The sequence below is a fragment of the Acinonyx jubatus genome, chromosome E4 (assembly GCF_027475565.1).
Source record: "Acinonyx jubatus isolate Ajub_Pintada_27869175 chromosome E4, VMU_Ajub_asm_v1.0, whole genome shotgun sequence".
NCBI lineage: Eukaryota > Metazoa > Chordata > Mammalia > Carnivora > Felidae > Acinonyx > Acinonyx jubatus.
Genome location: NC_069395.1, coordinates 29,573,443 through 29,645,531, shown reverse-complemented (window position 1 = coordinate 29,645,531; position 72,089 = coordinate 29,573,443). Strand labels below are relative to the sequence as shown.

Genomic DNA, 72,089 nt, shown 5'->3' with positions numbered 1-72,089 from the left:
TCACTTTGCGCCTCTTGTTCTTGACCACCCTTATCTCCAACTTTATTCTGCCCTGCAGCAATTCAATCACGTCTCTAAGTTGCACCCGAGACCTCATAAGGTACAAACCTGCTCTTTCTGGAATAAGTTCTAACAACCCACTCTGACCCGAACCTCTTGTCCTTTGGGCTTCCTCATCTAATTCCACCACAGCTGTTTTCCAAACTTCTGGGGGTTTTTCCCATCTCCCTGTCTGCTTCTATCCAGCTTGGATTCCACCCCAATCCAATACTCCATTTCCAATCGTCCTTTCTGCTACCTAGCAAATCTATGCCTGTCCTTTCCAACTGGTACCACTTGCTATATAGTCATGGTCCTTCTGAAATTTCCACTTGTTTTCTCTACACTTATTCTTTGCCTGCCTACCTCCTTATCTTTCAGGTCTTCATGATTCCTAAATCAGGGTAAGTATCCAACTATCCAACTCTATACCCTCCTCACCTCTTCCTCTCATTATACTCTGCTTCAGGCCCTTTTTAAAAATTCACTAGACTTTAATTAAGCTTAAGAGGACAACAAGGACCATGTCTGATTCTTAACTTTAGTGCCAGTGGCTAGTAGTGTTTGGCATGCACTTAATACTGTTATGGGGTAATATCCTATTTTAAAAACTGAAACATAAAAAGTAGAGTGATTTTTGAGTTGAAAAAGTGAAATCATAACATTAGATCTTTCACCAAACTTACCTAGTCTGTTATCCTTTGCATGTAAAGACTGTCCCACTAGGAAAGTGATATGAAATTGGCTTACCGCCAGCAGGCATTGATTTTTACATTGATTAACCCTTTTGATCTCCCTTGTGACCAATGACATAAATTTGCAACATAGCTGGCTGATGTTAGGATCTATTCAGCAGCACAGAATATCTGAAACATGGACCGTTTTAAATGCTCATGTATTTATTCCTTTTGAAATTTTTGTTTCAGAATGCTAATACTGAAAAATCACCTTTTATTTATCTTTATTTAAGTAATCTCTGCACCCAACATGGGGCTCGAACTCACCACCCAGAGATCAAGGTCACATGCCCTTCCAACTGAGCCAGCCAGGTGCCCCTAAAAATCACCTTTTAAAAAGTTTATGTCAGAGTGCCTGGGTGACTCAGTTGGTTTAACATCTGACTCTTGATTTGGCTTAGGTCATGATCCCAGGGTCATGAGATCAAGCCCCATGTCAGGCTCTACACTCTTAAGATTCTTCCTTTCTCCTTCTGGCTCTCTCCCGCATGCATGCAGTCTCTCTCTCTAAAATAAAAGACAAAAATTTTCTTTTTAATTAAAAAATTTGTCATTAAAACCACTGGTTAGGGGCGCCCGGGTGGCTCAGTTGGTTAAGTGTCCGACTTCAGCTCAGGTCATGATCTCGCAGTTTGTGAGTTCGAGCCCCATGTCGGGCTCTGTGCTGACAGCTCAGAGCCTGGAGCCTACTTCAGATTCTATGTCTCCCTCTCTTTACCCCTCCCCTGCTCACACTCTGTGTCTCTCTGTCTCTCAATAATAAATGTTAAAAAAAATTTTTTTTTAAAGAAAATAAAAAACCCACTGGTTAGTGTATGTCAGCATGCTCAAATGTGAGATCTCAACAATGAAGAAAATCTGTTACCCATTATGTGATATTATTATTAATCTTATACTGGTGTCTTAAAAATTTTTGTTAAAAATCACCAAGTGTATTAGTGAAGATAAATCCTTAAAAATTAAAAAGCATGATTTGCATCTTAATGAGATGACACTAACAAAATACTTGTTTGCATTTTGAAGTGTCTATACTCTCCTAAATTCTATCTTTTATGTTTGACATTCATGTACTTAGAATATTGAAGTCAAATCCCAAATGCAAGCAACAAATTCTGTTTTCCTTTAGACCTATTTTTGGGAAAAGATTAAATGGGCCAACTGGCTAAACAATGAGGAGGCCAAAAAAAACCATCATCAGGTAATAAACACAAGCAGTAGAAAACCATGTGGCACTTTTGTTTTAAGAAACTTCAGGAGCACCTGGGTAGCTCAGTCCAATCTCAGCTCAGGTTATAATCTGACAGTTCTTGAGTTCAAGCCCTGTGGGCTCCCTTCACTTCGGATCCACTGTCTCCCTCTTTCTCTGCCCCTCCCCCCAGCTCACGCTGTCTCAAAAGTAAACATTAAAGGGGCCCCGGGGAGTGAGGGAGGGATCTCAGTCGGTTAAGCTTAAGCGGTTAAGCCTGTGACTCACTCATGGCTCCTGAGTTCCAGCCCCGGGTCGGGCTCTGTGCTGACAGCTCAGAGCCTGGAGCCTGCTTCGGATTCTGTCTCCCTCGCTCCCTGCCCCTCCCCCTCTCTTGCTCTGTCTCTATCAAAAATAAATAAACATTCAATAAATAAATAAATAAATAAATAAATATTAAAAACAAACAACTTCAAAATATTCTCAAATTATCTTCAATTTCTCAGTTTATTCTCTAAGCATATCTTGCACTAACCTGCTTCAGCAAAGATTCCTCTATAGACTATAATTCAAAAAATAGTTAAATAACACTAGAGTGTTTTTAAAAAAAACACTAGAGTTTTTACTTTTAAATTATCATATTATTTTCTATTTTTCCTCTGAAGTGGTTATTCTGAAAACAAATCAAAGTACACGGTATATATAAACAACACTGACATTATTTCTATTCCTGAGAAAATTATATTTCCTTTTATCTACTTATTTATTAAGAAAGAATACTATGACAGGAAGAAATATCATACGACTTCATTCATATGAGGACTTTAAGAGACAAAACAGATGAACATAAGGGAAGGGAAACAAAAATAATATAAAAACAGGGAGGGGGACAAAACATAGAGACTCTGGAGGGGTTGTGGGAGGGGGGGGATGGGCTAAATGGGGAAGGGGCATTAAGGAATCTACTCCTGAAATCATTGTTGCACTATATGCTAAACTAACTTGGATGTAAATTAAAAAAAATAAAATTAAAACAAATGAAAGAAAGAAAGAAAGAAAGAAAGAAAGAAAGAAAGAAAGAAAGAAAGAAAGAAAAAGAAAGAAAGAAAAAGAATGCTATGACAGGATAACAAGAAGAGTCAGTTGTTTTCTATAAATTGTTACACTTTGGGGAAACAAAATGAGGAAGGTGGTAATATTTATACTAAATTTCCTTTATATTCATGTTTCCAGTGGAAACGAATCTGAACATCAGAGATAGAAAATAACCTACCTTTTCATATTACAAATTTGCTTCCCTCAAAAAAAATTCCCACTGTGCAAATTCTAAATATTAGCACTATAACTATACACATTGAAAATTGCAAACAAACAGCTGAGCACGATAGGATCGACAGTATCTAACCAGGGAATCACAAATAGGACATGGAAAGATTTTGTAAAAAAGAATGAGTAAAAATAGAAAACCTTCTTTCCTCCACATTGTTAGCCCAGTTCTGCCAGACAACCTCTTTTATGTAACTCAGGCAGGTTAGGATTCCTTGGGTCATAGACCTTACTTATTGCAGACTAATTTCCTGTTCTCTGCTGCGATGGTCACCGTCCTGAGAACCTGGCAGGCAAGTATTTTTATCTTTACAGGAAGAAGTGATCTAGAAAGGTTTAGCAGTTTCCCTGAATCACACAGCTTAAAAGTTCTGGAGCTGGGCCTTGCTCTAAGAACTCAAGCATCTGGACTTGTAGACTTGAGTTCTGTCCCATTATAATGAAAGCCGGTGCCAGGCTGGATAGTGAACACACGTCAAAATGTCAGGGGTCTAAGGCTCAGCCTACATGTGCATTCTTGTGCCACCATTTCCAGTGTTTCTCTGGTGGAAGTGTCCTAACCCAGTTTGTTCATCTGTAAAATGAGATTAATATGATCTTGCCTTTCAGGCTTGTCAGGAGAATTAAATGAGGCAAAGTATGTAAAATTTGTGGCCATAAAGATGTTCCACAAATGCGTATATGCCCAAGGGCCACAAGCAGCCTGTGCAACTTTCCTGAGCAACCCTGGGTTCCTCAGGATGTGTACTCTGTATACTGGTACACTCTATCCCAATATGGCAGGACACACAACAAACGGAATTCTGCTGGTTTATTCAGCTCCAAAATCAGACATTCCAACTGATGGACTAGAGTCTCAAGTCACACGCAAACCACTTTTCCTAGCAACGTAACAGGACTCCTCCTTCCTCCATTTGTATCCATTGCCACTACCGATCTGAAGCAATACTTGCTACTCAATTCCTCTGCCACAGTTGTATGCTACATAAAGGTATTATTCAGAAAATGCATAAAAAATAAGACCTGTCTTTACGAGAGGAGATTTTAAAGAGTCTTGGAATTAAAGAGATATTAGATATCTCTTCCTTGACTATTTTTTAAATGGTAACTATAAACATGATAATATAAATAGGGAGTTTTGGCTAATTGCAAATAGATTTATTCTCATTTAAGAAATTTGGCTAATCTCGAGCTCTTATTACCACATAATAACTGTAAATCTATCGTTACAGTGGACCCAAAATTATCCAGAATACACAAGATTAGAGCTTTGGGGAAAGCCTGTAGATACTAATATTCCATCAGTGATTTTAAGAAGCAGTAAGTTCCTTCGGTTTGCCAATATATTGTCAGCCAAAAACAATGATCAGAAATAAAACTGTCATTGGCCTATAAACAAGCTTAAAAACAAAATAATCGAATCAGATAGGCCCAAGGAGCTTTTCTGGGAAGGTTTCCCACTAAAAATTGCTCCATCTTTAGCCCTGTATTCATTTCTCAAACAGTGATTGTTCAGGTTATCTTATTCCAAAAGCTCTCACCATCTGTCCCCAAATTATCCCAATAGTGGCACATCATTTAGAAATTTCTTCAGCACTATTGACATTCTGTGCTGCATAATTCTTTGGGGGATGGGGGGGGGGGTGCTGTCCTAGGCATTGTAGGTTGTATAGCAACATCTCTAGTCTCTTCCCATTAAAGGCCAGTAGTACACAACATGGCTCGAAGATGTCCCAACCAAAAATGTCTCCAGATATTGCCCATTGTCCCTGGGGGGGTGGGGGGGGGGCAAAATTGCTCCCTGGCTGAATCAATGATTTATTCATTTCTCTGGTGTCTCTGTCTCGACAAGACCCTTGTTAAAGTGCACATGCACTCCCTCAATAGTCACTGATCCAATGGCAATTGTTAATGCCTCTGAACACTGTTATGAGCCCTAGCCCCATATGGTGGCTGCTACATGTACTACTTTGTAGATTAAGAAATTCAGGTTCAGGAAGATGAAGTAACTTTTTTATTCAATGCCAGAACCAAGATTTTAAATTAGACCTAACTATAAAGCTTTTTATATCGAGAGATCCTTCCATAAGGACAAATACCTCTGAAGAAAGAAGGCATAGTAGGATGAGTAGAGCTAAAAACTAAACAAAATAAACCCACAAGATTTAGATTCATGAAAGGGATTCACCACCCTTAAGGGAGTGGTCACTTCCCTTTCTGGGTCTCTGTTCTCCACCAGTGATAGAAAAATACTCCCATCTAGGATGGTGGGATGGGTGAAATAGGTAACGGGGATTAAGAGTACACTTACTGTGATGAATACAGAGTATAGAATTGTTGAATCACTGTACTGTAACTAACATAACATTGCACGTTAATTACACTGAAATTTAAAGAAACAAATTCTTATTTATTCATTTATTTAAGAGAGAGCATGCGCAGGGGAGAGGGAAAGATAGAATTTTTTTAATGTTTATTTTTGAGAGAGAGAGGCGGAGTGGGGGGGGGGGGGAGGAATGCACACGCACTAGTGGGGTAGGGGCAGAGAGAGAGGGAGACAGAGAATCCGAAGCAGGCTCCGAACTGTCAGCGCAAAGCCCACCATGGGGCTCGAACCAACGAACAGTGAGATCATGACCTGAGCCAAAGTCAGATGCTCAACCAAATGAGCCACCAGGTGCCCTGAGGTAGAATCTTTAGGAGGGACCACACTCAGCATGGAGCCCCATGTGCAGCTCCATCCCATAACCCCAGGATGACCCCAGCTGAACTCAAGAGTTGGGCACTCAACTTTTTTGGGGTGCCCCCAAAAACAAATTTTTAGAAAAGGAATACTCCCACAACCTATAGCATACAAGTACTATGTGGACTGATGGCATACAAGTAAAATTATCATCAAATGATCTTTTTTCCCTCATGATAGGTTATCAACACCCTAAAATCTCTTCCCCAGATTCTTTCCTACCTCCTTTGGGTCTTTGTTCCAATAGTACCCCTCCTAGGACTTCCCTATATGAAAGAGCACCCACCTCACTCTCACTTTCTGGTCCCTTTATTTTTTCTTCCTAGCACTCACCCTACTCCACATCATAGTGGACATTTGTTCACCCAGCTCCTCCGGTAGAATTTAAGGACACTTAATTTTCTTCTCTTTTCACTTCTATTCACCTCACAATGCCTGGCACACAGTGGGCACCTAGATGTTTTCTCAGTGGATTCTTAAAAACTAAACCAAAGCTCATGGGGTTCCTGGCTGGCTGCTGGTAGAGTATGTGACTCTTTATCTTGGGGTTGTAAGTTCCAGCCCCATGTTGCGTGTAAAGATTACTTAAAAATAAAATCTTAAAAAAAAAAAAAAAGCTAAACCAAAGATTGTAACTATGTGTGGTGATGGATGTTAAGTAAACTTAACATAGTAATCATTTCACAATATATACATGTATCAAATCATTATGTTGTACACCTAAAACTAATAGAATGTTACATGTCAATTAAAACTCAATCATAAACAGTAAACCAAAAAAATGCAAAAATTAAAGCAGGAAAATTGGAATTAAGGACCTGTGGAAATCAGATGGATTTTGATTTGAGATGAGAAAGGAAAGCCAAGGAGGTGGTGTTGGAGCATTGGCTAATGTTTTAAACATTCTAAAACTTTTGACTAGATGAGAATTAGGGCTGCCGAAGACTAAGCAGAGGAATTATTTGCTAATGAAAAGTAATGCCATATTTCTCTATATTGCCTTCCTTTCAGCCTCTAAGACTGACAAGATAGATGTAAGGAATACTTCATGGAATGAAAAATCTTGCAAATCCCAGTACCAAATAATCTCTTTTATTTGTGTGGCATCTTTTCTTGATGCAATGATCATCTATATACATTTGGACTTGCTCAGGAAGCAATATACTGAAATGTTTGATGTTAAAAAAAAAAAATTTAGCTTAATTTCTGATTACCATATAATACAAAATACTAATGACTAATATGTCTGATTTCACTAATAGATTAGCAAAAGCTTTCTTTTCCACATTCTCCTTCAACATTATTTAATGCTTAATCCAACATATATACAAACTCTGACTTTTGTAGTGGGTAGATTATGAGGAGTTGAAAATTATGAGATTAAGAAGTAGCTAAATGGAGAAGGGAATACATTCCCAAGTTCAAGACCAGTTGTCCCAGTTTCAATCTGGATAACAATGTAATTGGGACCAAAATCAAGAAGAACACTGAGCACCATAGGTTTCTAACTTAAAAAATATATATTATGTTTACTTATGAGAGTCTCTGGTAACAGTAAAATGCTCGATTTACTTTTCTTAAAAATGGCTAAAATTTTAAATCAAATCAGCTAAGTGCAACTATAAAATTATCAATACATTTCTTTTTATCTATTCCTAATGTAAAATACAGTGATGCTGTATTTAAGAGAAAAAATATGACTCAAACTTATTTATAAATGAATAAGTTAATAGGCTTCAACTAACCTGATGGTTTCATAGAACAAATGGCAGAAAGGAATAAGAGAATTTTGAAGATATCCATTTCCAAAGTATAAACTAAATTTATTCCTTCTATTCTAAGTACACTATCGTGACCATTTCTAAAGAATAATTTATTTCACATGTTCACAATGTAAATACTAAATATCTTTATGAATTATTTCATTTTACTTTTCAACAGACATTTCTAGATATCCATTGTAATCTTATCATGTGAAAAAAATTCAGTTTTTCAAAAAGAGATCTTTGACGTACATTTTATAATACACCAGAACAACTGCTGCTCTCCAACATCTGAAAGCCTCCTGAAAGATTTGAAGTGGCTGCTCTTAACACACAGGGAGAAACTGGATCTACCTCAAACCTTATATGTGTTCAGGGAAGTTCAATTCTCTAGCCATGTTTCTGAGAAATGAACTTTTTCAAATCCAGTCAAGTCAGGTTCAGGCAGTGGTTTGCTTCCTATTGATAGGCTAAACTTTTTTCCTTTCTCTTCACAATCTTAATAGCTCTAAACACATTAATCTTATTTATTGCTGAGCAATGTCCCTACCATCTGCTCTTGCTAGTATTCCATCTAAAAATACAATTCTTTTTTTAATATATTCAGCCCCAGTAATTTGTGTTCTGAATATTTCATTACAAAGCAAGTACATGGGGGGGGGGGGTGTTAGAATAAACTTGATCATCTAAATAATTATTTATATGTGGTTTATAAACAAAATCACCAACTGAAGTCTGAAAAGCAATTCTACAAATATTTTGAATTTCTGCTCTGATATTCAGCTGCCAAAATTCCAACTGATATTCAGTACTGAATGTTTTTAACAAGCAGTACTTTCAGACTGTTCAAAATGTTTTTGTATTTTAGCTCCAGATGGAGTATTGGTCCAGTTGGGTGAGTGACTGATATAACCCAGAGTGATCATTTCTTATTAAATTAGAAAATGCATATTATTTATTCTGGGTTTGAAAATCAGACAAATAATTTCTATCATTAAATGCCATGGGAAGCCTTGAAATGATTCCATAATTATACATCCAATCTTATAAATTTTTACTTGCATGTTATGTAAGATTTCAATTACATACACAGATGAACTGATGGGATTTAAAAGCAAAAAAGAAAAAAAAAAGTTCCCCCTTATAATTCTTTCTTAGCTACCTAGTTTTTAGATAAGAATAAAAGTGTTCTTTTACCCTGTATTAACCAATTAGTTGTTTGTGAGAACATTATTTTTTATAAATTAAGATGTTCACCCATACTTAATTACAGTAATTCAAAATCTCAACAGTTACAAGGCAGGGAATTGAAATGTTCTTGTTAGAAATACATGATTATGCAAGATGCCCCCCTTTCTCCCAACTTTTCCTACATACTACCTTTTCTCCTTTCATAGGTCATACACACTAGCATTATCAGCAAAAATAACATTGTATCTTTCACTAATATACCTTTTCTGTCCTTGTCAAATATCAATTTGCTTTAGAGGTTTAATAAAATTAAAGTGTGAACAAAACGAAAACTGTAATTTTCTGTTCATTCCCCCAGCCTTCTCTAGAAATCTCCCCAAATCGCATTTTAATTGTGCTTCCATAATATATTCCTGTGATTCATCAGCAGTAACCCATATAAGCTTACTGTTATTACCAGTCTCCCAAATGCATCTCATTCAAATCTTTAAGATCTTTTACTATACGACTATGGTAAACACATCCACTAATATTAATCTCCTTACATCCCTTTACACTTTTCCTTTACACAATCCTTCCTTTTCAAAGACAAATCTGTCACAACAGTTTGAATGCTTTTGACACTATGTTCAACATTCTTAGGTATTTTATATTCAAATAAATCCTGAACTATGTTTAGTTATGATTTCTTCTTTACTAAAAATGAAACAATTAAAAAAGTTAAGAGTGTAATGATTTCAGATTACCCATATAAATTTTCTTCACCAAACTTTTAAGAGATTAGCTAAATTGCTAACATTAACACTCATAAAAAAAGATACAAACTGACTACTCCAAATGTGATCGAAACATATATGATATCTTAGTGGAAAAAATCACATTAAAAAAATAAACACTTCGGGCAGCTGGGTGGCTCAGTCAGTTAAGTGTCCATCTTCAGCTTAACTAAGTTAAGGTCATGATCTTGGCGGTCTGTGAGTTCGAGCCCTGTGTCGGGCTCTGTGCTGACTGGAGCCTGGAGCCTGCTTTGGGTTCTGTGTCTCCCTCGCTTTCTGTCCCTAACCAGCTCATGCTCTCTCTCTCTCTTCTCAAAAATAAACATTAAAAAAAAAAAAAATCTTGGGAACTTCTGCAGCATTGTCTCCCAAACTCAAAGGAATAAAATTCCACAGTAACTTAGAAACAACATAATTCTTAACAATATTAACACAATTTTAAGATGTTCATTGAAAGGCTAAACAAAAGGGGATCATACAGGACTAATTTTTAAAAATGTTTTAATGCACGTATGCAGTGCTATGAACCTCAATCAGTTTTCTAATATTGTGCTTAGGACAGTAAAATTTACATGTTGAGTCTATTAAAAGCAAATATTTTCCTAATAACTTTCATTCCTGTACTTCATCCATTTGCAAGAGGAAAACTCCAGGTCTCATCTCAGCCTGCTTTCTAATCTCTTACTGAACACTTTTGTTATTTGGGGCCACTAAGTAACAAAACTGCAGCCTCAGAGAGGATATTTCCAGGACCACTACTAAACTGATCAAGGTCATGGGTTGTCTATTCATGGAGACCCACAATGATACCCATTTACAGTTCTCATTATCCTCCAAAAAGAAGGAACTCTCTTTCAAATGTTTATACTTGGCTTCCTTGTAGGAAGAGCCTAGTTTATGTGCAACCAAACATAAAATAGTTACATTGCTGATCTTGTCATTCAATTTTGCAATCCACTGTTAAAAAATTAATCTAAAAATGTCACTCCCAGATTTAAAAAGCTGTATTTATCTCAAAAATCAAGATTAAACTTTAGCTCCTTTTAATTTTCCAATAGATAATGCTTATAAAAACAAGATCTTGTATAAAGTAGAATGAACAAATGAGTCAGTCACAAGTTAAAATTAAACAACACTTTTCAAAGCAAAACCTAGAAAATAATAATTAGGGAGTTTCCAACATGTTACACTCACACTTTTTCTTTGTCAGAACACAATATGCCTTTATACACTGTACTTGTACATCTCTTTCTTGGTGGTTGGGGATGTTGATTCAGAGATTTTGTCTTAATTCCTCAATTCTGTGCATATTCAGTTCAACACATATAACAATAATTTTGACTGCAATTGTTTTGGTAAGAAAAGTTATTTGCAATTCTCACCAACCAATGGGAACTGTGTGACTTTATGAGTTACTAAAGAAAAGATTTAATATATAAACACAAAGATTAGCCATCTTTTTCCTAGATTGGGAATGTAAACAGAAGTTCACCACAGTTGTCTGTTAAGAGTTATTTATTAATTGTTCCACAATAGTACTAAAGTTCATACCAAACCAAAGTACCTAAAGAAGTCTGAACTGAGAGAATGACAAAATACGAACAGTTTTTCAAAGATCTCCTTTACCTTTCTAGTTACTTAAATTCCCCAGGACCCTTATCAATATTGGAGTAAATTTTATATTCCCTCTTCTCCTTCAAACCTATTCCTTTCCTTCTCCTCTTCTAACATATTCCTTACCTCCCTTAACACACAACCTCTGCTCATTATTCTTTTACTCCCTACAAACACAGGAAACAAAATTTTCCCTTTGGAGTATAAGATCCAAATCATTACATTTTTCTCCAGCTGTTTATCTACATTTCCCAAGAGATACTTATCTCAACATGTAACAACATACTTCTCAAGGCTTATCTTGCACAGTATATTTCAACCTAGCTAGTCACACTCAGGCTGTATGAAGCAGAGTTTTCATGTTATTAAGAACTCAGTATTATTCTTTAGGCAAAAAGATGTGGGGTGGCTGTGGGCTTTCATTTTTATCAACATACTTGCTTATGAGGGAAGCTACTCCTGTGCAACTGAAGCAGCATAATGGTTGACTGTAGTTATTATACACTGTTAACACATTTCTTTGTTGATTGAAAATACTGAACAATTGTCACGTTTAGCGTCTCTATGGTACTTATTATCAGATGGGAAACTGTGCAGAGAATTATATTCCACTAATTATCTGACCAGCTTTATCATAAAACTTTATGGCCTTATGTAACCTAAATGTGGTTCCATAAATGCTAAGTAACTAATTAAATTGCAGATAAGGAAACTTTTAAGTATGCCTAATATCTGACGCTTAATTTAGGTAATGACTATTTATAACACAAAATTTCAATATTTAGGCATTCTTCTAAGGCAGAGATTCTTTTTTTTTTTTTTAAGCTTATTTTTTTAGTAATCTCTACACCCAATGTGGGGCTCGAACTCACGACCCTGAGATAAAGAGTTGAGTATTCTTGCCACTGAGCCTGCTAGGCACCCCAAGGCAGGGAATCTTTAAGGTCCACAGGTTAAGAATTTTTTATTGGAGTTTGTTCATTTTGAGGAGAGGGGTGGTTATTGTGAGTATACAAACTGGCTTGTAAACTTTCATGTGCAAATATATTTCTGGTAACGAATGGGGGTGGGGAGATATCAATTCTCTCATCAGCTGCCCAGAGTTTGAGACACTAAAAATGTTATATATAGTTCTCCCTAGAGCAAAGGTTCATGAAAATCTTACAGTAGAATCTACTTACGTTGGTCACTCACATGCAGTCAATACTTTTTTAAAAAGCAAAACAGGTAAAAATGAGAAATAATTTTAGAATTGTATGCCCTCTGTATGGTTTAAACTCACTACAATTTCAGAGGATTTATTTTCAATTTTTTTGATCAAGGATAAGACAATAGAATTCCTAATGCTGTCTTTATGTTAATGTTCATTTTAAGTAATCAATGACTAAGGACGTAAATAACAAGTGGAACTAACACATTTTCCCTCAAAATCTGCCAGGAACTCGTTATCCTCTCATAAATGGTATGAGTATCATAGCACCAACAAAGGAATCTTACATCACATTTTAAAAATTAAAACCTGTCATTATGGATCACAGAAAACATGAAGACCATAAAACTCAAAAAATGGTAAGTCTTCAGATGTAGTTTACTCTAAAAACATAACTTTGAAGTTCAGAAGTTAATTTTCATTTGAAGAAAGTTCTTTAGTTTAACAAGACCTACAAATTTGGAAGCTAAGGACTGTGTATGTCCTATTGCTCAAACTATCACCCAGTTCAGGCTTAAATGCTACTAATTACAAGAAACTACAAAATGCCAGATACCAGGAATGAACAAAAAGTTTTGCCTTTCTCACCTGATTAATGTAATACAGAAAACTAAATGTGAGGCAGAAATATTTGTATCACTGTTTGCAATTTTTTAGAAATACTAAAAATTTTAAGTACAGGGCCACCTGACTGACCCAGTCGTTAGAGCATGTGACTCTTGATCTACGGGTCGTGAGTTCGAACCCCACACTGGCGGTAGAGCCTACTAATAAAGAAAAAAAATTAAGCACAGATCTTTTTCCACGTATTTCTGTTCTCATTATTGAATTACCACACAAATTACTGACTAGCAACTGCTAAATTATGGTAAATTATGGTACATTCATCCTGAATGTACAGCAACACAACAGTTTTCTACTTCATACCCTAACATCTTGAAAGTAAAAACCTTAATTTTAAAATGAACATATTCAAATATGGCCATTCCACAAACAGAAGAAAACTGGGGGGGGGGGGGGGGAGGGGTAGGTGGGTAAAAAAAAAAAAATGTTAAGGTTAACCTAGAATGGAAAAGTCAGTCATCTGTGCAGAAAAATTAAGAATTGGATTTGAATGCAGAATCAGGGAGATTCTGTTTAGCAGTCTTGTTCGAGAAAATACCAAAGCTAGGAAATGACCTTGGCAAAGAAAGAACTAATTTACTTTTCCCAATCATATGGGCCCAGCAGATTATTTTTCTAGAGACAAACCCATGTTTATGTCTAATATAATTTATCATTTCCCTGTAATAGTATCATATACCCAAAAAAAGCAAAGCTTCAAAGACCTATTCTATCCTTTAATATTTTTACTCCTTAATTCAACATTTGTAGCTACTGAATTTCAAAGCACAATTTTCTCATGATTTTACATAGCCACCCACAATTTTTTCTCCATCTTTAAAAGGTACTTACTTTCAAACATCTCTTCTGCATCTTCAATATTTAAATGTCTTACCTCTTTCCTTCTGATATCTATACTTTCAACTTTTTTAAACATTGTTAGACTATGACTAATAGTTTTCCTACTAAAAATGCTCAAGGCCCTTTTTGTGCCCTACTGTTATTACAACCTTTTTGAGGCAAAAAGGATGCATCTAGAACCAAAAGATATTGGAATCTGATTTTAAGTGAGGCCTCAATAGTCTCTCTGATGTAATACTTAGGATACGTAACCAATTTCAACAAAACATGTTCTAATTTACATATTAACTTTCTACCCTTCCATATAGTGCACCTCAAACACAAAATGCTCAACCAGTTTTCAAATAAAATAAACCTAAAAACATGAAATACTTAAGTTAAAAAAAAAAACAATAGAAATACAAGTCTCTAAACTGCAAGTTATACCACTGATGTGAATATTTTAGAAAATGTAGTTCATGAAAAAAACTGAAAAATGTTACTGGATATTAAGTGATATCTCCTTTCTTCAATTTTGTGATTAACAGGTCTTTTATTGGTAGTAAACTAGAGCAAACAATCAGAATAATACATATGCAGTATTCAGTACACACAATAAAAGTTAAAGAAATTCAAAACCTGTATAAAACAAACACTGGAGAAAAATCATACAGCTTAAGAGATACAGTGGTAAAGGTCCTCTCCATCCTTTGATTACAGCTTGTACTCTGTACCCAATAGAACTTACCGCACTTACCAAAATAAGAAATACAGACGTTTTAGTATTGATGTATTTAAGAGGATTAAACACATTTTCTAAGAATCTTGCAATGACAAATAGGTGACCCTTTAGCTGGTAAGCAGACTTAAGGGAGGAAAGTGGGGAAAGGAAATTAACTAATATTTTGTAACCATTTTTAATAATTTCTTATTTTCCAAACACTGCTTTCATAACAGAAGTGTTTTACACTTGCACAATATTAATTACTTTATTATACATGGAAGCCTGTGGTAGGCTGATTACACAATAAGACTGCAAACAACCAGTGGTACTTTTCTGACGTCAGAAGAGTACATAAGACTGAAACATCACCAAAAGTACATAAAAAACTCATCAGCATAAACATCAAAGTACATTAAAAAATATAATCAGGAAAAAAATACAGTTGCTAAAAAGTGGTTTAGAGCAAAGCCACTGTCTTATCAGTAGCTTCAAATGGCAATTAGCGTTCATAGCAAGTTTTGATGACTTTACAAGACCCCTGTACAATACTGACTAATGCACCCTTTTAAAATGTACATTAAAGGCTGCAATTTCACAAAGAGGTTCTGATGTCACTACTAAATGCACTTATTCCTCACATTAGCTAGGTCACCAGTTGGAATTACAACCTTATTAACAGTATCTGTAGCTCAGACTAGGTGGGGCTTTATTATACATGGAAATCTCTATGTTTTTTGTTTTTTTTTAAAGATGGGGGGTTGTTTATCCTATTATTTAGTATTTGAATGCCACAAGGCATATAAAATGCCTAATGAGTTACCTAATGGAATGTAAATCATTCTAAAATTGAAACTGTCCAGAGAGAAGAGGGAACAAGGCAGGCTCAGAACTTTAAGAAAGAGGGTAAGTCAAGAAAAGAACAAAAAAACAGAAGTGTGGGTGACACGTAATAACACAGACAAGAAAACGATGCTTTAAGCCATGTATAATAAATAATGCATACCCCAAATTTCAAAAAATTATGTAATTCCAACTTGGGTTCTAATACTGGATCCAACCAACCACTTGGGTGTCAACACTGTGCCAGATATCATAACTCCTAATGGAACTACAGCCCTGTTACAGTTGGGATAAGGAGAGGGTGCTATTTTTTCTTCTTCTTTTATTAAAGCTATCATTCCAGGCTTTGATCAAAGATCCAAGAATATTTGTTCTACCAGGCTGGAATGAATGGTTTGGAAGTTCAGAGTACATTTAAAAGCTGCAACAAAACATAGGTAGCCAACATCTCAGAATTTTGGATCAGCCTAGATGGAGACAGCAACTTGAAATGTTTTCGATCCCTTACTTAAAATGATGAAATGTATATCAGCCCAGATAGAGCAATTTGAAATGTTTTCGATCCCTTACTTAAATGATAAAATGTATTATCATACTATCTGTAAATTGGATATTCCATTACAGTGATAACGTACAGAATTCCCATGCGTTATTACACTTTCCTGAGAGTAAAGCAATTAGAATAACCTTAATCCTAGCAACAAAGTTTTTTTTTTTTTTTGTGGGTTTTGTCTTTTTTGTAGGTTTTTTTTTGTTTTTGTTTTTTTTTTTTTGCTTTTTTTGTTTTTTTTTTGTATTTTTGTGGTTTTTTTGCATTTAAAACTTTTGGGCTATTCCCTGACAATCTATACATGTAAATTTGATTGCTAAACATTGTCACTTTGAATGTCAAACTATTTTTAATCTATTGATTTTGATTAAAAATCATAATACAAACAGAGCTAAAATCACACTAACAAAATAAACTAAATATGAAAAGTTGCATTGAAAGGGCATTACGTTATTCTTAATAGGATCGTGTAGAAACATTCCAATGGCAGTGTTCTCAAAATAAAACAAAATTACATTAGACCTCCAGCCTGGTCACTTTGGGGACCTTACCTGTAACTTTGGCTGGTGGGTGTCTTTACTCTCGTACTACATGGCTCACTTACATCAGACATCATATTTGTATACCCTGAGAAATCTGACACTGAAGTCCTTACTCTATGGTCCACTTCTCCATTAGAGTTAGTGATGAAGGTCATTGGCACCCTGCTGCCCGACTTAAACTGAGAACCAAACGCTTGTGCAAAGTTCTCAATCTGGTACGTTGTTCTAGGCTCTATGTCTTTCTGAGGATCTATCTGGCTAGCTAACTCCTGAGATGGAATCTGAAAGCTTGCTGAGGACTCTAAATTTTTCTGTTGTTCCTTCTGGCTAGTCAATTTCTGAGATGAGGACTGGAAGGCTGACGAAGTCTCTAAATTCTTCTGAGAATCTATCAGATCATCCAGCTCCTGGGAAGGTGTCAACTGCTGATGTGTAGCATCCAAAGCAGATAAATAAAGACCTGGTTGAGATCCAAACAACATCCCAAAAGGAGGCTTTGGCAATGAAGATGGCAACACTGAGGTAACAGATTGGCCGAAACCACACTCCAAAGGAGATGTAGTGTATATTTGTTTTTCTGGAAATAAAGTGTGGTTGTGGAGAGGTGAAGACAAACTGACAAACTGGAAACCGTGTCCAAGAGTAAAACCTGCATTAGTGGATTTTTCAAAAGCCTGTTGGAGGTATTTGGAGTATTCTTGCAACATGCTTGCCTTATCACTTGAAGATGTTTGGGTGCCTGGGCTCAAATTTTCTTCTTGAACCAACTCTGAGTGTTCTCCTGAGGTGTGTAAATCCACTCGTGGTTCCGTGATGTTGAAAGGATCCTCTTTCTGGCTTTCTGATTTGTTGGAGTATTGATCCAAAATACTTTGTAAAACCTCATCAGGAATTCCAGACTTGTCATGACAAGACTTAATTTCAGCATTTAGAGCTGAGGAGTCAATAAGGGACAATGGAGTCTCATTGTCCAAAACACTGACACCTGCAGACTGAATGACGGACTGTTGGGAGACCATGTGTCCTACATTTATAGAAAAGGCACTGTTGCTGCTGGCAGTTGGTAAATATCTTCTTTTCTTTGAAAACTGCATGGCATCATCATAATTACTACTTATTTGACCTTGTTTACCACTGGTACTTTGGAGAAGACTAATAGTCTCCACACTATTATTCGAAACTATGCCAAGTGAGCCACCTGGTTTCCCAGACAAGGACTTCTGTCCAATGATGTCTGGTAATGGTGACACAAAATTAAGGTAGCTTTTCTCTGTATTCTTTCTGCTTCCTTTCTTAAAGATCAGTTTTGGCACCCTTTTCTGCAGTTCATCAATACCAGTGCCAATTATGCCTCCACTGGAAGACACAGTAGGCATTTCTACTGAGTAACTCTGCATGTTTATATTATTTGAAATTTGTGATTCACTTGTTTTACCAGTCTTATGTTCCTTATTTTCAACAGCTATACTTTTTGACTTCGTTTTTCTCCTTGAAGAACTTGTATTTCCCTGAGACAACACAGCCAGATTACCCATACTGCTATGGGTTGATGACCCAGGTTCTGCACCAGCGGCTCCTTTAGCTATGGCTTCACCACATGTGCGCCTGTGCTTCAACAGTCTATCAGTCCTTGAAAAATACTGTTGGCAAGTGTCACATTTATATGGCTTTTCTCCACTATGCGTCCTCTTGTGTCTCTCCATATGGTACTTCTGAATAAACTTCATGCTGCACTGATCACATCCAAATGGCTTCTCTCTACTATGAATTTTCTCATGTCTCTGTAGTAGGTATTTCTGAATGAAACCCATACTACACTGGCTGCACTGGAAAGGTCGTTCTCCAGTATGAATGAGGACATGTCTCCGCAGGTGATAGGAGCTTCTGAAAGCAGCACTACAGTGATCACAGATATGAGGTTTCTGACTTGGGGAGAGGATGGCACCTTCTCCATCTCCAACCAAAGAAGGTTTGGATGATGCACTTGGCTTCCTCTTGGCTTTGATTCCCTGAGATTCTGGCTTTGGCCTCTTTGCCTTTTTGACATTAGTGTCCTGCTTTGGCTCCTCACTGCCATGGTGGTCATCAGTCCTGCTACTGCTGCTGAGCAATACGTCACGGTGGTGCTGGGCTGGTTGCTGCTGGGCATGCTGGTGGAGAATACTGAGGTCCTGGATGACGCCGTGGCTCCCCCCATCCCCGCCTCCTAGGCCAGGAGATCTCTCCTCAGCCCCAGCGAACAGCCCCCCATAGTGGTGGTGGTGATGGTGGTGGTGGGACTGCTGCTCCTCAGGATCTGCGGGTTTCTCCTGTTTGATGCTAACCAAAGACTGCAAGAATCCCCAGGAGGTCCTCTGCGAGGGGAAGGCCGCGGCTGACGCCGCCGGCTCCTTCTTGAAAGTCATGTCCGGGGCTGGCGGAGGGGGGGGCTCAGCGGCCGGGGCTGCGGAGGTAGAGGAGGATAACACGCACTGCGGGGGAGGGGCGGCCGACCCCGCCGGCCGGGTGAAGCTGGTGACCGGGGGAAGCCGGTGGTTGAACATAACCATACCCTGGGGAAAGGTGGGTTCCATCGCTGCCCTCCTGCTGCTGCCGCTGCCGCCGCCGCTACTACCACCGCCGCCGGAGCCGCTACCACCGCTACTGCCGGTACCACCGCCGCCACTCAGGAACCCACTGCCGATTTTCATACCCCGAAGGAGGCCTGGCTGAGGAGAGGAGGAGGAAGAGGGAAGAGGGAGGAAAGGGGGTGGAACCGGGCCCCGGGCCGGGACCACCGCAGCGCCCAGGACCCCGCCGCGCCGCCGCCCAGACCGCAACGCGCCCAGCACTAATTCCCAGCCCGGTCGCCTCCGGCACCGGCACACATGGTCCTGGGACTCTTCCCTGGGCCTCGCCCTCTCCCTCTCAGACCCACCGGCAACACTTACGGGTACCGCCGCCGCCGCAGCCGCCGTCGCCTCCAGTTAATAAAAATAACGCCGTCCTCTCCACAATGGAATTAAAAGCCTCCCCTGTACTGCGCAGCCGCGGCGCGGTGTCTGCTGGGAACTCTTCAACCCAGCCAGAGGGGAGCTCTGCGGAGCCACGGCGCCTGCGCTGCAGCTTCCGCCCGGTCTGCCTGTCAATCACTGGGGCGGTTGGGCGGAGGGGAGGCCCAGGGCTCGAGGGGCGGGGATTTGGGTCCCCTGTAGAAAGAGGCTTCCAGGCGAACGGGCGTGATTGGTGGGCTGCACTGACGGAGTTGGACGTGGGTGAGGGCTTCTGGGGGAGGACGCTCAGGGGGTGGAACCCAAGGGGCGGAATTACGCGGGACCTTACTGCGGCGTGGCTCGGGGGCTGCAGAGAAAGAGGCTGGCAAGATGGGGGAAACTGAGGACCGAATGTTGGGGCTTTTTCTAGCTTACAATTTGTAGTCTAGGTATTGAATCACAATCCAAACCCAGAAGTGGGTCACTTAGGGCACTTTTGGTTCTGCCTAAAAGCAGTAAACTTCAAATGCCCAACATTTATTAAAACAGATTGCTTCCGTTATCCCTCTTAGGTTGGAAATATTTTAATAGTGGGCGTGTACCTTTGCATTTATAGGAGGAGCCTGCTTTGAAACCGTTGCAAAAAAAAAAAAAAAAAAAAAAAGTTGTTTTACTGCCAACCTACCTGAAGGCTACTGAAGAAGGAAACCGCGTGTAATCCGGGTGCTGCAGCCCTGTAAAACACGCCCACACTCATACTTCATCATCATCAGATGTTATTTAAATGCCCACATACCTTTTCAGTCTGGCTAATGACTCTGTTTGCAATGTTACAATGTTACCTAGCCCCTTATGTTACTTATTTAGGAAAAACTGACTACCAGGCCCTTCTAAGACGTGTACTAGGATTCACTCTGCCCTCCCCCAGTATAGACTGCTGAGAAACGCATGCAAAATTACAATTTTTTTCTTGAGGGAAAATTACAAAGTAAAATCTTGAAATCAGAGACTATCAAATACCACACAAGTCTCTACTCAGTGGCTAGTGTACACAAAGCACTCACTTTCATATTAAACGTGCCAAAATCTAAACCAGCTACTTGCCTAACAAAGCCTATATAAATCACAATTTTTTTCATAAAACGACTAGAACCATCCCAATAATTCGCTTACATAGTATATTTCGTGAAATTTCAAGTCCATTTTTTCACAATATTTCTAACTAAATAACTGCTCATAACTAAATAGTAAATGACTTCTCTGAGAAACTTCACCATTGAAACCATAAGATTATTCATTATTCTTTATGGGCCTCTCTGAACCCGTGCAGAAACTTAAAAGGTAATATTTAATGAACATTTGGTGGTAAGAAATATTATTCTAATTCCATGAAGTTACCTATAAGCATTCTGCCACTTAAATTGTAAAACCTGAATACCGTCAAGGATAGCTAAGTGTTAAAAGAAAGACTGAAAATTCCAAAACTTAAGGCAGTAGTAAAATATTAGTCAATGCCTGTGAGAAATGAGGCTGTCCCTTTATTCATGGCGTCAGTGTTTAATGGTAAGCTGGGATGCATATAAGCTAGTCCAAGCATGAAGGGCAGTAGGACACTCATATGAAAAACCAACTTTGTTCCTCAGTTATCAAGATAAGAAACCTGTCATTTCTCTCATTCACTCTGTCAGCCTTGAGATACTCCAAGCAGACTTACCTCTGTGTTGTATACCCCATATATCAGGAAGATGAAGAGACCCTGTAAAATAAAATGGAGGGAAAAAGCTGTTAACGCTAATCATTTCAGCAGTAGAAATACCTGAAATAAACTTTCCTGGGAACAGACAAAAGAAGACACACTTCATCAAGGTCAATTTATTTTTCTATTTTTCAACATTAGAAGCTGTACCTTGAGCATTTATAAGGTAACATACCAGCACATCACTTACAGTGGTTGTGCTACGCAATTCTTCATAAATAGAAAATAAAAATACCATTCCTGGTACATAGAATATTAATTATAAAAATCAAAATGTCAGTCTCTGAAAGATAGCTAGGTAATGAAAAAATTAAACTCAGAAAATGTCATCAAAGTAACCAATAGCACTCAGCATCAATATTTCTAAACACTGTTTTAGACTACGGAAAATGGAATATATTGGTTAAAGTCTTCACAGGAGTAAAAAAAATTTTTTTCATGAAAAGAACTAAAAGGATAAACTTAGGGTAATAAATAGTTTCTAAACAATATTTAAAACTCCAGTTCAGGTTAAGATAAAATTTCACATTATCACTTGTAAAACTACACACATTTTTATTGTAAACTTTTTATAAAGAAGTTTCAAAGATCTGCTGTTTATTAGTCCTTAGTTTTAGAAAATACTTAATTGTAAAATATAAAATGGATCTCACTCTTAAATCTAAAATATTAAATTTTTTAAGAAAATAAAACTGATGTAGTTTAAACTTATTAGAGAAAATAGCAAGAAATTTTCCATGTATTTTGGCTTTGCAGGGGAAAGAAAAAATCTATATTTTCCTATTCTTGTTAGGTATGAGTAAACCAAATATGAGATAGATGCCTGGACTAAAGTCTGGAAATGGTTCAAATAGTTAAGAAATGTGACATTTCAAAAGGAAAATATTACAGGAATATTTTAATATTTGTTTTATATCTGCATACTTAACATCTTACAGATAACGGGAACAATCCTATAATAAAGAGATTGAATAAAACAGAACTAGGTTTTGCTCATTAGTTTCTTCTGTAACATATTTTATTTTTTAAGAACAATTTTACTTTCTTTATTATTTTCTTATGTAATCTTTACACCAACATGGGGCTCAAACTCACAACCCTTGAAATCAGGAGTTGCATGCAATACTGACTGAGCCAGGTGCCCCTCATCATTTTACTTTAGTATGGTATGTTCATTACAATTAATCTTACAAGTTTTCAATACTACTCTCTATATAATATCAGAAACAAACTTTCATTACATGTATTTGTGTTAGGAAGAAAGGTTGACAAAGAGTTTTGAACAACCAAAAATGTCTACTGGGTCATTGACTTTTAGAAATTCAAGTACAGTGAGAGTTTCTTCACTGTGTATACATCACGTCCCATAGCTCAATATCAATACTCAAATCCATCCAAGTAGCCTTTCTCAAGATCTACATAGTGTGAATTCAAGCGTCTTAGATGATACTCATTTTATAGGCTACTTGTTTGCCTATATTCTAGATAATTCAAGAAAAAAGTTCTCTGACTTATGACAAAACTATACAATAATTAATAGTGCTCCTTCCTTTCATAATTGCTAATTCTTTATTTCATATTGTGTTATATAGATATAAAATTAAGAGTAGGTCACTCAAATTACTTCTATGTATGAGACAGGAGTATTTTGCTTTGTGCAGTACCTAAGTTCTTCACCACAATGCCTTGTGTATGGAACAATAGGCACTGTGATTTCTATATGTTAAGAAATTCATCTGTTGGGGTGCCTGGGTGGCTCAGTCAGTTAAGCAGCTGACTTCAGCTCAGGTCATGATCTCATGGTTTGTGGGTTTGAGCCCCGTATTGGGCTTTCTGCCATCAGCCAGGAGCTCGCTTCAGATCTTCTGTCCCCCTCTCTCTCTGCCCCTTCCGTATGCTCTCTCTCAAAAATAAACATTTAAAAATGCACAAAAAAAGAAATTCGGCTGTTATCTATATATTTTGAGACATCTATAGAAGAGCCCTTCTATGATGTGTATAATCACTTCTGTAATTTATCTATTTTGTAAATTCAATTTTCTCGAAAAGAAAAGAAAATTTCAAAAATCACATTTATTCTCCATGTCTTGGTAAAGTAAGGAGGATATGGAGTATGTTCTAATATTTTTATTTACTCTATTTCCATGTTACTTGTTACACATTTTAAGTTCTCACATATTTAACTCTTTAAAGTAATATAAAATGATCCACAACAAAAGTCTGCCTTTTGAAAAAAAAGATTTAGACTGAAAAACTGTTTTAAATAAAGGCAGCTTCAGTCTCAGAAGTTTTTTTCTCTTTCTCCTTTCTCTTCAACAGATGCACACTTAAAAGCATGGTAAGCAATCCCCAAATTATTACTTCAAAGATCCTGAAAAAGCCTGAGACTTGAAATCACTCCAAGGAATCTCTGCTTTTTTCTCTTGGGTTGTCTACCTGATGTCACCACAATCAGCTGAAAAGTAAAACATTAATAATAATAATCATAATAATAATAACAATAATAATAATAAATTGTGTGTTTTATACATGGTGCCTTTTTTCCCCACTGATTTTACCAACTATTGACAGTTGTGATAATTTAGATCTAACTCTACAGAACTTCATAAGCCCTTCACTACTGGTTAAACATCTCATTTTCTCTTTTTTTCCCAAGGGAAGAATCAAAACAGAAATAGCTAAACATAAAAATCTTAAGCCATAACTAGGAGCCACTTTTAAATCCCCGCAGGGAGAATACCTTTAAGAACAGCTGGAAGGAACCAACTGCCAAATTTCAACTGGCACTGAGACTTCTGAGCTCCTTCTACCAACATTCTGTCCCACCAAAGAGTGAACACTGTAAGTATGCCTTATTTCTGAAACGAATGATCCTTCATGTCTGTTGGGGAGTTTCTGCTATTCCACCCATAGACCTATCCATTCAAAATATATATGGAGTATTAATCTATAATGGAACCAATTTCTCAATGTTTCAATCACAGTAAAAATAACAGTAATTGGACAGGAAACATCCCAAGCGTAGCTGGATTCCTATAGCATGTGTATATATTATGGGCAGGAGCCAGGACCAGGGAAAGAACACAAGGGTATTACATCTGATGCTGTACAGGAGTTAAAAATAGAAACTTACAGGAAAGAAGGGGGGAAATCATGCTATATTATTTTATTTTCATTTATGTATGAAACATTAAAAACTGAGGCAGCTTTGTAAATATCTTCATTGTCCTAGAAGTTCATTGAACAACGTCGGCAGATAGATTCAATGGCTGACATCTAGTCTGTTATTTTTATATTGATTGTTCTGTACTTTCATAGTGCACTTCATGACTGCTACAAAATCAATCTTTTCTGTGGTAATGTATTCTTTCCTGGCGATACAAAGAACAGGAAGGTGCCACTATACACAGTACATTGCCCACTCAGGAATCAGAAGAATATTAACAATGCTAATATATGTATAGCTCTCTCAAAGTACTTTCATTTGCATAATTCCATTTGTTCCTCACTACAATACTGCAAAGTAGGCAGCATGAGTGTTATTAGCTTTTTTTTTTTTTACATATGAGGATTTTGAGGCTTGCTCAAAATGCCACCGTGCTGACAAGTGGGCAGAGGCAAGGATTAGTTTCTGACTCCTCATCTAATGTGCTTTCACATACAACTGCCTTAAATAGACACCTTCGTAACTCTGAAATCACCAGCTTCAAGGTAATACAATTGGTGAGCTCTTTAAAAGCTGAGGTTTCTTGAAAGCATATTATAGTTTGATTAGAACTGTAGAAGGTCAGGGACTCAGTATCCAGTAATAGAGCTGCTTAGACTAGTGCTCCACAGTGTAAGATGGCCTAGCAAATACAACAGGAAATACACTTTGCAACAGTGGTTCCTAGTTGCTATGCACCAGGTTCTGTCTTTTGTGCTTCCTTACAAGTTCTCATTCAATGATGTATACTTGCTAGTTGCTGGGAAACATATCTTTTCCCATCAAAACGCTGCTAGGTAACCACATAGTCAAATATCCTTTATCATTATCATCATTTACTGACCTTCTTTGAATGTATGGTGCTATGCTGTGTGCTTTTATTTATTTACAAACCATGCTCCAGCCTAGTTTCTATAAACAATTCCTGTTTGGGGGACGAAATCCCATGGAAACAAAAGCATTAGTGTGCAAGGATATGTGTATTTGCTTGTTGCAACACTGTGTGTAGTGGTAAAGAACTGGAAACAACCTGAATGCCTTTCAACACAGGATTGGCTGAGTAAATCGTGGTCTCTTCAGCCCTTAAGATACTAGGCAGCTGAAAGAATGAGTTAGAGCTATGCTTATTAGCCTGGAGTAATTTCATGAATTGTTAAAGGAGAAGAGCAAGAGGAAAAGACACGTGTGTTATATCGTCTCTTTTTTGTAAAACAAATGACAAAACCTCCCTTCCTCCTCCCCAAATACAACTGATTCAACAGGAGAACAGGGTGGAAAGGTGCATACCAAACTGTTGTCACTGGTTTTCCTAGTGGAAAAGACGTGAGGGAGAGGAAGCAAGTCAGAAACATGTTAGAAGCACACTAGAAAAACATGTATGACCTTATCAAAGGAGGTGGAATGTACAATTCTATGGAGGATATTAAATATAAATATAGAAAAGAGAATCTGCACATGGATAAGGAGCTAAAGATAAGATGGACAAATAAAATACTGATTTGATTTGGGGTAAGATTGGGGTTTTTTCTTGACTCCTATTATTTTTTTAAAGCTTTTATTTTTAAGTAATCTCTACACTCAAAGTGGGGCTCGAACTCACAACCCTGAGATCAAGAGTCACATGACTGAGCCAGTCAGGCATCGCCACTATTATTTTAATATAAAGAGTACCTGAGGTGCCTGCATGGCTCAGTCAGTTAAATGTCTGACTCTTGATTTCAGCTCAGTCATGATCTCACGGTTGGTGAGTTCAAGCCCCATGGCAGGCTCTGTGCTGACCGAATGGAGCCTGCTTGGGATTCTCTGTCCCCCTCTCTCTCTGCTCCTTCAGCTTACATGCACACATGTGCTCTCGCTCTCGCTCTCTCTCTCTCTCTCTCTCTCTCTCTCTCAAAAATAAATAAATAAATATAAAAAAATAAAGAGTATAATACATTTGAATGAAAAAAGATGTAAGTGGGTTTATTTAAAATGAATTCATTGGGGCACCTGGGTGGTTCAGTCGGTTAAGTGTCAGAGCTCGGCTCAGGTCATGACCTTGTGTTCGTGAGTTCAAGCCCCGCGTCGGGCTCTGTGCTGACAACTCAGAGCCTGGAGCCTGCTTCAGATTGTGTGTCTCCCTCTCTTTCTGCCCCTCCCCCGCTTGCACTCACACACACGCTCTCGCTCTCTCTCTCTCTCTCAAAAATAAACATTAAAAAATAAGATGAATTTATTATTTTTTTAAAGTGGGGTATAATTTACCAATAAATGTATACTTGTGATTAGTAGACTAAAGAAAATAAGCAGTTTATACAGCAGAACACATCAATTTTGCCAGGGAAAGTGGGTACATCATGAGAAGGGAGCTAAAATCTATCAAGCGATGGCCTCTTGTGATATGTGTTTGGTTTGCTGCTCTTCTGAAGATCTGATTCTTGAAGGAGAAGGAAGCGTGGTCAGTGAGACAGCTGGGAAAGGGCATTTACGAGAGATCTTTGAGAAAGCACAGCTTCATGAAAGCACAGAGATCTCCAGGGGACACGCAAGGAGCTCAGAATTGCTAGAGCAAGTTGCTTTCAAGCGAGAGAGGGGAAGCTGATGAAACCAGAAGCAGGGGCAGCACCAGACTGCGAAAGGCCTTGCATATCGTGTCAAGGAATCCAGTTATTCCTCTCTTAGAAAAGGGGGTCATTACAAAGTTTTCATCAGGACAGTGATGTCAGGAGCTTTTGGGGGTTTTGTTGTTGTAAAGTAACTCCTGTAGCACTGAGAGAAATGGGCTAAAGAGGCATAGGGCAACCGGTTAGGAAGCTACAGTCAGGGTAAGAGAATCCAAAACGAGGGAAATGGTTATGAGAATTCAGAGATGTTTAGGAGGTACAGTCAAATATCGAACGGAGGTGGATGCTGACTGGACGGGACAGGAAAAAGCAAGAGCTGGGTTACAGGTGATTGTCAGCTCACTGGCTTCAGTGATGGGTGATTTCCTAAGGCAGAGAATTAAATGGAAAAGAAGCATGTTTGCTGAGGAAAAGAATACATTTATTATATGTGTCAGATGGGAATGTGGTCCACTGAGCAATTGGACACACAAGTCTGAGCCTCAGGAAGGATCTCTGGGATGGAGATACAGGGCTGGGAATCATCCAAGTAGGGATGGCAGTGGATGCCCTCAACTAGGAAGCACGTAAAGTAAATGAAGGCAGTGGCTGTAGACAGATTTCTGGGAAATGTCATTCCTGCTTCAGAGCTAAGCAGAGAGAAAACCAATGAAGGAGGAGTCAGAGAGATGGTGCTTTCATGGAAGCCAATGGAAGAGAGTTTTATTTTTTTCTTTATTTGGTTTTATTTATTTCTTTTAATGTTTATTTTTGAGAGAGAGAGAGAGAGAGAGAGAGAGAGAGAGAAGGAGCAGGGGAGGAGCAGAGAGAGGTGGGGAGACACAGAATGTGAAGCAGACTCCAAGCCCCTAGCTGTCAGCACAGAGCCCAACACAGGGCTTGAACCCATGAACTGTGAGATCATGACCTGAGCCAAAGTGAGACACCCAGGCACCCCAGGAAGAGAGTTTTAAAGAAGAAATGAGTAGCGGCAAACATAGGCTAAAGGCATAAACTCTGAAACCATACTGCCTGGGTTCCATTCCTGGCTCTACCACTTACTAGCTGTGTGAGCTTGGGCAAATTACTAAGCATCTCTGTTCCTCACTTTCATCGTGTATAAAATGCTCACAGTAATGTGCCTGTCTCATAAGATTGTTATGGGAACTAAAAGAGTAAATAAGTGTAAAGTGCTTGGAACAGTGCCTGGCAGAGGTAATACTATCTGAGTATTTGACTGATGTCACATAAGATCAACTAAGAAAGGACCTGAAAATGCCATTAGATTTGGTAGTTACTGGATTCATTGCATTTACATTTGAGTAACTTCTATATGTCAGGCGCTGAGAACATAGTCACGAAGGAAACATTGAACTTGCTCTGAAGGAGCTTATATTCTGGCGAATAGCCAGACTGTGTGTGTCTGATTGTGTGACTGTGTGTGCACTGTTCTCATCACCTGACAAGCATTATTACTTCGCTCATTCCTCACACTTACCCTGGATATAGGTACCATAATTATCCTCATTTTACAGGTAGGAACATTGAGCAACACGGAGAGGTTCAGCAAGGAGCTGGAGCCAGGAGGTGGCAGAATCGGGATTTGAATTGAGCTGGACTGACTTCGGAGAACACCTCCTTAGCCTCGAAATCATATAGTCTCCAGTTGGCTGCTGGTGACCTCAGTAACAGTGCCTTTAGAAGTATGGTGGGGACAATACCCAGAAACTGAGCATTGAATGGGAGCTGGTTAACTGAGAGATTGAGAAGAGTTGAAAGCATTTCCACAGAGAATCACAGAGAATCACACTGACAAAGTCCAAGTATGTGGCTTTGTGGGGGATTTATTCTATTTGGGTGATAGAGTAAGGAAAGCGAAAGGATTAAGTAGTAAGCATGTTCTTTGGTCATGTCTTTCTCAAATACTGTTTCAACTATTTCTTTGCAGTGATGTGGCTGGCGGTCAGTTCAAGATTAAGATCTCTGGTGAGTGCCTGAAGGGTATGTATTTGTTATTATTTATTGAAGCAAGATCAGTACAATTTATTTATTTATTTATTTATTTATTTATTTATTTATTTTTTCAATATATGAAATTTATTGTCAAATTGGTTTCCATACAACACCCAGTGCTCATCCCAAAAGGTGCCCTCCTCAATACCCATCACCCACCCTCCCTGCCCTCCCACCCCCCATCAAACCTCAGTTTGTTCTCAGTTTTTAAGAGTCTCTTATGCTTTGGCTCTCTTCCACTCTAACCTCTTTTTCTTTTTTTTTTTCCCCTTCCCCTCCCCCATGGGTTTCTGTTAAGTTTCTCAGGATCCACATAAGAGTGAAAACATATGGTATCTGTCTTTCTCTGTATGGCTTATTTCGCTTAGCATCACACTCTCCAGTTCCATCCACGTTGCTACAAAGGGCCATATTTCATTCTTTCTCATGGCCACGTAGTACTCCATTGTGTATATAAACCACAATTTCTTTATCCATTCATCAGTTGATGGACATTTAGGCTCTTTCCATAATTTGGCTATTGTTGAGACTGCTGCTATAAACATTGGGGTACAAGTGCCCCTATGCATCAGTACTCCTGTGTCCCTTGGGTAAATTCCTAGCAGTGCTATTGCTGGGTCATAGGGTAGGTCTATTTTTAATTTTTTGAGGAATCACCACACTCTTTTCCAGAGTGGCTGTACCAATTTGCATTCCTACCAACAGTGCAAGAGGGTTTCCGTTTCTCCACATCCTCTCCAGCATCTATAGTCTCCTGATTTGTTCATTTTGGCCACTCTGACTGGTGTGAGGTGATATCTGAGTGTGGTTTTGATTTGTATTTCCCTGATAAGGAGCGACGTTGAGCATCCTTTCATGTGCCTATTGGCCATCCGGATGTCTTCTTTAGAGAAGTGCCTATTCATGTTTTCTGCCCATTTCTTCACTGGGTTATTTGTTTTTCAGGTGTGGAGTTTGGTGAGCTCTTTATAGATTTTGGATACTAGCCCTTTGTCTGATATGTCATTTGCAAATATCTTTTCCCATTCCGTTGGTTGCCTTTTAGTTTTGTTGGTTGTTTCCTTTGCTGTGCAGAAGCTTTTTATCTTCATAAGGTCCCGGTAGTTCATTTTTGCTTTTAATTCCCTTGCCTTTGGGGATGTGTCAAGTAAGAGATTGCTACGGCTGAGGTCAGAGAGGTCTTTTCCTGTTTTCTCCTCTAGGGTTTTGATGGTTTCCTGTCTCACATTCAGGTCCTTTATCCATTTTGAGTTTATTTTTGTGAATGGTGTAAGAAAGTGGTCTAGTTTCAATCTTCTGCATGTTGCTGTCCAGTTCTCCCAGCACCATTTGTTAAAGAGACTGTCTTTTTCCATTGGATGTTCTTTCCTGCTTTGTCAAAGATGAGTTGGCCATACATTTGTGGGCCTAGTTCTGGGGTTTCTATTCATTCCATTGGTCTGTGTGTCTGTTTTTTGTGCCAATACCATGCTGTTTTGATGATGACAGCTTGGTAGTAGAGGCTAAAGTCTGGGATTGTGATGCCTCCTGCTTTGGTTTTCTTCAAAATTACTTTGGCTATTCGGGGCCTTTTGTGGTTCCATATGAATTTTAGGATTGCTTGTTCTAGTTTTGAGAAGAATGCTGGTGCAATTTTGATTGGGATTGCATTGAATGTGTAGATAGCTTTGGGTAGTATTGACATTTTGACAATATTTATTCTTCCAATCCATGAGCACAGAATGTTTTTCTATTTCTTTATATCTTCTTCAATTTCCTTCATAAGCTTTCTATAGTTTTCAGCATACAGAAGATCAGTACAGTTTAAATATCAGATCCACACGTGGCAGAATCTCATTCTATTACAAAAATCAAAAAAGATGAAATGTATTCTCAACCAAATTTAAGATAGCTGAAGGCTACAGATGAGAGAATTTTTTGGTAAATGTAAAAAAATCTAAAAAGTAGTCTTACCTTTTCTTGGTCTGATTCTGGACGAGTAGTTTCCAGGAATCTGCATTTTTAACACACACCTGAGTTGTTCTGATGCATAATAAAGTTTAAGAATTAATTCCAGCTCCACTATGTACTAACTCTGTGACCTAGGGCAAATTACTCAGTCTCTCTGTGCCTCAGTTTTCTCATTGTAAACAGAGATAATAATAATACCTACTTCAGAGGTGTGTTGGAGGATTGAAGAGGTAAATTTTTATCACATCTGGCTCAAAATAAGCCTTCAGTATATCTTTGTTATGTAAAATAAACAAATCACAGTTTTAAGGGACAATCGACAAATTAGAGTCTGTAACTTTAGGGAGGTGGGAGTGTGCCTTATTAGAAGGCAAATTAAATTGTCATGCACTGATTTTCAGGTATTGTAACCAAAAAGCTTAGGGAGTAAATAAATTAGGAAGAATTTCAGGATAGAATTTAAAGAGTTTTGACAACAAAAGTTTTCTTCTATATTTGCAAACGACATATCAGATAAAGGGTTAGTATCCAAAATCTATAAAGAACTTATCAAACTCAACACCCCAAAAAACACAATAATCCAGTGAAGAAATGGTCAAAAGACATGAATAGACACTTCTCCAAAGAAGACATCCAGATGGCTAACCGACACATGAAGAAATGCTCAACATCACTCATCATCAGGGAAATACAAATCAAAACCTCAATGAGATATCACCTCACCCCTGTCAGAATGGCTAACATTAACAACTGAAGCAACAACAGATGTTGGCAAGGATGCGGAGAGATAGGATCTCTTTTGCACTGCTGGTGGGAATGCAAGCTGGTGCAGCCACTCTGGAAAATGGTATGGAGGTTCCTCAAAAAATTAAAAATAGAACCACCCTATAACCCAGCAATTGCACTACTAGGTATTTATCCGAAGGATACAGGTATGCTATTTAGAAGGGACACATGCACCCCCATGTTTCTAGCAGCACTATCCACAATAGCCAAAGTATGGAAAGAGCCCTAATTTCCATCAACAGATGAATGGATAAAGAAGATGTGGTATATTTATACAATGGAGTATTACTTGGCAATCAAAAAGAATGAAATCTTGCCATTTGCAACTACATGGATGGAACTGAGGGTATTATGCTAAGTGAAATTAGTTATAGACAAATATATGACTTCACTCATATGAGGACTTTAAGAGACAAAACAGATGAACATAAGGGAAGGGAAGCAAAAATAATGTAAAAACAGGGAGGGGGACGAAACATAAGAGACTCTTAAATATGGAGAACAAACAGAGGGTTACCGGAGGGGGTTGTGGGAGGGGTATGAGCTAAGTGGGTAAGGGGCATTAAGGAATCTACTCCTGAAATCATTGTTGCATGATACACTAACTAACTTGGATGTAAATTAAAAAAATAAATTTAAAATTAAAAAAAATTTCTTCTGGAGCTCTTTTTTTTTTTTAAATTAAGCTAATTGGTCAGATATGAGGCATATCATATATAGAGGTGCCCATTTTACAGATCAATTCTCCAAGGATTTCAAAATATAGTTCAAATATTATATGAATGAGGACCTCCATGGTTGTAAATGACAAACTCAACTCAAACCAGATGAAACAAATAAAAGGACAGAGATTTATTGAGAACTAGCTCTAAGAATTGAATAAATAGTTAAATAATTAAATCTCAGATTGGCAAGAAGAGGAATGAACAAAGATTTCTCTGTCTGTTTCTCAGCCATTCTCCCAGATCATTTTTCTCTGGTGGGACATGTACCACCCAAAGGGTCCAGGCTCTTGTTTTTACAGCTTTTCATACAAGAGAAAAACTGGTTTTTCTCTCTCAACTCTTGAGATAGGATTCTGGCCCTATTTAGGTCACATGTCACTCTGACTCACTCACTGTGGTCCAGGGAATGAGCTGTTATGGTGACAAGTCTACACCTTAACCAATCCTATGATCAGAAGAGCAGGATCGTAAAAGAAGATGACCATTTCCATTCAGACCACTTAGCTAGAGCTGGAGGAGGGAGAGGGGTAGAAGTAATCATGTGGGGAACGTCAGCTACCCCAGTTAGTGTTTACTGCAGACACGGTCACTATCCTCAGGACTCACAACTTAGTGAGGGAGCAAAATATAGAAATTTGTATGAGCGCCTGGGTGGCTCAGTCATTAAGCATCTGACTTCGACTCAGATCATGATCTTACAGCTCATGAGTTCGAGTCCCACATCGGGTGAGCTCGAGACCCACTTTGGGTGAGCATGATCCCTGCTTTGGGTAAAACAGGAGCCCCAGGTGAGCCCCACTTCTCTCTTTCTCTTCCCCTTGTGGGATACTCTCTCTCTGCCTCTCACTCACTTGTATCTTCTATCTCTCTCTCAAAAGAAAGAAAGAAATTTGTATATATGAAATAAGAAAGGCTTATACATGTGGACTATGGTATTATAAAAATACAAGTTAAATACTAAAAGATTTGTGGAGAATCAAGATTATGAATTTTAAAAGAGAAGAAATAATCATAGTGACCAATGAGAGGGCTTATATCTGAGAGACAAAGATTATATGAAAAGAGAAAGTATATGAAATAAAACCTGCTTGGATGGAAAATCCTGATCAGAGTCTTGGTAGTTTTCCCACTAAGACCAAATTAGTCATCTACTCTGGAAAATGGCAGTGTTATGAAATGAATTCTAAGAATTAAATCACCATAGAAGCCAGTGATGTAAAGAGGTATGGAAATACTTAGAATGGAGTGTGGGAAATAAAGGCAGAGAACCCACATGAGGAAGATATTGGAGGATCCCGAATGAGAATTTACCACCAGTGAAGGCAAGGAACTGTCAGTGACAACAGAGGCAGATGAAAAATCTGAGTGTTCTTCAGGAAAAAAAAAAAAAAAAAAGTTGTAGAATTTGACTGGATACAAGAAACCAAAGAAAAATAAGTGCCAAGGAATGTGAATATGTTAAACTTGAATGTGAAACAGAAAAAGGAGATTTGCAATGACGATTGTGGAAGACGGGCAATAGGAAGAGATTCTGAAAGGAGAGCTTAGCCAGACTATTTTACAGGAAAAGAGCATGAGAGGGTGTAGGAAGAGAAAGAAATAGAGAGTTGGTCTTCTGACAAAGCATACAATTAAAAAAGACTATCCTTGGATGGAACAGATATTGCAAAGCAACCCCTATTACAATTACAAAAGCGAGTGAGAAAACCACAGATGTTTCGATCAGTTTTCCACATTAACACGGTTACCATTCTCAGTTACGGTTGCTTCACAGATACTTTAGTCAATTCAATCCTACTAGGATTTTAATATTTCTTAATTCAGGATATTGATTTTAACATAATGGAATTTTACAGAAGGTGATATCTGGTGTCTAGATTAACCTAGAAGTCGAGATGTACGTCAGCTGAGACATTCATGTCCCTGTTCATCCCTCTATTATACCGTTTCTGCAGTGGAGTCCCCACACAGCTTCCATGCTTGTCTTCCTCCTGAGTATCTGTGCTCCTTAAGGACACAAACTTATTTGCCCTTGTAATCCTAGTGGCACATAGTGAGCCCTTACAAATGAACATTAAATGACAGAAATAAAGGCCTTACCAGTGATTAAGCGATTTACCCAGTTTGCACTTCTGGTTAGTAGCAAAGCCAATCCTGGGATCCAGACCTCCTGTACCCTAGTCTCGGGCATAACCCACAGACCATGCCCTCATCTTGCACTCTTTTATAAAGATTTCTCTTATGTTTCGATACCAGGTAGCTGCTCTTCGGTGCCCAACTTGGTTTTCATTCTAAGGAAATTGTCTTAAAATCAATTTCTTTGGCTGCTGGGTGCTCAGAATTAAATCTGTGGCTCGCCATTAGCCCCTTTTTTACTTTGTCCTAATTTCTGAGTATCTCTATATGCCATCCCAAACCCTCCTTGGAAAAGGTAAGAAAGCAATGCCCATGCAGCATGTATTTAGGGTCCAGCACTGTCCCTATGACTATGAAGGACTGCCTCTTGACTTCATATGTATAATGTCCTGTTGTCCTCTTTCATACCTTATTGGTATAAATTTCTCAACCTTTTTTATGAAATATTACAAATTAATATAAAATTCAAGACTTCTGGATCATTCTATGAAAGAATTAAACTGTTGGAAAAAGCCCTAAAGGAGAGTGCCTGGGTGACTCAGTCAGTTGATGGTCTGACTGTTGATTTCTGCTCAGGTCATGATAGGCTCTGCTCTGAACATGGAGCCTGCTTAAGATTTTCTGTCTCTGTCTCTGTCTCTCTTTGTCTCCCCCTTTCCTTCCCTCTCCCTCTGCCTCTCTCCCTGGCTTGCTCTTGATCTCTCTCTAAAATAAAAAAATAAAAAATTATTAAAAAATAAAAAGTCCCAAGAAGAGGAATGGTGAAGGAAATTATGTGTATTGATATAACATTGCACCGCAGACGTTAAAAACAATCTTTTGGGAAAGATTTTAGTCATGTGGGAAACTGCTTAAGATAAATGAGTGAAGGGGGGGTGCCTGGGTAGCTCAGTTGGTTAAGCGTCTGACTCTTGGTTTCGGCTCAGGTCATGATCTCACGGTTTCCAGGTCATGATCTCATGGTTTCCTGAGTTGCAGCCCCACATCGGGCACCAGGCTGACAGTGCGGAGCCTGCTTGGGGATTCTCTGTCTCCCTCTCTCTGCCCCTTCCCCACTTGCGCTATCTGGGTCTCTCTCAAAATAAATAAATAAACTTAAAAAAAAAGATAAATGAGTGAAGAAAACAGGATTTTACAAAAGGTATTACCCCAGCTGTGTAAAAGGAAATGCATTTAAAGAGAAAGGAACAGATACCTGAGTGGTTCAGTCAGTTAAGCACCTAACTTTGGCTCAGGTCACGATCTTGTGGTTCGTGAGTTTGAGCCCCACATTGGGCACTGTGCTGATTACAGCTCGGAGCCTGGGGCCTGCTCTGGATTCTGTGCTTCCCTCTCTCTCTGCCTCTGCCCCTCCTGCGCTCTCTCTCTCTCTCTCCCCTCTCTCAAAAAATGAATAAACATTTAAAATTAAAAAAAAAAACATAAAGAGAAAGGAAGGAAATATGCCAAAGTATTGATGATTACCTTTAGTTGTAAGATTGTAGATAATTCTTTTTAAAGAATTTATTTTAGGGGGATGCCTGGGTAGTTCAGTCAGTTAAGTGACTCTTGATCTCTCCCCAGGTCATGATCTCACGGTTTGTGAGGTTGAGCCCCACATTGGGTTCTGCACTAAGCATGGAGCCTGCTTGGGATTCTCTCTCTTGGTCTCTCTCTGCCCCTCCCCTGCTCCCAAGCGCACGTGTACTTCCTCTCTCACAAAATAAGTAAACATTTTTTAAAAAGATTTTATTTTTATAAGTATTCTCTACTCCCAACATGGGACTCCAACTCACGACCCCAAATCAAAAGTCACATGCTCTTCTGACTAAGCCAGCCAGGCACCCCAAGATTATGGATAAATTTTATTTCCCTTATACTATTATATATTTCTCAAACTTTGTATATTTCTTATTATCAGAAAAATATTTTCTAAAAGTCGATTTTAAAAGATTTTTAATGGCACGGGGCAATAAGTGTAAACTGTTAAATAAGAAAAATCTGCCTACAGAAGCACCTGGGTGGCTCAGTCGTTTAAGCGACCAACTCTTGATTTCTGCTCAGGTTGTGATCTCACGGTCGTGGGATCAAACCGTGCTTCTGTGTGGAGCCCACTTGTGATTCTCTCTCTGTCTCTCTCTGCCCCTCCCCCCATTAAATAAATAAACTTTAAAAAAAGAAAGAAAGAAAAATGCATAGGAATTTGTATCACAATATAATCACAACCATATAAGAAAACACATTTTAAAAAATGGACAAAATGCACCAAAATATTTTAAGTGTTGCTACTATGTGGTAAAACTCCAGGAAATGTCTTTTTCCTGCATTTTTATCCTTACTCTCTCCTGTTTCTCCAATGGGTTTGTGTTTCTTTTATAATCAGAACTGCCTCTCCAAATAATGTAAAAAGAGCTTCATAAGCATAAAAACCTAATAAATGTGAAATATCCAGAGTAGCTCTTCTGCTACTTATGTATGAATGGTATCTGCTAGAAATCTAGACTTCTACTTTCATTTTGAAAGGTCACTATACACTTCCAGGAAAGAGTTTTGCAAAACCATCTTAACATTTTAGCAGAAACTAACAACCTGTTAAGTTTCCTAGAACTTCCCAGAAGATCAGAGCTAACAACAACTTCCATACTTCCTGTTGTGTCTAGAAGATAATCACATAGAGTAGACATAATTACATAGGGGTATTATGCTACTTTGCCATCTGGTGACAGAACATAGGGACAAGTTGTTGCTATGAACCAAAAAGAGACTACAGTAGCCTCTTCAGGGAATTTGGGCAAATTGTTCTAGGCCAACAAATTAACTAAGTAATTGACATGGTTTGTTGAAAATTTTGAAAAGCAAAAAAAGCATAAAAGTCTTGGCATGTTGAACCAAGCTGTATCTTTTGCCAAAGCCAACTGCAGTTCTTGGAATACATACCATTTGGACTTCAGAGTGTAGTTCAATAGAATTCTCATCTTAAGGTGCTGTGTTGACCTTATGTACCTTTCAAGTTGAACTTCATCAGGACCTACCTTCACTGAACATGTACTGTTGAGTGCGCACTAGGAACATGCATTGCTGGGTGATTGAATTGCCTGGATATTTAACTTCCAGAATCCTAGTCTCCAGACTTGTCATCAAATCCAAGGGCTTCTCTGTTATACATATACCAACTGGTGTCAAATTTGGTGTATTAAACATAGTAAAAACAAACAAAAAACAAAAAACAAAAACAAAAACAAAACAAAAAAACCCACTTTGAAATAAAGAACAAGTATGAAATTTCAAAAATCAACCATAAAATGGCCTAAGGCCAAAATGTTTGGAAATTTCCCCATAAGTCTAACCCTCGTCATAGTATTTGTAAGAGCCAGAACTCCTAAGGCTAGCCCTATGCAAGTTCCCTTTTCCAGTTCCTTGCATTTAATTTGTTCATTTTTAAACATTTGCACACTACTTTATGGTTTTTTTTTTAAGTTACTTTTATGGAACATGATTTCATTTTGGACTCAGTGAATCCCATTTTAAAAAATGAGGAAAATAAGTTACTTTCCCAATGTAACAAAATAAAGTAGCAGAGCAAAGATAGAACCTAGATTTTGTGGCTCTTGGTTTGGCATTTGTTCTACTATTGCACACTTCCATTTAACTAATAAAATGGCTTATTTGTGCCTGTTTCTCTTTCTTTTATACCTAGAGTTATCATTTTTGCTCTCTTCATATGGTAGACCAAAAATTAATTGGTGACTTTCTTATAGAAGATAGTATATAAATACAAATTCCTAAGAGGGATTCAAAATTTTATCTAACCCATTTTATTCCTTCCTTCCTTCCTTCCTTCCTTCCTTCCTTCCTTCCTTCCTTCCTGCCTTCATTTAAAATTTAAAATTCCAGCATAGTTACCATACAGTGTTAAATTAGTTTCACGTGTAGCCCATCTTTAAAAGGTGAAACTGAATCTACCATTTCTGCCAAATATCTTGAGTTTTTTACTCAACAAATTTTTGGACTCAAGCTGACATCTTCTGAGAAGATTAAGCAGCTTGCAAAAGCAATGGGTCCATTATAATTTACATCCTGTTTCACTTCACCGTGAGTCGTTGAGGGTAATGTGGGTCTCTGCAACATAATCAGACTTTCAGTTCTTGACACCATGAACAGTAACTAAATTGTCTCTAAATCCTAGACCGTTAGCCATTCTTTTTCAAAACGTGTAAAAAATTACTGAGTAAATCATGGAAAGTAATTTCAGTCCTAATGAGTATAAAATAAGGCGTTATTGTAGGCTCTTTATTATTTTACTTTATAGTTAAATAACAATTATTCCATGAACTGAGTAAGCACCAGCCTCTTGGCTGATGGTCTAGAGTGTTCTGCGTCACCTGAGTGTGACTTTGGAAGTAGCTAATCCAGTTATCTTATCGAAGTAGGAAGCAACAACGTAGCATCAAATATATTGACAGTAAGAGCATCATAACAGAAGTCCTTTAACATTAAAATAACTGTGAGATGACTGTTCAATAGGATGATACTCAGATACTCGGGAATACCTTGGTGGCTGACATCTTGAGAGCTCTGTTAGGTTGCGTTTTTCAGGTAAGAGTTCTTCAGGCCAAAATAACACCTTCTGTGTTACTGCAACAAATTTCTAGGCTTCTGTATGGCTCTAAAAGTGTTCAAAAGAATACTTGCATGTGCCCCTCCTCCCACATCCATGTACAAGTATGCTAACCCGCAATCTGCAAGAGTACACAGAAGTTCTTAGTATGGTACGAGAAAAGGATAGTTCTGTCTTGTATATCCAGTTTCTAAGCTCATTGGAAGCCCTTCCATCAACAACATGGAATATCAGCTCTTCAGACACTTGACAGGGTTTCAAGCATCCATTGACTGCAACCCAGAACTTGCCAAAAGCTGTTTCTAGACACCTGATATTGGTGAGAAATGGCATCTAGGATATATGTCAACTATTCCTAGATTCTTTGAGTGCTATTTCTGTGTAAAGTCAGAAAACAATAATACAGTATTTGGATCACATCAACACTGCTCCCTTACACAAGTGCCTTCAGTGAGTAATGCCATTTCTACAGGAATTTTTTAAAGTTTTATTCTTATCAAGGTTATGCATGGACATGATTTCTGGAATCAAATAGTTCTCTAAGACATGTAGTAAGAAACACTGACTTCTACCTCCAAATTCAAATTTCCTCCTCACAGAGGCCACTGATTTTCACTGATTGTTTTTTTACTTAACTCAATATGTCTAAATAATATGCTTCTATTGCTACCTCCTGGTTTTCAGTTTTTGTTCTTTTTTTCTTCCATTAATTTTTTTTTTTTTTTTTTTAGTAATCTCTACACCCAATGTGGGGCTCAGACTCGTGACTCTGACTGAGCCATCCAGGTGCCCCTCATTTTCTATTCTATCTTTGACTCGCCACAATGGAAAATGTGAATTTGGCTCTTTAACCCCACTCTCTCATTGACAGTGTTTAATGCTGTCATTGGTATGGGTGAAATCTCATTCCTTGAGGAAGGCATTTGGAAAAGGGTCTGGGAAATTTTCTTAAGTTGTTTCTTCAATAGTTTCTTCTCTCTTCTCTTAATTTCTTTGTCCCCTCCCCCACCATTTGAAATACCCCATTATTTGAATGTTGGATTTCCTGAATAGAATCTCTAAATTTTCTTTGTTTCCTTATATTCCCTCTCTATTATTTTACTCTGCTTTCTGGGATATTTCCTCAACTTTATGTTCCTTCCTTTTATTCCGTTTTTTTTTTTCATTTGTCATATCATAATTTAATTTTCAAAAACTGTGTGTTTTTTCTTTGATTTTTTTTTCTTTTAACAGTGTCTGATTCTCATTTCAGGGATACTAATTATATTAATCATAGAATTTTGGATTTAAAAAATTTTTTCTTTTATGTCTATTTAAGAGTAGGACACAAAAAAGTTGCCTGGGGTTGGAGGTTTCACCAAATGCTTATCTGGTTAGGGTGTTTTATTGGCTTAAAATATTATAGCATGAGCTATAAATAACATTAATGCAATTGTCCAACCAGTTTATCATTTTAAAAGTCAGATTTTTAAAAATTAAAATAACTTTTGAAGCTTTTTTATCTTATATTAGACAAGTGGCATATGCTCATTTTAGACTACCTGTCAATTGATTCATGAGTTAGAAGCTAGAAAAAAAAATGTTTAAGTTATTTGTAATTTTAAAGTCTAGGGATAACCACTGTTATCACTTTGGTACATATCTTTCTGGACTTTTTTCATAACTAAATGCATTCAGTTTGAAAGGAAACTAAAATTCATCCTATACTTTGTTTTATAGCCTGTGGTTTTCACGTAACCTATTACAACCATATTGTCATTGTCATTAAATTTAAGTTCAATTGTTTTCCTTTTGGAGTTTTGTTTACATTGCACATAATGTATTAGTCAGCCTCGCTTTAATAGCTTGGAAAATTTTAGGGAAAAACCATCAAGAATGAACTTGAAAACATTTCTAAGGAAACTAATAAACTGATTTTGAAACAAAGAACCCTTATTAGACAAAACCTGATCTTTCATAATTTTACTTGCTGAGAAATTGTAGCATTGGAGATTTACAGAGAACTTGGATTTCTACCAAAATTGATGATCCATAAATTTTACTATTTGAGTTTGAAGGAATGCAGAATATGATTTTGACAAGTTTTTGAATTGTGTTCTGAATGACATCTATCAACATACATGACAAAAGCTGAATCAACATTGCAAGTCACATGGAGAATTTGATTCTTAGGAAATTGGCCACTGTCAACCCAAAGAAAAACACAATATCCAGTTCTGGGGCCCACAGTGAGCCACGGGGACCCCAATCCAGATGTAACCCAGGTTATTCTGCAATGTGACCACAGTTCCTGGAGTAAAGTACTCAGGACTTTGGAAGCCAGAATTTTAAACCTATTGTCTTTTCCTTTTTAAAAAAATTTACTTTTCTCTTGTTTGGGCTTAGTTTGGTTTGGTTTTATGAAGTGATCGTTTCAGTATCTCACAGGAGCTAAAGAAGACAAACGAGGATCTAGAATATATCAGGTGTCTGTCATGCCTGCTAGACATGTTATCTACTTCATCACATATATTCCCAAAATAACCCTTTTGCAGTTAAGAAAAGAGGCTCAGAGAAGTCAACTAACTTCTGGGTCACACCTAAGATGGTAGGTTACAAAGCCAGGAATTAAAACCCAGCTCCAAGTGTGTTTTCTCCCTGAGACCAACGCAGCCTTCTTGTGGAATACTATGGAAGAACAGTGGGGGTTCTGTACAAACTGGTAACATCCATGGTATACTTTTTGAAGAGCAGAGCACATGCTTGACATTCAGAAGAATTATATGTGGGGAGAGGAGCATGAGACCCAATGATTCTATGTCCCAGTTATTTGTGACAGTCCCAATTTCTGTCTGTGAGTATTTCCTTATGCAATTGAACATGAGCTCTGATTTTTGGTTCATAAAACCTTGGCGGCATCAGTATAGGCTATCCTGAAAAACAGACTTAATGATAACGACTCCTGTGTGAAATAATCAATCCTGTGTGAAAACACAAGGATTCCATTCCGTGGTACTCTGGGTGAAGGACAGGCATGTCCGGAAATGACAGAGCTGCAAGCTCTCCCCACAAAGAAGAACTCCTATTTGGGATCTTAAAATGGAAGCAGAAACAATGCTGACATTTAAGAGAATGAAAATAACTGTTCTTTAAAGTAGAAAGGTTCCCTCTAAGTCTCTCTCCTATTGTGACTCAGCAAGTCTAAGAACCTTGGTATCTAGATTGTTTGGGGAGAGATATCATCTGAAAAAAGAGGTGACCCCAACACCAGGAAGAGGATGGCTTTGGCAACAGCAGACCACCGAGCCTTCATGGCAATTCACTCCTGGAGGTGTTTAGTGCACTAGCTACATGCCAGGAACTCTGACGGAGGCGAGGATACAGTAATGCTAAAATTCAGGCCCTCCTTTTGAAAATTAACTATCTGGAAAAGAAAACAGAAAGGCAAACAGTGAAGTACAAAAGTTGTCTGGGGGATTCTTCAAAATTCTTCAGCATCAGGGCAAGTCAAGGAGGGTCTACTAAATATGACACCAGACACTACTCTAAATATTTTACCTAAGTTTCAAAGGATGAATAGGAGTTTCCCAGGGAGCTACATTCTTTTTTTTTTTTTTTAGTGTTTATTTATTTTTGAGAGAGAGAGAGTGCATGAGAGTGAACGGGGGTGGGGGGAAGACAGAGGATCTAAAGTGGGCTCTGTGCTGACAGCATCATGAGGCCATGGCCTGAGCCAAAATGAAGTTGGATGCTCAACCTACTAAGCCACCAAGGCACCCCAGGGAGCTACATTCTTAACAAACCCCCACCCCCTTCTTTAAGATTGGCTTTGGGGAAGATAATTCACTAGTAGAGATCACAGCTGGGCCATTATACTTCCCCAAGTGTGACCTTTTTATTTTGGGAGCATCAAGAATGGAGATCCCATCCAGTTTCGAGTGTGGGCATCTTGAAGGTAGGTCTGTATCTTGTTCCTTCTTGTGTTCCTGCTATTGAATGCAATGTTCAATAAATCTTTGATGGATCAGTGAATAAATGATTAAACAAATCAACAAATTAATAAATGGTTCGGTTATGATCATCAAGTGGAAATAAAACTTCTAAGAAAGACTAAATAAAGGCTTTAACATTATACAGTACAACAGGAAACAACAGAGATTAATAATAATAAATAATCTTGCTTAAAAATTAATCTTCCCCTCAGGAATGTAGCCCCATTCTAGCTGATGTTTTGCCTCCATATGGCGGGCACTATTTTAGCATCCTCCCTAATTCCTGCCTTCGTTAGACATCTTGACTTCCGGATGTTTGTATCTAAGAAAGTGGTTTCAGAGAGAAATGAGAAATTATTTCTCACACCTACCTCCTGCCTAAGGCCTTCTGAGTTCAGTTTCCCAAGGAACCACACCCTTTTCCTAGATGGGAGAGGGTGAGGATGAGCTCAGGATCTGTCATGGAGTAGGAATAAACAAATTGATAAGGTTGTGTGATGGGGCAATTTTCAGGGATGGAACAAAAAATTCAATAAGGATTGGAAATAGGTTCAGGGATGGCACTGAGAGCCTAGAATGTCTCTTGCACAGATTACTTTGTCAAAATGATCTTTTTATTTATTTACTTTTAAGTTTATTTATTTTGAGAGAAAGACTGCATGCAAGTAGGGGAGGGACAAAGAGAGAGAGGGAGAGAGAATCCCAAGCAGGCTCCACACTGTCAGGGCAGAGCCTGATGTGGGGCTCAAACTCACAAACCATGAGATCATGATCTGAGCTGAAATGAAGAGTCAGATGCTTAACTGACTGAGCCACTCAGGTGCCCCAAAATGATCATCTTTAAATAGCTATGTTAAAATAACCTTCTTAACAGCTTATTAACTGTTATTAACCTTATTGCAACTGTTGCCAACACCAGAAGTTCCTATAAAAGTACCTTGCCAAGAGAGGATGGGATAATCCATAGAAGACCTGCTATGAGTGATTTTGATGGGTCCCTTAATTTTGATTAAGGGAAGGGAATTGAATTATCATTACCAATTTCAAGTGGCACTGCATATCTTTTATTAATTAAAAACTTCCCTTTATTGAAACAAATCCTAGAAGTGAAAAGACATGAGATTTTTCAGCAAGATACATTTTCTAATTTGTTTTGGCATGAACTCATACCAAGAAAGACCTTGTTAATAACCATCTGGCCTTTGGACCATGGGCTCTCCTGGCTAAGGATTATAAGACTATGATTTAAAATGACTGACAGGGGCACTTGGGTGGCTGAGTCTGTTAAGCATTGGACTCTTGATTTCAACTCAGGTCATGATTTCATGGTTGTGGGATCAAGCCCCAAGTCTTGCTCTGTGCTTCACATGGAACCTGCTTAAGATTCTCTCTCTCCTTCTCCCTCTCCCTCTGCTCCTAAATAAATAAATAAATAAATAAATAAAATGAAGATGTAGTCACAAATGAACATATGAACATATGGGGCCAATGAGGATTCACATTTATGGAGACAAAAAATAAGCCATTGAATCTTAAAAATAGAAGGGATCTAATTCATCTGTATGTTATTTGAAGCCATTTCCCAGCACTTATAACCTCCTTGTCAAATGGTTCCTACCGAGGCACCTGGGTGGCTCAGTCGGTTAAGCATCTGACTTCGGTTCAGGTCATGATCTCACAGTTTGTGGGTTCAAACCTCGCATTGGGCTTGCTGCTGTCAGTACAGAGCCTGCTTCAGATTCTCTGTCCTACTCTCTCTCTGCCCCTCCCCAGCTCATGCACACATGCTCTCTCTCTCTCTCATTCTCTCTCTCTCAAAATAAATAAATTAACAAACAAAACAAAACCCCCCAATGATCTCTTACCTGCTTCCAACCCTTACTGCTTTGTGGGCAGCTAGATCTGTTCGGGGCACCTCTGATTTATATTGCGATATTGTGCTGAACCCTTCCTTGCTATAAATCCCATTCCTATGCCCAGTTTTGCTCTTTGGGACAACACAGAAGAACTCTATGCTGCTTTCCATTTTCAAAATATTTGAAGATATCGGACATGTGCCCTCTTGCATCTTCTCTTTTCCAAGCTAATTGTTATGAGTTTTCTCAACATTGATCTGTGACAGTGTTTTGATCTCTCTCTTCTGGCTGAACACACCCTAAATTATAATGTCTCTTACTATAGAGAAAAGTTGGAACTGAATCCATATGTGGTTAAACAGGCTCACAGTCCAATGGTTGGCGTATTATAATTCTGTTAATGTAGCCTAAAATTGCATTCAAATTTTAATAACTACATCATACCATTGGGCTATGCATGGTGGGCATGTAATTATATGAATAATTAAAACCCCAGCTCTTATTCATATAAACTATCAAGTTGCCCCTCCCCTATTTTGTGTGCTTTATTTGGAGGATATAAAATATCCCTCTTTGTCTCAGCTTGTTTATTTTGATACGTAGCTAGCTTTTTATGATTAAAAGACTAGATTGATGCTTAAAAAAAATTATTTTTCCTTGTAAAAATTCAGATGGTAATAGTACAAAACAGAAAGTAAAAATCATCCCAAATTCTACACCTAGAAGTGATTGCATTTTTTAAAAAATCAACACACAAGTTTATTTTTATAATGGTATCAAAGAAAACATTATTTATAATAGTAAGTTTACTGTTGCTTTGTTAATTATGTTTTGTCTTTTTAAAAATATTTATTTATTTATTTATTTACTTATTTACTTATTTATTTTTAGAGAGAGAGAGCACAAGCAGGGGAGTGGGGCAGAGGGAGAGAGAGAATCTTAAGCAGGCTCCACGCTCAGTGCAGAACCAAACATGGGGCTCAATCCCATGACCCCGGGATCATAAACTGAGCCAAAATTGAGAGTCAGACACACAAATGACTGAGCCACCCAGGCGCCTGTGTTCTGTCATTTTTAAGTTTAGAACGAGACCTGTGGCATAATACAGAAAAAATACAAGTTGCCAAACGGTGTAATTCTACTTTGGTTAATTATAAAAGAAACTCCATGCATATTGATGTGAATGTGCAATGTTTACAATGGGATCACACTATATTCTGTCTTATAACATGCTCTTTTCTCTCAACATACACATCTTTTCAGGTAATAAATAGAGAATAACAACATTATTTTTAATGGTTGTGTAGTGTTCTATTGCATTTGTGAAGTACAACTTAGACAAGTGATTTGCTTCCAAATTACACTTTTATAAGCAGAACTATGGTAAAGAGTCTTTCTGCAATTGTGTGATAATCTCCTTGGTAGAAATTACTAGAAGCACTGCTATCATAATTTTTTTTTAATTACTAACTTTGTCATCTACTATGTCTCTCCTAGTTTTGTATTTTCGGTAAATGTGATAAGCACACCTTTTTTCTTAATCTGAATTTGATAAAATTTCCAAACACAGACTCACATCAAGGGTTACCTTCTGTATAAAGCCTTTCCAATGCCTCCCCTCCTCCCACCTCAGATCAACTGCTCTTTTCTTTGTGTTTCCAGTTCACCCACTCACCTTCTGTAGCCAATCATTTTAATTCTCTATCATTGTTTTTTTATTATTATTATTTGCTTTCCCAGAGTCTACTAGACAGCAGAGACCAAGCCTTCTGAGTTTTACTCCTCTGCTCCCACCCGAGTGAACATAGTTCCTGGCACATAGAAGGACATTATGAATGAGAGAAGAAATGAAGGATTGAAGGGTTCAACATAGGATCAAGGACAAATTCCCACAGCATACTACTAAACCTAGTTTTTAGGTTTATTTGAACTTTTAGGCAAAAGTCAGCACAGAACTTTCATTGTGGTTAAGTCAAGGGCTCATTCATTTTGTTCATTTATCACGTCATCTATTTTTTTCTACACAGATGTCATCATTCATTTATTCTTTTCACAAAATTTATGGAGTGTTTAATATGTTACAAAGTTACTGAGGTATGGACTATGGGAAAAAACAAAAAAGACCTTAACCTCAATAAGCCTACTGTTTGTAAGGAAACCAGCTATAAGTGCTATCATTATCATAATGAATAGGAACCACAAGAGAAGTCTAGTCAAAATGCTATTAGGATTCACGGAAGCAAAAAATAGTTTCCTTGCTGGGCAGAGATGATGGTGGTGGGAGTTCATAAGGATGAATTGAAAGGGAAGGCCAGAAATTCTTCTAGGATTTTGATGGATTCTTGTCTCACATTTAGGTCTTCCATTCATTTTGAATTTATTTTCGTGTATGATGTAAGAAAGTGGTCCAGTTTCATTCTTTTGCATGTTTTCCCTACACCATCTGTTGAAAAGGCTGTCTTTTTTCCATTGCATATTCTTTCTTGCTTTGTCAAAGATTAGTTGACCATATAGTTGTGGATCTATTTCTGGGTTTTCTGTTCTGTTCCATTGATCCATGTGTCTGTTTTTTGGGGTTTTTTTTGTTTTTTGTTTTTTGTTTCTGTTTTTGTGGCTTGTGTGTGTGTGTGTGTGCCAGTACTTTCTTGATCACTACAGCTTTGTAATATAACTTGAAGTCTGGAATTGTGATTCCTCCCGCTTTGCTTTTTCAAGATTGCTTTGGCTATTCAGGTCTTTTGTGATTCCATACAAATTTTAGTATTGTTTGTTCTAGCTCTGTGAACAACAGTTGCATTTTTATGCACCAGTAATGAAGCAGCAGGAAGAGAAATCAAGAAATCGAACCCATTAACAATTGCACCAAAAACCATAAGATACCTAGGAAAGAAGCTAACCAAAGACGTGAAAGATCTGTATTCCGAAAACTGTAAAACACTTATGAAAGAAATTGAAGAAGACACAAAGAAATGGAAAAACATTCCATGCTCATGGATTGAAAGAACAAATATTATTAGAATGTCTGTAGTACCCAAAGCAATCTACACACTTAAATGCAATCCCTATCAAAGTACCTAGGGAGCTTTTAAAATCCCAGGTGCCCTGGGGCACCTGGCTGGCTCAGTCAGTAGAGCATGCAACACCTGATTGAGTTTGTGAGTTTGAGCCCCATGTAGGGCATAGAGACTACTTAAAAAAAAAAAAAAATCTGAATGCTCTGGTTGCATTATAAAGCACCCCAGGTGATTCCAGTGTTCTGCAACGTTTGAAGACCACTGATATGACCGTACTCAAGATATTCAAAAGGTAATAGGGGGACTAGCTCTACCACATACTGAGATATAGTATAAAATTATGGCAACTGAAACAGTGGCACTGGCATGAATATACAACAGACAGATGAAATAGAGCTCAGAAAGAGATCAACGTGCATACTTGGGGATGTAGAATATAAATTAAAAGAGTTCAAAGAAAGAGAAGTTAATTAATACTATGGTACAACTGGCTAGCTATTTGAGGCAAAATTGAATGGAACTTCTTACTCCTTAGGATCAATCCTCAGTGACCCTCCTCTCCTTGTACCCCTACCCTCTACCCCCTCTCATTTATTTTCCACCCAAGAGCCAGACTGATCTTAAAACCCATGATCAGATCCTGCTTCTCTCCTCTTACAACCCAGAAGGCCCTGACAAATCGGTCCAGTCTCTCCCTTCAGCCTCCTGTCTGCCCCTCTACCTTTTTTTTTTTTAATGTTTTTATTTATGTAGTTTGAGAGAGAATGAGAGAGAGTGCAAGCAGATGAGGGGCAGAGAGAGAGAGAATCCCAAGCAGGCTACCCCTCTCTCTTTTGCTTCCTCTGCACCACCACCCTGCTCCGTGAGTCTGAAACACACTAAACTCTCTCCATATCAGGAATTTTGTGTCGGCTTTCCTTCTGCCTAGTCCTTGCAAGGCCAGCTTCCTCTTGCCTTGAGGTCTCAGGTTCAAAGTCTCCTCTACTGAGGGGCACTGCCTAACCTAACCTTCTGGGACATTCCCTATCCCATACCCATAATTCTCTATCATTGCATTCATGTAGACATCGTACTTCTTTATTAGTTCTTGCCGTATGAATAATTACCATATTTATTTGTTTATTTTTTGCCCACCTCCCCCAAGCTCCACGAAGGAAGACCTTGTCAATCTGGTCACTGCTAAGGTCTCAAGATCTAATACATAGTAGGTGCTCAATAAATATTTGCTACATGACAGAAACCTTGCATGGGGCAAAAGCTAGGCCTGAGATCCAGGACAGTGACCTGCTGCTCTTGTTCCATCGGCAAAACCCTGCAGCAGATAAGGACACCTGGAGTCTTCCCCTGGGAGAGAACTCATAAGTCTTAAAGGATCCTAGCCGGTCAGGATGGTTTCCTTTCCTTGTCAGGAGCTGTATCCTGAGGGGTAGAGTCAGTGTTCTAAGCTGAACCTTTTCCCAAAACTCTGACATCCAAGTGGAGCATCAAATCCTTCTTAGTCACTCTTTCCAGTATAAAGGCCATAATCCTTGAGGGACACAAAATAACAGGTTAGCAGCACAGTTTTGATTGATTTCTCTCTGCATCTGACGAGTAGGATCCATTAAAATAGTTATAAATGTTAGTGCTGGAAAATGCCTTAAATACCATCTCCTAATAACTATACAACAGCCCCACCTTTTTATTTTATGGATGAAGAAAATCAGGCCCAGGGAGATTCAGTGGCTGGCCCAGTAAATAGTAGTGATGGGGTCTACCTCTCACCCCCTTCTTGATGTGCTGTTCAGAGCCTCTGCTATGATAAGATGATAATGTGACTCTCCATCTCATTCAGGAAAAATCATTTTGAAAACAAGTCATTTAGAAAACTTACATTCATTATTATTATCCATGAACTTTTGCACCTTCTGCAAGCAGTATGCAGTATAGTCTTATTTGCTTCCTCTAGAAGCCTTAAAAATAACTCAGGGGGAGGGCCCAAACCCAAGATGGGAACTGTCGGCAGTATGTTGAGGCAGACAGATGGAGCTTCAAGGTGACAGAGTTGGACCTGAGTGGCCTCCTCTGGCGCTGTTGTGACACAATGAAGCCTTGTGTTAGAAAACACTCAAAGCAGGCAGCCTGTGAGGATGTCTCTAGGCCCCTGTGCTGGGCAAAGGCCTCTTCCTTGGAGACAGCAGTGATGGCTGCAAACATGGGCTTTCCAATGGGTGAGACAGCCATGTCTTCTTGCGCTCCTTCTAACCAAAAGAATGATTCAAGGAGAAGAGTTATCCAAGTTCGGGGTACCCAGAGCAAGGTGATCTTTGGCTTTTATTCCCCTTTATATTGTAATTATTTTTGATAGAGGGAATATGAGCTTGTGCAAACTCCACAGACATCACACAACAAATTGACTAGAGAAGCTGATGAGCACCTGCTAACCGAGAGCTTATGTAAGACTGTTCTGGTTGACCACGAGTCTTTTAAAAAAATATACATTTTTTTTTCACTTACCGTGGTTCTTAATGTAAGAACTTTAGGAAAACCACAAAAGATGCCACTATTTTTAGAAAATTATGTTGTTTCGGGGCACTTGGGTGGCTTCGTTGTTTGAGCGTCTGACTCTTGACTTCAGCTCAGGTCATGATCTCGCGTTCGTGAGTTCAAGCCCTGCATCAGGCTCTGTGTGGACAGCGTGGAGCCTGGAGCCTACTTCAGATTCTGTCTCCATCTCTCTGCCCCTCCCCTGCTCATGTTCTGTCTCTCTCTTTCTCTCTCAAATATAAAATAAAACAAAAAAATGTTTTTTAAAAAAGAAAATTATGTTGTTTTTAATTTATTCTGGTACTTGGGACCACTGCTAGTTTAATTGTTAAAAGTACATTCTGCATTGAGAACAACTATTCTGACTATTGACTAAAATCACTATGATGTTTTATCTCTGTCTTCAGTACTGTGCGGTGCTTTAATCAAAAGACCTCAAAGCAGTTTCAAGAGAATATATCGAAAGTTTCAGGCCCTGTGAAAGAATTCTATTTCTTAAAATTTTATTTTAATTCCAGTATAATTAACATACAGTGTTATATTAGTTTCAGGTGTAGAAAGAACTGTATTTTGGATTGCCAAAGTATGTGAATTTATCCTTAATCATCAAAAAATAATTATGTCTTGGAATCCTGCCAGAAAATGTAACTTGAACTCTCTGCTACCCTCTTCTTATCAAAGCCCACTGATGAGAAATGATATTAATGGACAATTTCCAGAAAGATATATAACCTGTCTATTCCTAGATATTCTCAATTTTGTCTGGGATCAAGCCAAACCATCAGACAGCCATATACTTGACTGCAACTTTTTGAAATCTCCTAGGATTTTTTCCCCCTTTGGTAACATCTTTACTGAGATATAAATGCTTCACTCATTTAAAGTGTAGAATTTAGTGGTTTTTAGAATACTCACAGAGTTGTATAACCATCAACACAATCAATTTTGGAACATTTTTATCATCTAATGACAATGATAACAAAAGTACCCATTAATCACCTCTCCACAGCCTATCTCCCCCAGTCTTAAGCAGCCACTACAGTGCTTTCCATCTCTATGGATTTGCCTATTCTGGACATTTCATAGAAATGGAATTATCTATATGTAGTCTTTTGTGACTGGCTTCCTTCATTACTTAATAATATTTTCAAAGTTCAACCATGTTGTAGCATGTGTTAGTACTTCATCCTTTTAATGGCCAAATAATATTCCATTGTACGGATATGCCACGTTTTATTTATCCATTCATCAGTTGATAGACATTTGGGTTGTTTCCACCTTTTGAATATTATGAATAATGCAGCTATCAATATGTGCAGGTTTTGGGGTGGGTTTATGTTTTCATTTCTTCTGGGTATATGCCTAAGAGCAGAATTCCTGGGCCAAATGGGATCATTATGTTTACATTTTTTTCATTTTTTAAAATGTTTATCTTTGAGAGAGAGAGAGAGAGAGAGAAACAGGGCACGAGCAGGAGAGGGGAAAAGAGACAGGGAAACAGAATCCAAAGCAGTCTCCAGGCTCCAAGCTCCAAGCTATCAACACAGAGCCTGATGTGGGGCTCAAATCCACAAACTGCAAGATCATGATGTGAGCCAAATTCAGACACTTAACCAACTGAGCTACCCAGGCCCCCCTCATTATGTTTAATTTAAATTTTTGAGGAACTGCCAGATTGGTTTCCACAGTAACTATAATATTCTCACCATGAGTCTATGAGGTTCTGATTTCTCCACATCGTCTCTAACACTTGCTATTAATTGACTTTTTTTCTTAAGTAAACTCTGTACCCAATGTAGGGTTTGAGATCAAGAGTTGCATGCTCTACCGACTGAGGCAGCCAGGTGCCCTATCTGAATTTTTGATTGCAGTCATCCTAGTCAGAGAGAAGTAGCATCTAGTTGTTTTCATTTTCATTTCCTTGATGACTAATGATGTTGAGCATCTTTTCATGAGCTTATTGGCCTTTTGTGTATTTTCTTTGGAGAAATGTCTATTAAGATCCTTCGATCATTATTTAAATTGGGTTCTTTGTTGTTTTATTATCGAATTGTAAAAGTTCTTGGTATATTCAAGAAAGAAGTTCCTTATATTTGCAAATATTTTCTTTCATTCTATGGGTTGACTTTTCATTCTTTGTTGCTGATTTGAAGCACAAATCATTCGATGTTGATGAAATCCCATGTACTTGTTTGTGCTTTTGTTGTCATATCAAAGAATCCATTGTCACAAAGATTTACCGTTATATTTTTCTAAGAGTTTTCTAACATTAGATTTTACTTTTAGGTCTTTGATTCATTTTAATTATAATTCATTATATATAATTTATTTAATTATATATAATTATATATAATTATATTATAATTATATATTATATTATATTATAATTATATTTTAATTATAATTTAATTATAATTTAATTATATATAATTATATTTAATTATAATTCATTATAATTTTTGTATATGGTGTGAGGTAAGGACCCAACTCATTCTTTTGCATGTAGCTGTCCTAGGTTCTTTTTATAAGGAGCATCTTAGCATTATAATAAACTGCTCTGTGAAACACAACTTTGTATTTTTTGAAGCAATGTGGTTGGTTGGTAACAGTGTCCACTATATCACACAGGTATCCCTGATGAAGACCAACAAAAGAGATTTTTCTCAAGCTTTAGTTCCAGGAGGATTTATATCTACAGATATAGTGAATTTGCCACATATAAGCCAGTTCTTTGGCAGCCAAAAGAGTTCAGATCCAAATGTGCTGCCCATCTCTAGTAATACATATGCTTAAGATGGACATTTTGTGTATGGTATTGGCTCTGATTTCATCTTCTTTTCCTACCTTTCTATTTTTCTGACTTCTTCATCTGTTCTGTTTTCATTCAGTTGTGTGCTGTGTATCCTTGGGGCCACCTCACATCGTTTTTTGAAACCAAATAAGGTAGAAATAAGTCAACAAAAACTTATTAAAAATTAATATTATTTGGTATATCTTGAATTTTGTCTCATACCATGGTTCCTTGTTAACATATGCAAATTCCATAGTATAATTCATAGGCAAATATAAAGTCTTTTTCACCTTTTACTTTTCCACATCCCACCCCATCAATTCCCTAAAAGATCATGCATTTAAAATGTTTATTAAATAATTTTTTTTATTTGAGAGACAGAGGGAGAGAGAGAGAGAACAAGCACAAGCAGGGGAGAGAGAGAACATTAAGCAGGCTCCATGGTCAGCATGGAGCCTGACACGGGGTGCAACCTGACCCCACAACCCTGGGACCATGACCTGAGCCAAAAATTAAGAGTCAGATATTCAACCAACTGAGCCATCCAGGCGCCCCATAAAATACAATGTGTTAAATGATTGAATGAGTGAGTAAACGAATGAGTGAGTAAGTGAATGAATAGTTAACAAACAGTTGAAAAATAGATTTCACCTAGCTGGAAGTAAGTGAAGAGCCTCTCCCTCTCTCAACAAAGGGGATAGAGATGGAACATACCTCAAAATAAAGGTCATATATAACAAGCCCACAACTAACATCATACTCAACAATGAAAAGCTTCAGCTTTTCATTTAAGATCAGGAACAAGACAAGGATGCCACTCTCACCAGTTGTATTCAACATAATACTGGAAGTCCTAGCCAGAAAAATTAGGTAGGAAAGATAAATAAATAAATAAATAAATGGCATCTAAAGTGGACAGAAAGAAGTAAAACTGTCACTATTTGTGTACAACGTGATTTTATACATTAAAAGACCCTTTTTAAAAAATATATGGAAGTCTCTACCAAAAAATTGTTAGAATTAATGAGCAAATTCAGTACAGCTGCAGAGTATAAAATCAATATACAAGAATCTGTTCTGTTTTTATACACTAACAGTGAACATCAAAGAGAAATTAAGTAAGCAGTTCCACTTACAATGGCATCACAAAGAATGAAATACCTAGGACAAAATTTAACCAAGGAAGTAAAAGACCCATACACTGAAAACTATAAAATACTGATGAAAGAAATTGAAGAAGAGGGGCGTCTGGGTGGCTCAATCAGTTAAACGTCTGACTCTTGATCTTGGCTCAGGTCATGATCTCATGGTTTGTGAGATTGAGCCCCACGTCAGAACACACTGACAGTACAGAGCCTGCTTAAAATTCTCTCTCTTTCGCTCTCTCTGTGCCTCCCCGCCCCCCCCCCACTCTCTCTCTTTCTGTCTCTCTCTATCAAAAACTAAATAAATAAATATTTTTTAAATCCTTAAAAAAATAAAGAAGACATACATAAATGGAAAGATATTTTGTGCTCATGGATTGGAAGAATTCATATTATTAAAATATGCGTATTATTCGAAATAATCTAATGCCATCACTATCAAAATTCCAATGACATTTTTCACAGAATTGGAACAAACAATCCTAAAATTTGTATGGAACCACAAAAAAAAATCCTGAATAGTCAAAGCAATCTTGAGAAAGAAGAGCAAAGCTGGAGGCATCACGTTCCCTGATTTCAAACTATATTACAAAGCTTTAGTGATCAAAACAGTATGGTATCAGTATGAAAATAGACACATAGATCAGTGGAACAGAATAGAGAGCCCAGAAATAAACCACTCCTATATAGTCAATTAATTTATGATGAACGAGGCAAGAATTTGCAATGAGGAAAGGTCTGTCTCTTCAGTAAATGGTGTTGGGAAAACTGAACAGCCACATGCAAAAGAATGAAACTATCTGACACCATACACAAAAATAAACTCAAATTAAAGGCTTGAATGTTAGACCAGAAACCATAAAAGTCCTAGAAGGAAACAGAGGCAGTAAATTTCTTGACATTGGTCTTGGCAATGTTTTTCGGATCTTACTCCATAGGCAATGGCAACAAAAGCAAAAATTTAAAAATGGGACTACATCAAACTAAAAGGCTTCTGCACAGCAAACAAATGGTTTCAAAATGAAAAAGCAACCTACTGAATGGGAGAAGATATTTGCAAATCATATAGCTGATGAAGAGTTGATATCCAAAATATATAAAGAACTCATACAACTCAATAACAGCAACAACCCAAAAAATGCAATTTTAAAAATGGGCAGAGGATCTGAATGGACGTTTTTCCAAAGAAGACATATAGATGGCCAATAGGCACATGAAAAGGTGCTCAACATCACTAATTATCAGGGAAATGCAAATCAAAACTACAATGAGATGTAGCCTCACACCTGACAGAATGGCTTTTATCAAAAGAACAAGAAATAATGAATGGTGAAGATGTGGAGAAAAGGGACCCCTCAGGCACTGTTGATGGAAATGTAATTTCGAGCAGCCACTGTGGAAAACAGTGTGGAGTTTCCTCAAAAAGTTAAAAATAGGACTACCATATGATCCAACTATTTCACTTCTGAGTATTTACCCAAAGAAAATGAAAACACTAATTTGAAAAGATATGTTTACCCCTATGTTTATTATAGCATTATTTACAATGGCCAAGATATGAAAACAACCTAATTGTCCATCAGGGGATGAATGGCTAAAGAAAATGGATACGGATGATGGTGTACATATGTGAGCATGCATGCACGTGTGCCCATGTGCACACACACGTGCACACACACACACACACACACACACACACTGGAATACAATTCGGCCATGAAAAAAGAATAAAATCTTATCCATTTTTATCAACATGGATGGACCTTGAGGGTGTTATGCTGAGTGAAATGTTAGAGAAAGACAGATATCGTGCCATTTCACATAAATGTAAAACCTAAAAAACAAAACAAAACTCATAAATTCGGAGAACAAACTGGCAGTTGCCTCAGGGGAGGGAGGTTGTGGGTGGGCAAAATGAGTGAAGGGGATTGAAAGGTATAAACTTCCAGTTATAAAATAAGTCATAGGGATGTAATACACAGCAAGGTGACTATAATCATAATGTATTGCAAATTTGAAAGATGCCAAGAAAGTAAATATTAAAAGTTTCCATCACAAGAAGAAAGAATGTTGTAACTTTGTATGGTGATAGGCAGTAACTAGACTTATTGTGGTGATCATTTCACAACGTATGCAAATGTCCAACTACCTTTATGTTTTACATCTGAAACTAATATAATGTTGCATGTCATATATACTTCAGTTTAAAAAAAAAGAACATTTCCCTGCATCCATTTTAGGAACCACAGAAGAGTCCAATATTCAATATGATAATTCAGCTGCCCACTGGATAGCATTTATAATCCCAGCCATCTGAGCTTTCTCCCCTTATATATGGGGTTCTCTATCACCTGCATCAGAGTAACCTGAGGTATTTATTAATAATTTAGATTCCTGGGCTTCACCCAGGAAGGCGGGGACAGGAACAGCAGTTTAGCAAGGACTTTTTTGCACTCTAAACTTTGAGAAATATTGCCTACAGGCGATAACATCTAGGAGGGGTAACATTTTATGTGATTTTTGGTGCTTTGTAACTTAGCGTGAATGGTTTGCAGATAGAAAAAAGGAAGAACGTGTAAGGACCCCAAAAACATCAGTGCAAGAATATCCAAAGAAACACTTTATCTTTTTCAAAAATATGCCGAGAGTTAGTTTTGTGGGGAAATGAGCACAATCTAGTTAAAATTTTATAAGCCTGAAGATTCAGGTGAGATAGCTTATGTTTATTATAAATTGCATGAGTTTTGTTGGCTTATAATCAGGGATAGCCATACTATAAGAAATATGACACAAAAACAATAATTTCCATAAGCAAAAGTTAATTTTAGCAATCCCTCTCCATATAGATTTAATATGGCTGGTTTGCTTTGAAAAATGGGTGGAAAGGTTACTTTGGCAGCTTTGTTCTTTGGTACTGATCCTGAACGGTGTCTGCCCGGAGGCCATTCCAAAGTGTGAAATTGAAGAGAAATACCAGGCAGGTGGCCAAAGTTTTAGAGATTGGACAGAAAATAATTCTTTTTCTTTTGACTTGGGACAGTGAAACCCAATGATCTCTTCTGCATTTGAAGACATATTTTTGGCATACTTTTATAGTACTAGTAAATAACACTTTTTCACTGGAAAACCCCCAAAACAATCATATAGAAACCAAACCTTGTAATCTTTATTCTTTCCTTATGTCAGCATAGGTCATTCATGTTTTGAAAGCAGCTTCAGCAAAATCCCCTGGTTTTGATTTTATTCAGATAACTATTTCATTCATTCATTCTTTCTAATAATGCGCTTCTAAGCCAAACTCATTACGTTACCCCTGTTTGTACCCAGAGACATCCATTCCCTTGGGCCCCAGCTAAATAGACATGCATCTCAGAATGCAAAAATACTAAAAAAATACCTGAAACACATATCTTTCAGAACCTTCCTTGAACTTTCTAACATATGAAAAAGATTAGTTAACTCAGTTAAAGCTGAATTTTAAATAATAAAAACGATATTGGAGATACTGACTATAATGGGGGGGGGGGGATGAAAGCAACTTAAATGTCCAGTGATGAAAAGATCATTGAATTGTTTCATTTTAATGATAAAATATTATGCAGTCAATTTTTTAAAGAATCTTTAGCAACTTGAAGATTTGCTCATGATAGATAAATGTTAGGAGAAGAGAGTATAAAGAGTGTAACCCCAATTACATAAATATATTGGGATTTGGATCCTGAAAAAGACTGACAGGAAATAGCAAGAATAGTAACAGGGATTTTCTCTAGTTGTGGGATTGTTTGTTATTTTTATTGTCTTCTTTATATTTTCCTAAATTTCCTAATTTTCTTGTAAAAATAATCCCACTAAACTATCAGTAAGTTTATTTCTCTGATTTTTTTTTTTTTGCTTGTTAATTATTTTTGGTATATGTGCTGGCAAAGCAGGGACTGTAAGTCAATTTTGGAGAGCAAGCTGGAAATATTAAATTATATCATCTTTCCATCATGAGTTCCTGTCCTAGCACCTTTCAGTCTCTTGGCTCTTACCCTAAATTAGGAGTTTCCCCATTGTGCCTAAGTGTCACCTGGCAAGCCCCCATCCCATCCGTTCCAAGATTCATTGAAGCAGGCCTGGAGCAAGTCCAGGAAACTGCATTTCTTTTTAAAGTTTATTTATTTATTTATTTTGAGAGAGAGAGAGAGAGAGAAAAAAAGAGAGAGAAATCAAGCGGGCAAGGAGCAGGGAGAGTGCGAGAGAGTCAGAGGCCCAAGCAGGCTCCACACTGTCAGCATGGAGCCCGATGCGGGGCTCGAACTCACCAACCATGAGATCACGACCTGAGCTGAAATCAAGCGTCAGAGGCTTAACCAGCTGAGCCACCCAGGAGCCCCTGGAACTGGCATTTTAACAAGCATGCCTGGTGATCTGATGCAGGTGATGAATGGTCTACTCGAAATACACCTCGCTGAAATCTCCTAATCCCATCCCCGCATCTCTGTTTTCCCTCCACTCATTATGCCAGTAGAAAATTTTTTCTGGGGTAGGGCATGACTTTATACTAGTTTCTTACCTCCGTTTAGCAATGGTGCCAGAAATTCCTGGTGGGAATCTGGATCATAGCAGTCATGTGAGGAAGTCAGGAGTCAGGGAATCACTTTCCCTGTCTATCCTCTTTGTCCAACCATTTTCTCCCCATTTCCACCACCCTCCACCCCATTTACAAAGTATGTTTCTCTTTGGAAGTTGTGTAGTTCCTTCTTTTATAATCGAGCCACTAGTTGAATAGCTATAAGCAAGTAATCTAATCTTGCTAACTCTCAATTTCTTCATCTGAACAAGGAGAATAATACCTTGTATGGATGTAGTGATGGTGAGGAATAATATAAGTCAAATACCATCACAGAGTAAACCATCAATCAAGGACAATAATAATTATTATTCACTAGGATACAATTTGTCAAGATGCAAAACAGACTCAGATTAGCTTAATGTTGCTTCCTTGAGCCCACCTAAAAAAAGAGGGTCTGAAGGTGCAAACAAGAATTACTGTGAGCATCGGACTCAAAAACTTATCATAATTGTTACTTTATTTTTCGAAAGTACATGAATCCCATTGAGCTAAATCAAAATATATTTAAGAAATAATGCTCGTGGCAGTGGAGTATAAAACATAATGAGCCGCTTTTGTGGGTGATTAAACATCCAAGGGAAGCTGATATAGCCACAAATGTCATGATTCCAATGCCAAAATCATTATTATGAATACACGACAAGGAAGGGTCAATAAACCACAAAAAGAGAAGTGGAAAATAGTGTTCTTTTATCTCTATTACAATAAGGAGAGAGCTTGTGAATGGAACATACATACACATTTACACAGTCACATGCACTTGTGCATACACTTGTACACACACACACTGAAGTCACCTCAACTGACAAATTCTGAAGGACATCCAAGTGTTTCGGCGTCACAGTGAGTCATCATTGTGCTGACTATACTTTATCAATCATAGCACTGACACTGTGGGGTCTTTATGACTGAAGAGGCTGTGTGACCTAATCCCCCCTGTTCAGCCAGACTGCAAAATTTAAAGGGATTAATACCAAAATACACTTGAAAGGTTAAAGAGAGAAATTGACCAATATAAGGGGAGAGAAGGAACAGGGGGAAAAAAAGAACCAAAATTAAAGAAAGCAAATAATGATTATTTTCGAGACATTATTAATTAAAGGCAAACTCAGCACTAAATGCAATTATCAAAATATGCACTTATTCCACAAATATCTGTGAAGTATCTACTGCATGCCGGGCAATGTAAGAGGTGGAAGGGTGAACAGGATATGGCACCTGCCCTACATTTATTGTTGAATGGAGGAGACACATACGTGACATCTACATGTATCATTGGGAAGCATTAATTTGTTTAATTGATAATCACTGACTGATAAGCCAGGCTCTGTGCTCAGCATTGATACATATGCATAAAAACATGTGAATACAAAAATTATATGAGTGCAGAAGAGACAAGGAACTTATGGAACTTGACATTGGATAACAAGTTAATATCAATATAAATAAATATGAATGAATATTCTAATGATGTTCAATAGTGACCCAAGCCAACACTGTATCTCTAATGCAAGTATCTTCCTTATGTTAAAGACTTAACAGGTGTCAGACCGACTTAAGGGAGGGACAGATGAACTTTATTTCAAAATAGGAAGGGAAACTTGTTCTCTATCTACAAAAATCTAGTTTAATAAAGAAAGTAGAAATTTGCCAGACTTACTGCTGATTCAATTGTTTATGATAATTATTTATTTTGAAACCGGAAGTCACAATCTAGTGTTCTCTCCTAATATAATGCTCTTGGTGGCTATCTTTGCGGCTGCCAACAAGTTTGACTTTTATTTGATATTACAAGTGTTCTAATGCATAATTATTCCTCATTTATAGATCTACCTTAAATACCACTACATACCTTGAATACTATAAAATAAGATACGGTTAGTTTTAGGACTCTACAGAATGCAAACATACCAGTCTGGGGCTTTCATGGAGCACTAGCTCAAGCATTAAAATCAGGCAAATAGACAAATAAAATTGAATTTCACATTCAGGTAAGACACACATTCTTAAATTCTGCTGGATTAAAATAAAAATGTATCAATAATGATGCTGTTCGTAAATATGGTGAGGTTTCATTCTATCAACCTCCATGCATTTTAAGATACATCCTCTCACCAGGCTAAAAAAGAGCTGTATGTTTTATATGTTACATCATAATCCATAGCCCACAGGATTTGGATTTGGATTTTAGCACTCATTTACTAGAGATTTAAGAAATAGTAAGGCTTTTAACAATTCAGTTCAACACACATTTATTGAGTGGGTTTATTTTTTTTAACAAAAATAATTAGGATAGAGTCTTTAACCTCCATGAACTCACAATCCAATGGGAGATTTTTTTTTTAATGTTTATTTATCTGAGAGAGAGAGAGTGCACGTGTGCAAGTGGGGGAGGGGCAGAGAGTGAGGGAGAGAGAGAATCCTAAGCAGGCTCTGCACTGCCAGTGCAAAGCCCAAGGCAGGGCTCTATCCCATGAACCACAAGATCTTTACCTGAGCTGAAATTGAGTCCGAGGCTTAACCTACTGAGCCACCCAGGCGCCCCTAGTGGGAGAATTTTTTAGCCAGTTTTAAAACTGCTTCATTTTCCTCATTTTCAAGATGAGAAGATGCAGTCCTTATTTCAAGAGCACCTTTGCCCATTTCTTGAGTTCTCTTGCGTCTCCCTTCTGCTATGTAAGGCCAGTGCCCCAGGAGTTTGGATCCCAGTCTCCTTCTTTCTTAGGAATGTTACTTTCAATTCCTCTTAACTATCCCTCCTCTCTACAGGCGTATTCACCGCACTCTCTCAACTGGATCCTTGCCATAGAAATTTAAACACACTCAGGATTCTCCCATCTCAGTAAAAACAAAAAACAAAAAATAAAAACCTTCCTTAAACCTCACATCCTTCTCCGGCCTTATTGCTCTCTTCCTCTTTACAATCAAATTTCTAAAGAGACATCTGTACTTCCGATATATTTCTTCACTTCCCACTTAACTCCTCAACTCACTTTGAAACAGTGTCCATGCCTTCACCCCCAAACAGCTCCCATGAAAAATGATCTCCTCAGCTTTATGAGACATATCTGAGGCCATATCTTACTTGACCTTCTCCTTGAAATATCTTCCTTGACTTTGGTGACACCATGGTCTCCTCATTTTCTTCCCTCTTGGCAACTGCAGCACGGTTATAAACCAGCAATAGCGATCCTGGGGTGTTTACTTCACATACTCAGAAGAGGCAAGAGGTGATCACCCTCCCTCCCACGCTTCAACTTCAGATGTTCTCCCATCCTAAAAGGCCAGGGTTCAGGCTGTCCTTGCAGCTTGAATCTCTTCCCACGTGAGATGACAGGGTCTATTTCAAGAATTATTTTAGGTTAAACCATGGCTATGCCCCAGGAGATGGGGGCAGAGGGAAGAGAGGTTTTGAGACTAAGATTAGTCCTGGAAACTTTCCTCTTGTCCTCCTCTCCACCTTTCCCCCATAAATTAAAAAAAAAAAAATTTCTTTTTACATTTATTCATTTTTGAGAGACAGAGAGAGACAGAGGGAGGGGCAGAGAGAGAGGGAGACACAGAATCTGAAGCTGTCTCCAGGCTCTGAGCTATCAGCACCGAGCCCAACGTGGGGCTTGAACTCACAAACCTCGAGATCATGACCTGAGCCGAACTCAGAAGCTTAACCAACCGAGCCACCCAGGCGCCCCTCCCCCATAAATTTTTAAGGTGGCTCCCATTTCCCTATTGATATGAGAAAAGGAAACAGTGCTCAGCCTCATTGTAACTCAAGAAATGGGAATTAAAATAGCAATATTTTAACCCTTGGACAGATTTTGAGCAGGAGAGAGATGTGACCTAAGTGCTTTGCTAATCAATGCATCTTTGTTCAGTTAAAGACTTTGGAACAGTACATAACCATCTAGGTTTGTCTCAAGACACAAATGACTCAGATCAGCATTTGTGGACTATGAGATAATGGTATGTTGTTTTCCATGAAGAGAGAAAAAAAAAGTGCAATATACTGGAATACCAGAATTCAGAAAGCTGGAGTTGCAATCCAGACCCTATTTTCTGGCTCCTTCTCAGCCTTATTCCCCCCTCCCTAAACCCTAAAGGCTAGAACTTTTCAAGGCTAGTCCCAAAAGTTGTACTTTTCTTCCCCTAAATCCCTCTTAAGGCCATCTTAGTTGTGACCACAGCCCAATGCACTCACATTTTTAGCTCTAACCCTGATCACTTACTTGAGCTCCAAACACAAATATCCAGCTGCCTGCTCAACATCTCCACTTGCTTGTCTGCAAGGCACATCTGGTCCTTTTTCAGGCTTCCCTCTGTCAGGAAATGACCCTACCAGGAAATAACAGCGACTTCCATGGACCAGAACTTTCTCCTAGTCCTGAAAACTTTGCCTCCTAAACATACGCCTGGTCTGTCTGCTTCTCTCCGTGTTCAGCAGCACCAGCCCCCCTCTAGCTCACACCTCCATGATCGCTCCATTAGGCTACAACAGCTGCATCCCAACCAGTCTTCCCGAATCCATTCAAGTCCTTTTCCGGTACATGCTTCTCACGACAGTAACAATCTTATAAAACTCAGATTATAGCCCTTGTTATTTAAAGCTCTTTAACACATCCCACTGCTCTTGGGGCAAATACTCAAATCCTAAATATGCTCTACTAAGCCCTGTCCAGCCTGACCCCTCTATTCTCCAGTCTCATTGTCTACACTTGTTTTTGCTTTTGGCTGTTATCATACTGAATGTCTTAGACTCCCCAACACATTACGCTCTTTTCAGACACAGGGCCTCTGCACATGGTATTCCCTGTCCCTGGAACATTCCATTTCTACTAGTGAACCCTTATATTGCTTCTTCACCTTTCAAACCAGATATCACTGGCCTAATGCCCTTTGTCCTGGACCAGGTGGGGTTCCCCTGTGGCATGCTGTTGTAGAGTTGTGTCTTTCACAGCACTTAGCCAATGTAATCCAGCTGAATCCACTTCTAATTATACATCTCTCCCTACAATTTACTTTACTTTGTGATTTACTGGACTGCAAACTTCATGAAAACAGGAATAAGGTCTAGTTGTGTCCCCCCTTGTATTCCCAGCACCTACCACATTACCTAGCACATTTAAGGCACTCAGCTGAATATTCACCACAAAGGGACATAGTATGTTAATTTAAATAACCATAAGTTGTTTCATATTAGGTTGCAATGTTGTCGGACATTCCCCCTGTCTCCTTTCAGTTCTTTTTCAAATGTTCCTTAAATCTCTTGTTCATTTTCTCACTCCCTCAGCCTCTTTTAAGTCTCCTTGCTTTTGCCACCTGCCCTCTGTTACCAGAGACCTTATTTGATAACATTTAAGGTAAGTCCAACAGCGGCTCCAAACCATTCTCTGAGTATTCCTGAGTCTATGGGAAAATCCCAGTTGTGACTTTCTCCTTTTGCGTTTCTCATAATGAATTTTTCTCTTGCTCCCTCTTCTGCCCTCCCTGCCAGTTGCAATTAGATCGACTATCAAACAGGGGTGACAATGGGCCTAGAGGACCCATCTTCACCATAGGCCATTTCCTCCTTCTTCAGGAAGGTGTTATACAAGTGTAGGAGAGGTTGGACACCATGATGAGTTCATGCTGTCTCAGTTGTGACCTCATCTCTAGAAAAGCCCACCAGCCAGCTTTCCATCTGGGACATCTAACTTGTACCCTCTTAGCCCCCTGTACTTCTTCTGTGACACACTCTGCACATTTGTAGTTAAATACTTATTTTGTAATTAGTTGTTGAATATCTCTCTCTGCCACAATTAAGCCCTACAGCTGGTTGTTGGCTATACCCACAGTGCCAGGCACAAAGTAGAAACTCAATAAATAGTATTGAATGAACGAACGAATGAATGAATATAACTGAGGTACCAATTTGGCAGAATTAGCCACTTGGCTATGCTTTTCTCTAGGCAGCTAAATAATCTCATTAAATTTGATCATTGCTTTACATTAAATACTATCATTAAATATCAGTAATAGAAACACTGCATCTGAGTAATTATGTTAAATAAATTATATAATTACAATTAAATTGAAACCATGTCATTTATTTTTTAAGTTTATTTATTTATTTAGTAATCTCTACACCCAACGTGGGGCTTGAACCCACGACTGTGAGATTGAGAGTCACGTGCTCTTCCGATTCAGCCAGTCAGATGCCCTGAAACTATATAATGTAAAGCAACATTTCAAGAAATGCAAAAATGTAAGTACACTTACTTTTCACCTACATCCTTATTGATTTTCATGCCTACATATCTTTCCCGCTTTTTCCCTTAGGCTTGAGTAAAAAGCGTCATACGTAGGATCTTCTCCATACCTGGAATTTCAAGTGGTTTCCAGAGTTATCACAAGCATCTTCCCTGAGCTTCAAATACAACAAGGATTTGGGTATTTTCTACATACCAGGCACAGTGACAAATATTTTCCCCTGCTCTATTTTATTTACTACCTATCATACCTCTCCAGAGTGGAGATTCTTTCTAAACCCAGCAAGATTTTCTTTTACTTGTTTTCTGTATTGTGCTAAAACGCCTTTCAAAAATTTCCAAGGGGCTCTTTACATCTGCAAGTTTCCTCTATTTTGTGTGTATCTGGAAAAATGAGGTTTAAAAGTGTCTTTAACAACATTGACTGAAGGAGTCAAATATTAATCATGAAAAGCTCATGTGTGTTTATCACTCCTTTGGAAGAATGATGGTGTCCCAAGAGTTGGAAAAAAATAGAAAAAAAAATCACAAAAGATAATAGTTTCCAGTCAAGAAGAATAGACATCTAAAGCACTTAAAAACAACTAAAAGGAAAGGTAATTGGGAAGACATGTCTCAAATATTATATGAGAGATCCTACTTCCTATTAGTGAATATAGATGCTGTGCAAACTGCATCATCAATGGTGAGCCATTTGCATTTAAGTGATCTACATCCTCCTCCCCAGCAGACTTCAAGTCCTGTTTATCTTTCTCTTCACAACATCCTCCAGAACATAGGCACACATACGTGTGCACACACACACGCATTCATACCCACGCATTTGTGTGCACACAAGCATACGTGCACCCCTAGCAAAGAACCTGGCACTGAGTAGACTTTCAAAAAAATTTTTAAGCCAAACTAAATTCTCTTAGTCTATAATTGTAAAAGGTACAGTTAGACATTTCACACAAAATGTGTTATGAAAAAAATCAATGTTTTTATATATATAGATGTGAAGCTAGATACTCAGACAGGTATTAGAGCTTATGTAATGCGCAGAACTTCCCAAACTGTGGTGCGGTTTTGGGGCACTAAATCATAATTCTCTATTATTACTAACACAAATGTTTATCTCTTTACCCAATGGTGATAGAAAGATAAATTATTTAGAAAATGATCAAACATTACCTCAAATAGGAAGGCATTGGGCGTATTTTATTAATCCTATTTTGCTGTAGTTTTCTGTTCTCTTGTCCCTAACATAAGATATTCAATATTCTAGAATGGAAATAATGTGCCTCAACCACAGTCAGGCTGGAAAAGCGGGATGTGTAAATTGTCTCAGTTTTCCCTCTTTGATATGCCATCCATATCAAATCAAATAGAACCTACACCTTCACAGGGATCATCACAGTGTTTCGCTTTGATAGAGGGGTGATCCCCCAATCTGTTATAACTCTTAAGACGAGGAAGGTTCCTGGAAGGTACTTCATCTTCTCCTTTTCTTTTGTACCCATCACAGTGCTACAAACATAGGAGGGCCATTCAGGCCAGAACTGTTGTTACTTTTTACTAAAGAGAATGTCATAATATGTTCCCAAAAAAGGAGTTAAAATTAACTACAAAGGAGAAAGAATAAGGTGATGCTACATTTAAAGTATAAAATTTGGTGATGTTTAAAACGTAATTTTAATTTGGGACACCTGGGTGACTCAGTCAGGTAAACGTCCCACTTCGGCTCAGGTCATGATCTCACGGTTTGTGAGTTCGAGCCCCGCGTCGGGCTCTGTGCTGACAGCCCGGAGCCTGAAGCCTGCTTCAGATTCTGTGTCTCCCCCTCTCTCTGCCCCTCCCCTGCTCCTATTCTGTCTGTCTCCCTCTCAAAAATAAATAAACATTAAAAAAAATTTTTTAACCATAATTTTCATTTAATATTAATTTTAAGAATTAATCTCATAAAAGAAAACAATAAAACCAATATATCACTGTCTTATCATACCTAACATAGCTTTAGCTCTTATTTTTGAAGTCACCACTATTTTAAAATCCTGATGTTATATACACACGCATATTAGATAATGTTTTTTAAAAATAGTGGTAATTAAATTCAACAACCATTTGGTTAGCTTCTTGTGCAAGGCATAGCATCAGAAACCAAAAGGAGCTCAGAAATGAAGATAACTTGCCCTTGCTTTTAAAAATTGAAAGTATAATACATAATGACACGGAAATAACGGTAATAGGAGCAGAATGTTAGAATTATGAGATGTACTACAGTGGAGTACAAGGGGCAGACAGGAGAATTTTTACAAAGGAGGTAACCCTTCAACTGGACCTTGAAGAATTAGCAAGACTTTGACAGACAAAGGGAAGGGTATTCCAGGCACCATGAACTAAATAACATCGTGAAAAAAATCAATAAAACCCATGCCTGTGTTGACGTTTCTGTTCTCAACTGAATGGTCACTTCAGTTACCTGAAGACTGTTTCTCTTTCTTTGAGTTGTTAATCTAAGACTGTACTTTTGAACGGGGCTATTTTTATTGCCAGAAGTATCACCTCCCAAACTAGAAATCGGTCACTGTCACCGAATTACGGCCTAACGACTTCACATGGGACTAGCCTTATGTGAGCTGGAGGTCTACAGAAAATTTGAAAGTCTGTAAATTCCCAGAAATTAAAGAATTTAGAAGCTCTAATCAATCACACTGAAAAGCAGAGTGACATATAGTCTCAAGTGCAAAGGTTCTGGAAGAGATGATTGAGACTAGCTATATACTAACATTTAACCGAGTTTCAATTCATTATCCCTTTGGAAACTTTCATCAACTATTCTCAGTGCAATAGGCTCCATCAGTGTGATACATAGTAGGTGCTCAAAAAATACTAGTTAGATGACAGACCTTTTTTTTCAGATGACTTTTGTGCCCACTTTGTAATAAAGGCTACTGAAATATTACATAAAAAGAATCTGCTCTGAACACTCAAATCTACATTCATTTAATGTCTTTTATGTCCAATGTACTGATAGTTTGTGTACCTGTTCAGTGTGCAGAATGATTTTTCATGCAATGTCCTATTTGGTCCTTACAACAGTCCAAAGGGATTAGTAGGGCAAATCCCACTACTCCTATTTTATGGATGGGACTATGGAGATTCACCAAGGTCAGGAGACTTGTCCAAGGTCGGAGAATTAAACCTTGGCTTAATTTCCACAATGTGACACAGCTTACATCAGTGCCTTTCTTTGACTAGTCCTGATTAATACTCCTTGCCTAACACGGCTTGATTTACGTAACAAGTAATTATTACTATCTGTTCATATTCATTCATCTCTTTACGTATCAAAAGAGGAATATATATAAACAGAAAGTATAGAAGTAATTGCATTTTGTTTTCAAATGCAAAAACAAACTTTTTATTAAAAAGTGTAATGAGAGGGGCGCCTGGGTGGCTCAGTCGGTAAGCGTCCGACTTCAGCTCAGGTCATGATCTCACGGTTCATGAGTTCGAGCCCCGCATCGGGCTCTGTGCTGACAGCTTAGAGCCTGGAGCCTGCTTCAAATTCTGTGTCTCCCTGTCTCTCTGCTCCTCCCCCGCTCATGCTCTGTCTCTCTCTCCTTCAAAAATAAATAAAAACATTTAAAAAAAAGTCTAATGAGAAAGCATTTGTTTAAGTTTAATATTATGCTAATGTTCATGAATATATTACAGAACACTTATGAAGAATCTCTAGCTAAACACCTTAAGTTCAGAAATCACTTCCAATTATTGCTCGAATTGGACCAAGGACTTATTTCTGGGCGTAAACAACATGCAATGCTAATTGTATTCATAAGATAAAATGTTCTCAAGTTGTCTTTGGCCAATGGACTGAGAACAAGAAGCCTGACTTACATTCCACAGATGTAAATAATAATTTGATGGTTAGCTCATTACAGGGAATGTGGTAGTGTAAAACAACCATAGTACATCTATTCTGGAATTTTAGGGTTTCTACAGAATCCATCCGTGATTTGTTTATGATGTAGAGATGATTGACTCTGTCAGTTACTAATAAATGGTAAATAAAAAAGTAACCTATGATATTAAAGTACTACATTAGCTACATTGTGATTAAATTACAGTAACACCACCAGCTATAAACCTTTATAGAATCTTCTCAACCATGCAGTAATTCTCCTAACTATACTATTATGTAGAGCACAAATATTTCTTTGTAAGTCCAAAGCAATACATCAGGGAAGCGTTTACTGCTGAAGCTAGATTGAGAGTAAATGCATCTTGGGTTGCTATGAATAAAAGCTCTAGCTTCTCATTACTTTATGACAAGACACAGAAATTCACTTTACTTTTCATTTAAGCTTTTCGGCTTCCGTTTATAGATGTATGCCTTCACGCTTTTATTCCCTTCTTGCTTCAGCCGTACGTAATAAATGATTATAAATTTTCACATTTGACCACCTCTCTGCTAGTCTCATGCTTAATGCACAAAGTTAGGAAGCCGCAGGTAAAATTTCACAAACACTTTTATTTATGATGTTGTCCTTGGTAACGGAAATTTCAATGTACTGAAATGAAAAGTATGATTAAAGGGATACGACATCCTGACAAGGATAGTAGAGGGCAGTCTTCTATTTCCCACTGAAAATATATAATACTTTTTTGACATCAATTTCATAGAGAATAGACATGGGTTAGTCATGGAAAAAAGACACAAACATGTTTCTAACTTCAGTATCCTCGAATTTTCACTTTTATAACTTACAGTAGAAATACCTTATCTGCTGATGGGCTTACGATGTGAAAAATATTTTATTATTAAATTATTATTAAAATGTAATATCAAAGACTGAACAGAAATTGAGGAAAAATAAAATTTGGGATGAAAGAATCCTTTTTCTGGAAGGCAATATATGTAGAATAGTACTGACTTTTTCCTGTTTTAATTATTTTAGTAACTATTGAATAATAATAACTATTTTATTATTTTAAATCTCTATGTGGCAAAAAACGAGGCAGGACAAATTGGAAAAGTTAGAAACCCAGTTAGCCTCTTGTGCATTTCTCCAAAATTACCATTGTGCAAACAAGATACAAATGTGTCTACTTATTATAAAGTCAAAAATATTTGAGGATTTGAGGCTATGAGTTACCCTTTTTCTACAACTTCGGGGAAGAAAGAAGCTAAATGATTGGTAGAACTTCCTCTTGTAAAGTCACTTCTCAAATTAAATTCTGCTGCTAAAAAGTGCAGTTTCCGTGCCTGAAAATTAGAATTGCTTCAGACACGCTGGTTTCACCCACAGTCTTATTCTGGTCTCCAGCCAGTTAACAAAACGTGTTATCAGTAGATTTGAGTTCAAGGATCATTATAACTCCCTCAGCCTTGTACTGCCACAGCAGGGTTTTGAGAGCTATTTCCTACTCATCGAAGGAAGATATAACATCTTGATTTCAAATCTCTGGCAATAAGATATTGTGGAAATCTTAAAATGTAGATCCTCTTGATTTCATTGCTATGAAACTAAGAAACTGGAAACTTACTTTGAACAGCTGAAGATTTAGCCAGGGATGTGGCCAATCTCTGGGCATTCATACCTGGATTGTCTTTAGGATATCCCATGTCTGTAGCTTAAATGTCACCGATTCATTCACAGTGTGTGTCTGCTGAATTTCCACATTGTGCAGAGCGCCATACTAAGCCCGGGGGAGGAGGGAAGACGCACAAAAAGCACCAGGCATAGCTCTTGTCGTCTAGCAGCGTATAGTCTGGCAAGGAAGATAAGACTTGCACGCAAGTAACTAAAATTGCAAGTCAGCAAATAATCAGAGCCTTATGAGCAGAGAGGTAAATTTCACGAAATTACCTCGTGCTGGAAGGGCCGAGTGTGGCCGCCATCTGGCAGTTGCAGGGAGTTTGGGTGGTCTGTTCATCCGTCTCAGTTCATGGCTGGGCAGAGGTCAGTAAATTCAGCAGACTTGAGTGCTGCCAGTTAAGGACCAAGAGCTAAAGACCCTGTGGTGTCCTTGGAGCCACAGACAGATCCAAAGCCCAGACAGGAGAGGAAAGAGTGAGGAAGAGGGAGAGGGGTGATGGGTCCAGAGAATAGGAGGTGAGACAGCGAACACCTCCAGCATCAAATGCTCAATGATGTTGACGTTACGACACAGGACGTGTTGGGAAAAAAAAATTCTTGAAAGATAACTTTGGGTTTTGCATTAATGAAAATAAAAGGATTTTAACAGCCTAGGCAGAGGGCTTGCTATACAACACATGTCTGCAGTCATTACACTATTAAGAAGGTATTCCACTGCTGTATGGGCTAAAAAAAAAAAAAAAAAAAAAAAAAAATCAGTCTGTGTAGCATTTCAGCAACCTCACAGCGTTCTTCAATAACTGTTCCTACAAATACTTTCTGACAGCTTCCATTTGTTGCTCGGCTATCGCAGAACCCTGAAAAATATATTATGTCTCATGTCAGTTATAAAAATAACACCACAAATTATAACCAAAACAAAATTACCCAGTAAT

The 72,089-nt window shown here is 37.9% G+C and overlaps 1 protein-coding gene and 1 long non-coding RNA gene across 5 annotated transcripts; one reads left to right on the top strand and one right to left on the bottom strand.

Moving 5' to 3' along the window:
- Positions 1-14,552: 14,552 nt before the first annotated feature.
- On the bottom strand, positions 14,553-23,873 carry ZNF281 (zinc finger protein 281). 4 transcript variants are annotated; one of them, XM_027074633.2, is made up of 4 exons: positions 23,774-23,873; positions 21,371-21,412; positions 20,342-20,390; positions 14,553-19,392 (listed from the first exon to the last, which is right to left on the bottom strand). In XM_027074633.2, the coding sequence occupies exons 2-4, from the start codon at positions 21,388-21,390 to the stop codon at positions 16,690-16,692; spliced, it is 2,772 nt and encodes a 923-aa protein (XP_026930434.1). In that variant the 5' UTR covers positions 21,391-21,412; positions 23,774-23,873; the 3' UTR covers positions 14,553-16,689. The 4 variants fall into 4 exon arrangements, with proteins under 4 accessions (XP_026930434.1, XP_053064850.1, XP_053064851.1 ...); XM_053208875.1 differs by lacking the exons at positions 20,342-20,390; positions 21,371-21,412; positions 23,774-23,873 and adding an exon at positions 19,615-19,774 and having other exon boundaries at positions 14,553-19,388; XM_053208876.1 differs by lacking the exons at positions 20,342-20,390; positions 21,371-21,412; positions 23,774-23,873 and adding an exon at positions 19,615-19,754.
- A 325-nt stretch (positions 23,874-24,198) lies between these two features.
- On the top strand, positions 24,199-65,922 carry LOC128312951 (uncharacterized). The gene is made up of 4 exons (XR_008292941.1): positions 24,199-24,253; positions 28,735-29,022; positions 29,148-29,200; positions 65,640-65,922. It is a non-coding gene; the product is annotated as an uncharacterized LOC128312951 (long non-coding RNA).
- Positions 65,923-72,089: the final 6,167 nt, after the last annotated feature.

Excerpts from the sequence above, each read along its gene's own strand:
- ZNF281 (XM_027074633.2), bottom strand. The coding sequence starts at position 21,390 with ATGGGGTATACAACACAGAG. Across the intron at positions 20,391-21,370 it reads ATGGGGTATACAACACAGAG|GGCTGCAGCACCCGGATTAC; the intron begins GTAAGTCTGCTT and ends CGTGTTTTACAG. Across the intron at positions 19,393-20,341 it reads CCTTCTTCAGTAGCCTTCAG|CCAGGCCTCCTTCGGGGTAT; the intron begins GTAGGTTGGCAG and ends TCCTCTCCTCAG.